This window comes from Lynx rufus, unplaced genomic scaffold (genome assembly GCF_022079265.1).
Source record: "Lynx rufus isolate CCGP_SWC_20201006 ecotype Redwood Valley unplaced genomic scaffold, mLynRuf1.p SCAF_1, whole genome shotgun sequence".
In the NCBI taxonomy this organism is placed as follows: Eukaryota; Metazoa; Chordata; class Mammalia; order Carnivora; family Felidae; genus Lynx; species Lynx rufus.
In genome coordinates, this window is record NW_025814823.1 from 87,412,805 (window position 1) to 87,483,871 (window position 71,067).

Here is a 71,067-nt window from a genome sequence, read left to right on the forward strand (position 1 = left end):
ATTTCCAAAACTAGGGCAATGACATCTAATCTCCACTAGTTTTTTCAGTTAAAATATATATATATATATGTGTGTGTATATATATATATACACATATATATACACATATATATACATATATATATATATACATATATATATATATATATATATATATATATATATGTAACAGTAACACTGGCGTTGACCCGCTACTGTAAGCCACGCACAACTCATAAAGGAAACACCAGTCTAAGACCAGTTGGGAGGATTTGTTGCGAGGCTCCAGGTGTAGAGAAAGGCTCTTCGACATTCAGCGGGCCGGCAGTACCCGCCCCTCCCCCCCGCCAAACTCATGGATCCTTCCAAAAGTCCCTCAGTAAGAAGGAAGATTCCAAAAAGTCTTAGTACAGGGTTTGGGGACGTTTCTGGAAGAGGAAAGAAAGGGAAAGCCGCATTGCCCCCAAATCAAATAGAACCCGGTGAGGAGTTGCAGTAAATGGAGACGTAAATTCATACCCGGAGGCGATCCCCCTCTGGCGGTGGTTCTGCACTCGTGAGTTTACTAACTTTTCACTCGCGAGGGTGCTGCATCTGCTGGGCGCGCACCTGCCGCCGCGCACGAGCCCGCGCATGAGCCCCGCTTCCGCTCTGGCTGTTACTGCTTTAATTCGTCGTCAACCGTAGGTGGGAACAATCCAGACGCGGGGGGCAGTCTCGCTTCCTTTTCAAAGGACATGTCCTAGGACAATTATTCGCTGTTAACGTTTATTTATTTATTTTTGAGAGAGAGAGAGAGCGCACAAGTGGTGGAGGGGCAGAGAGAGAAAGAGACACAGAATCTGAATGCAAAGCAGGTTCCAGGCTGAGAGCCTTCAGCACAGAGCCCAGGCGGGGCTCGAACTCACAAACTGTGAGATCATGACCTGAGCCAAAGTCAACGCTTAACCGACTGAGCCACCCAGGCGCCCCGCTGTTAACATTTATTTAAACAACCTCCCGCCCTAGAAATGGCAGGACTGAAATGGTTCCTTTCGGGTTTCAAACACCCGCCCGACCATCTGGATATAAATACCGGATCCCGAAGCCTCTCCCTCTCATCTGTTCGGGGGTGGCGGGCAGGAGCTGCTGACACTCCCAATTCTGCCCGTTGAAGGGCACGAGAGCCTGAGCGAGCCCTTCTTACCAAAGTTGGTGACTGATGACGACAGATGGTGGCGGGTGGTGGAGGCTGCAGGGTCCAGCCATGTGCCGGAGTCACCCGCGCGGGCCCCACAGACTTGGCGGGTGCTCCCACCTCCCGGACCCTTGCCTTCCCAGACAAGGTGCACCGACCCTGTCCTGGGCCAGCCCACCTGGTGTTCCGCAGCAGAGGCCCTGGAAAGTCAGAGAGGTGCGTGGCCTTGCGCCAAAGTCGCCAAAGTGCTGACTACAGGAGACTCCCAGAGCCCCGGAGGGGGCCACCGGCTTTGATGGGGGTGGTGGAGAATACGAGGAACTCCGCGAGGCCAGACGTCCAATTGGAGAGGGCACAGGAGAAGGTGATAGCAGGTCCAGCTGGAAACCGGGGAAAGGTTCTGGAATTCTAGACAGACCAGGCAGCGGTCCCATAAAATAGTCCGGAAATTGAAATTTTCGTCCCCAGAAATTCCTCGAATGCCCTTGGGGGGAGAGGGGGAGATCCTTAAATTTTCTAGGCCTCAGTTTCAACAATTCAGATGTTTGATACTTGGATAATGTATAAGCATTTATCATAGTATTAACTATTAGTAAAAGTAGCAAATTAAAAAAAATAACTTTTTAAAAGAAATATTAAACAGTCGGAGTAAATAATAACTGGTTATGAGACATGCAGGTCTGTGTGTGTGTGAAAGAGAGATGCTAAGGATACGAGTAATTTGGGTTTTTTTTTTTAATGTTTTTATTTATTTCTGAGAGAGACAGAGCATGAGCAGGGGAGGGGCAGAGAGAGGAGACAAATCGAAAGCAGACTCCAGGCTCTGAGCTGTCACCACAGAACCCGACCTGGGGCTCATCATGACCTGAGCTGAAGTTCAAGTGAAAGTTGAAGCTGGCCACCCAACCCACTGAATCACCTAGGCATCCCAGGATACAAGTAAATTCTAACCTTCCACATGAGAATTTGTAAAGTAAGAAACATTTAAACTACCTACTTCCAGAGCTGGAAACCTGGATCATAGAAGCCATACAGGAAGGCAGCCCTTCACATCTAGTTACACGTGGTGCACCTGTCCCATTTGTTAAGACCCACTAGTGTCCCTCCTGCCACGGCTGGGGAGTCCCCGTGAAGGCCAGTGGTGTGATCAGATCTGGGACCTACCTACATCACAGGTTTAGAATTCTAGCTCTTATTCTGGGTGAGATTTAGGAGACAGACCTTCCCAATTTCCAAAGCTCACAATGCAGGCTTTAGGATGCTCTTTCTCAAGCAAAATATTACTACAAGCTAAAGAGTTTTTGGTTCCCAGACATCCCACAGATCTGGGAGAGAACTTTTACCTGACACTGTCTTTCCACAACCTGTTGGTGGCTGAGGCATACAAGGGCCCTCTTCAGTGAATGCTGGATTCAGTAACCATTATGGGGCAGAGGTCTTTCCAGCCTTCAATTCCTATACTGACAATTATCTACTTTCTTGCCATGCCAGAGAGCCAGCAACCCACACTTCTCTTTCCAGGGCTTTGCCAAAATGCTAACTGAAGTCTGATACCTGTCAAGATCCTCTTAGCCTTATGAGAACGCTTCATCAACACCCCGTTATATTAAAAGACCCATTACAGCTTGTGCCGGTGTTTAAAGAAAAAAAAAAAAAATCATGACACTTGTTAAAACACCGTAAGGCAATCTATTCAAGGGACTATTGGGATACATGTAGGGAGGCAGTCGGGTCTTGCAGTGGGGCAGAGAAATTGGACTCCACTCTGAATACAACAAGGAAAAGTGGGAATTTATAGCCAAGGAGCATGGTGGGAGTGAGCAGATAGAAAATTACTAAGAGGAAACATTAGGAGCAAAGGGGGATTCTGGCTAAGCCAACATGACCTAAAGGGACTCCTGCAGAAGGCAAGCCAGGGTGATCTGACAGCACCTGAAGGATATCTCCAGGGCCACCAGACTCAGCAGGATAGTTGTTAAAACTGGACAGTACAGATGAACATGGACCCCCAAAGCCAGGTCTAAGTTGAAAAAATGCTCAGGGAAGCCTGAGAGGAGTTGGGTCGAGGGGAAAATCTTTGCCTACAACAGCCCATCCTTCTTCTAGCAACATGGAATAGATATTATCAGCGTGATTCATGAGGCATGTGCCTTCTCTAGAATGCAGGCAAAAAGAAGCATGAGAAACACCGACCGGCAGTGATACCCACCGTGTGTGAGCCTGGTGGTTGCCTGGTGGTTGTGGACGTCTGACCTCACCTCCAGGTTTGTCATGCGGTTCTACCCAAACAGCAAGTGTTTTCAAGACCCCTCACCTTTGTGTTAGCCTCCCAGGTACCCTTCCCTCCTACGTTTCAGCTCAGGTCATGATCTCAAGGTTCGTGGGTTTGGGCCCCGTGTCAGATTCTGTGCTGACAGCTCAGAGCCTGGAGCCTGCTTCAGGTTCTGTGTCTTCCTCTCTCTCTGCCCCTCCCCCCTAACGTTCTCTCATTCTCTCTCTCTCTCAAAAGTAAATAAACAAAAAAATTTAGGGGTGCCTGGGTGGCTCAGTCGGTTAAGCATCCGAATTCGGTTCAGGTCATGATCTCATGATTCGTGAGTTCTACCCCTGCACTGGGCTCTGTGTGGGCAGCTCAGAGCCTGGAGCCTGCTTCAGATTCTGTCTCCCTCTCTCTCTGCCCCTCCCCTGTTTGCACTCCATCTTTTTCACTTGGAAATAAATAAACTTTAAAAAATAACAATAATAAATTGGGTGCCCTGAAACAGCAAGAGTCCTGGAGGCCAGCCTGAAATCAAGGCACCAGCCAGGCCATGCTCTCTATGAACGGAGGGATAGTTCCTTGTCTTCTCACTTCTGGTGATTACCAACAATCGATGCTGTTCCTCGCCTTGTAAACACATCGCTCCAACCTCTGCCCCTGGTGTCACATGGCTTTCTTTCTGTGTGTCTGTCTTCACATGGCCTTACTTACTTTTTTCCTAAGACTTTTTTAACTTTTTTTTTTTTTGACAGAGGGACAAAGAGACAGAGTGTGAGCGGGGGAGGGGCAGAGAGAAATGGAGACACAGAATTGGAAGCAGGCTCCAGGCTCTGAACTGTCAGAACAGAGCCCGATGTAGGGCTCAAACCCACAAACTGTGAGATCATGACCTGAGCTGAAGTCGGACGCTTAACCGAGAGCCACCCAGGCACCCCTTTAAGACTTTATTTTTAAGTAATTTCTACACCTGACATGGGGCTTGAATGCACAATCTTGAGATCAAGAGTCATGTGCTCTACCGACTGAGCCAGCCAGGCACCCCACATGGCCTACTTACAAGGCATCATGACATTTCGGGCTCACTCTAGTTCAATATAACTGTGTGAACTTGATTACATCTTTGAAGACCCTATTTCCAAATAAGGTCACATTCACAGGAATCAAGGGTTACAACGTAAACATATCTTGCTGGGGGACACATTTCCACCCATTCTGCCCTCAGTTTCACCCCTACCTGCACACTAAGCACATTGAGCATGAGGGAATGGGGTGGAGAGAGGCTGGCAAAGTGGAGGGGCCTCTAGAGTATCAGGAAATTCCCGAAATACTTGGAGTACAGAATTCATGTCTGGGGCAAAAATATGTAGATGGATCCAGGTGTTTAACAGCAGAAAAGTAAACTGGTACACACTGAAATGTCAAACTTGAAAACAGTTGAAAGATTCCCATGCAACTAATGGCAGAGGATGAATTAGAAGGACCTATTCAGGGGCACCTGGGCGGCTCAGTTCATGACCTCACGGTTCGTGGTTTCAAGCCCTGCATCAGGCTCTGTGCTGACAGTGTGGAGCCTGCTCGGGTTTCTCTCTCTGTATTTCTCTCTCAAAATAAACTTTTCAGTATCTCTGGCTGTGTGCTGGAGAACTTATATAAAATAATTTGTGTCTGATCCCTGTGAGGCAGGAGTAGAACCACCAGCTCTTGCATGGAGAAACTTATCTATGCCTCCCAGCATTTAAGTAATTACAGGGCAAGGAGGCAGATACTGGACTTCTGTGTGCCTGGGACTGAGAGAAAATACCCAAGGTAAGGACACCAGGGTTATAGAACTTAAACTATAGCCCTGAACCTCAGGGTTCAGGCTGTATAAAGATGGAGGGAATAGGACAGGGTCTGTGCTCTGAGAGGGGATCAGGACACACACGTGGTGGGATGCATTGGAATGTGGGATCCAGCATGCAGTGAGCCCTTCTTTTCTGCTGGACAGACTTCAAACTCTTTATGTGGTGTTTAGGGCTCAGGCTTCCTGGGACTCCAGTGAGCATGGTGATAAATGCAGGTGGTAAGCCTAGCAGATGCCAAATGTAACCTGTGTAATGTCTCTTTTCTTCTTTCTCCTTCTCTTTCTATCTCTCTCTTTCACACACAACGTAATATGGGCTCCTTGACCAGTTTCCTCTCCCTGAGCCTCAGTGGCCATCGGGACTTGAGCATGCAGAAAGGAAGGTCAGAAAGCACAAATACGCATAAATGGAAACATCCAAAGAACTGCAGTGACCGGTGTTTACCTGCTCAAAAAGTCAAAACCTGTCTAGGAGGAAAAGCATGAAGATCAGTGAGGACTAAGAAGGAGACAGGCAGGGACACCTGGGGGGCTTAGTCGGTTAACCATCTGACTTCGTCTCAGGTCATGATCTCGAGGCTTGTGGGTTTGAGCCCCGCATCAGGCTCTGTGCTGACAGCTCTGAGCCTGGAGCCTGCTTTGGATTCTGTGTCTCCTTCTCTCTGCCCTTCCCCCACTCACACTCTGTCTCTCAAAAATGAATAAACATTAAAAGAAAAAAAATTTTTAAAAAAAGAAAGAAGCAGATGGGCAGGGAAGACAGACGCACCAGAGAAGCTATGTGTCCCCAGGAAACACGGACTCACAGGTCCCCAGGGTCTTACAGCGGCTGGCAAATGCCACAATGCACCTGTCTCAGTGTGACTTACTTCCTTACCTGAGACGTCCCAGATCTGCTTGCTATACTTAGCTGTGACTCCACCGTTAAGCAATCCTCTTCTCCTAAGAGCCCAGGACCCTTAGCTACCCCCACTCTCCTGAGCCCACCTCTAAATGGCATCCACACTGCAGTGTCCCTGATACCCTTCTCTTCCTCCTTCCTTCAGCTGGAACCAAACCTTACAAAAGACTTTTCTCTTCCCCCTTTTTTTTGTCTTTTTTTTTTATTATATGAAATTTATTGTCAAATTAGTTTCCATACAACACCCAGCGCTCATCCCAAAAGATGCCCTTTTCAATGCCCATCACCTACTCTCTTCCCCTTTTTTATCAAGCCTCACTCTAGCCTCCTCTGGGCATCATCCCTCAAGACACAAGCCCAGAAATCTGGTTGTTTCGGCTAATCTGAATTTGTCAAACTACAGGCTTGCTCCTGGTGACCTGGCTATGTTGGCATTAACATCCCGAGGCTCACAAACAGCTCCCAAAAGCTAATGTTTGAGGTCTCATTTTTTTTTTTTACATTTATTCATTTTTGAGAGACAGAGCGTGAGCGGGGGAGGGGCAGAGAGAGATTGGGAGACACAGAATCCGAAGCAGGTTCCAGGCTCTGAGCTGTCAGCACAGAGCCCGATGCTGGGCTCGAACTCATGAACCATGAGATCATGATCTGAGCCAAAGTGGATGGTTAACCGACAGAGCCACCCAGGCACCCCATGAGAGTTCTATTTCTAACAAGCTTCCAGGGAATGTGGATGTGGCTGGTGTAGGACCACATGGGAGGCAGCATACATACCTGTATTTGTTACAGGTCCACAAGCATATTTTGTGCAATCATGACCCGAACCCCAAGGGAAGGCATAATTGTTGCCATTCTTTTTCTTTCTTTATTTTCAATGTTATTTATTTGGGGGGGGGGGGGAGAGAGAGAGGCAGGGGAGAGAGACAGGGACTGTGAGATCATGACCTGAGGCGAACTTAACTGGCTGAACTGTGAGATCATGACCTGAGGCGAACTTAACCGGGTGCCCTTAAGTGTTGCCCTTCTGTGTGCAGACTCTGGGTTTTTAGGAGAGCCGTATACATCACACTTCACTGTGCACAGTTCACTTCCTGCGTTTGGCAACATCTGTCAAGTCTTTTGCTATATCCCATTCGCTGTCCCAGTCTGCAACACAAGCATGAAATACCAAGTCCTCCCTGCTCTCAGGCATCCACACCCTCCTTCTCCTCCCTGTCAGCAGTGGGGTGGGGTGGGGGGGGGCGGTTCTCCAAAGACAGGGACCAATAGCATTTGCGTTGGGGTGGGGGGTGGGGAGAATGAAAAGAGAGAGACGGATTTAGGATATGTATGGATTTAAGATATGTCGGGTATGTACACAGAGAGACATTTAGGGTATGTATGTATAAAGATATTTAGGAGATATATTAGATAGAGAGCACGCACACACGAATGGGGGAGAAGGGGAGAGGGAGAGGGAAAAGTGAGAGAGAATCCCAGGCAGTCTCCACACCCAGCACGGGCCCTCGAGGCAGCTGGATCCCAGGACCCTGGAATCCTGACCTGAGCTGAAATCAAGAGTGGGCAGCCCAAAGGACAGGGACAGCCAGGGGCCCCAGGGCAGAGAAAGAGATTTAACATATGTATACATGTAGAGAGCTATTTAGGATAAGTGTACAGATTGACAGATTTAGAGATAAGGGATTGGCTCTGGAGCCTCTGGAGGCTGGATGAGGTTCAACCACATTATGGAGGGAGACTAACCAGGTTTACTCAAAGCTTCCTGATTTCAAGGTTAATCTCATCTAGAAATACCTTCACAGCAAATGTAAACCAGTGTTTGATCAAAATCTGGGCACCTTGGCCCAGCCAAGTGGACACATAAAATATACCATCACACCCTGCTTCTCATCTTACTGGACAGTGTCCACCATGGACTCCCAGACAGCCACACATTCTCACTCTGTCACCAGAGGCCACCTTCCCTATCCTCCTCCCTTCGCAGCTCCCCTGGGCCCTGGACCCCAGCCCCCTCCCTGCTGCTGGAGATTGCTCCCACACAGCCCCTGGCTCCTGCCCAGCCCCTCTACCCAGTCCTAGGAGGGTGTTAGTTCCTCATGGGGTGTGATCTGCCAGCAGCAATTACCCCATTCCTCAGTCACCTATGGGGGATTCCAAGGCTCAGCACTGCCCAATTTCCCTCCACCTCAGGGCAGCTGCTCCCCCTCCTCCTCCCTCCCTTTCCCTCCTCCAGCCGCTCCCCTCCTCCCCCTCCTCCTCACCTTCTCCCTTTCCTCCTCCCCCTCCCCTTCCTCCTCTTCCCCCCTCCCTTTCCTCTTCTCCCTTCTCCCCTCTCCCTTTCTTCCTCCTCTCCTCCCTTCCTCCTCCCCCTCCTCCTCCCCTTCCTCTCTCCTCCTCCATTCCTTCCACTCCTTCCTTTCCTTCTCCTCCCCCCTCCCTTCCTCCTCCCCCTCCTCCTCCCTTTCCTTCTCTCCCTCCTCTCTCTCCTTTCCCCTCCCTTCTTCCTCCCCCTCCTCCTCCCCTTCTCCCTTTCCTTCTCTCCCTCCTCCCTCTCCTTCTTCCCCTCCCTCCTCCTCCCCCTCCTCCTCCCCTCCTTCCTCCTTCCCCTCCATCTCCTCCCCTCCTCCCTTTCCTCCTCCCTTTCCTCCTCCCCTTCTCCCTTCTCCCTCTCCTCCTTCCCTTCCCTCCTCCTCCTCCCCTCCCTCCTCCTTCCCTTCTCCTCCTCCATTTCCTCCCCTCCCTCCTCCTTCCCTTCTCCTCCTCCATCTCCTCCCTCCCTCCTCCTTCCCCTCTCCTCCTCCATCTCCTCCCCTCCTCCCTTTCCTCCTCCTCCCCCTCCTCCTTCCCCTCCCTTCTTCCTTCTCTCCCTCCTCCCTTTCCTTCTCTCCCTCCTCCCTCTCCTCCTTCCCCTCCCTTCTTCCTCTCCCACCTTCTCCCCTTCTCCCTTTCCTTCTCTCCCTCCTCCCTCTCCTCCTTCCCCTCCCTCCTCCCCCTCCCCTCTCTCCTCCTTCATCTCCTCCCCTCCCTCCTCCTTCCCCTCTCCTCCTCCATCTCCTCCCCCTCCCTTTCCTCCTCCCCCTCCTCCTCCCTTTCCTACTCCTCCCTTTCTTCCTCCCTTCCTCCCTTTCCTGCTCCCCTCCACCTCTCCTCCTACTCCTCCCTCTTCCTCCCTCTCCTCTTCCCACCCCGTCCCTCTTCCTCCCTCTCCTCCTCCCTCCCCCCTCCTCTTCCCCTCCCTTCCTCTCCCTCCCTCTCCCCATCCCCCTCTGCATCTCCCCACTCTCTTCCTGATCTGGAAGCTGCCCTGGCCCAGTTCTGCCTGCTCTTCCCAGAGGCAGCATCTGCACCCACCCATACTTGTCCATCCCAGGGTCACTGCTGTTGTGATTCCACATTTCCACTTCCAGCCTCCATGTTCTCCCCCAAGGGTCATCACTACTTGTCTCTTGGGCATTTCAGACCCAGCAAGTCCAAAATTCCACAACTGCCTCCCAAGCCCTTTCCAGAAACCTGCTTCACTGTTTCCTGGACAAACCCTTCAGTTGCCCAATTCAGGCCCAAACCACACCGTTCCTCATTCCTCTAACATCCACAGCACATCAGGGGGATCCCAGCCACAGCTTGCCAGATCAACCATCTACTGCCTGTTTCCCCCGTGGCTTCTAACTCAGCCCCTGCTCTCTGTGTCCTCCAATCTGTTGCATACAGTGATCACAGTAGGAAAGTCCCATCAGGCCATGCCCCTTCCTGAAAACTTCTGAAGGTAAAATCCAGTCACTCTGTTCCAGCTCCTTGTTCTCTCACCATGCGTGCACAGAGGGAAACAAACTCCTGCTTCACAGCCTTTGCATGCAGTTCTCTCTGCTGCAATGCTCTTCCCCACACACCTCTGTTCTGCTTGTTCAGAGCACCTGTTGAAACTTCCACACTCTCTCTGTTCAAATGTCACCTCATGGAGGTCCTTCTAGACTGCCCTGGCAGGCTCCTCCTTACCTGGGTTTTATTTTTTGTTTCATTTTATTTTATTTTTATTTTCATGGCATCTATCACCAATAGTGTTATATCACAGAGGCATTTATTTATTATCTGATTTCCCTTCAAGTTTCCAGAAACCAGGATTTTCCATCCACCACAAGGATGGAAGAACTAGTGGCAGATGGAAAGTATTTCAATCAATCAGCAACAGTAACATAAATGGAATAAACATACACACTGATGCAAGATGGCCAATGGTCCTTGAGCAGAGTCTATGTGCAGGGTTCATACCATGGTGCTTCACGCTGTGGTCCCCGACACAGTCCTGTATGGTGCAGAAAAAAAAAAAGACATTTCCATGGCTTCCAGTCCTATGCACCTACCTGCTCACTCTCTGACACCCCATTCCTTTAGCTCACCGTGGTGACGGTGGCCTCCACGGGGGACCCTGTTCTCACCCCTGCTGGAGCTTGACTGACTCTCTCAGATATCACAGTCACGATGGAGCCTTGACACTGCTCCACTTCTGCAACACGGATCCAACATAGCAGCCACGTTACTGATTGCACCAAGTGCTTGCCTGCACCCTACCCCCACGAGCTGGTTGTGTGCATGGATGTGCCTGAGTGCTGGAAGTGCCTAGTAGGTGCTCAGTAAGTTTGCTAAATGCCTGAACGATCCCAAACATGCACCCAACGAGGTAGACAGCTTCATCTGTTTCCTGGATGAAGAAACTGATGCATAGAAAGGTTAAGCATGCCTGAGATCACCTGGTCAGGAACTGATGAAGCAGGATTTACCCCAGAGGCTGGCTCTAACCCTGGGGCTGAGTGAAATGTAGAGTGAGGGCATATTCTAAGCTGTGAAGGGCAGACAGGTGACAGGGAGGTGTCAGTTTGGGGGAGGGAAATGGAGTAGGCAGCAGGGAATGATCTGATGCTGTACACAGTCATCTCTAGGCTCTGCATTTTATCTGCCGCAGGGCCACTGGCCCTAGGCAGAATTGTGAGCACAGATTCCCAGCACTCCACAGCAGCATCTCCGGCCAGTCACAGGGCTAGGAGCTCCAGCAGAGGGTGTGGGCGTGACCACCTCAACCCAAACTACCTGGGCTAGCCTTGGTCCAGGCCAAGCTGCTGGCTGGTGCTTCTGAAATTGAGTGTGCCTGATTCCTGCTAACCGTGAGTCCAGGGAAAACCTGAAGGGGGTGGCTGCACATAAGATATCTGGGTATGTATCTGTCATTTGGGGGAACACTCACTGTTCACAAAGAACTTCACTGCTTCCACTTTGGTGCATCTCCTGTTAAAGTCGAATCCAGGTATTTGACAAATGGCGGATCCCAGTAACTGCACTAGTCAGGAGTGATGATTTGCAGTCTAAACAGGAGGTGCCCAGGCCCTGAAGTGCGAACAACACAGCTAAGGGATCCAGGTTCTCCTCAGTCCATCCACTTTCTACCCATTTGTTCTGCCAGGCCACTTTCTTCAGGGGAACTGATTTCATTTCTGCTTGGGCTTCAAACAGGATCTGAGGCAAATAGGTTCTGTGTCGTCAGGCGCTGCTCTGGTAGATGGAACCTTTTCTTTGCCTTCTCTTCTGTGGGAAAGTCCAACTTCGGTGTGGAGCAGATGATGCAGAGGGCTGGTGGGAATCAGGTCTGCTCAGGGATCCTGGACATGCCTTCTCCCAGGCTCCAGAGCTGGAAGATTAGGGATGGGTGCAGGAAGACCCCTTTGAGCCACCAGACTATGTTCAGCATAGGGTAGTGGCAAGTGGCCCTGTCTGGGGGTCCGGCGGCCCTGATTCCTGCTAGCCCCTCACTGTTACCTGACTTCAAATACCCTTCGCCTCTCTCCCCAGCACAGTATGCACATCTAGCCGTACCCTCCGCTGAAGCGAGGAATGAGCTTCCCGATCAGCCACTCGTGGCCGGGATTCCCCACAGCCCCTTTGCGCATCCCCCAGGGTTGTCCTAATGCTCAGAAGGGCCTTAGCGGGCAGCCCTATCTCAAACTGTGAATCATCCCTGGAAAGCGCGGGCTGCGACGGGGAGGAGGGGTCTCCGTCTCTGCAGCCCTGGCGTCCCCGGCGGCCGCGAGCTGGGCGTGAGGGAGGGGTTCCGGCTGTAGGGGGGTTGGGTCGGGAGGGTCCCAGGCGGACTCCGGGAATGCAGTGGCCCAGGGCGCGCGGGAGCGTCCTCCTTCCGCTGCCCCCTCCCAGTTCCAACATTCCGGCGCGGCTCCGGGATCGGGATCGGCCCTTCCCGGCGTCCCCGGGCCCCCGGCCAGCCCCCGGTCCGCCCCCAGGCGCGTCCCCAGCGCAACACCGGGGTGGTCCAGGCCGCAGCCGCGCGGTGGGTCCCACAACACCCCCGGCCGGACGCCCGTGTCCCGGCGGGCGCGCGCGCGCGCGCGCGGAGCGGGGCGGGGCGCGCGGGCCGGGCCCGGCCGGGGGGTGTCGGATGTCACCCCCCGCGCACACCTCGACCACTGAGATGCGGAGACCTCCCCAGTCCTAGAGCGGAGCAGGAAGTGTCCCAGGGGAGGGAGCCGGAGGGCTCCGGCCTTTCCTTTCCTGCGCGTCCGGCGGGCTCCGCGGCGGCCAGTCTAACGCGGCCCGCCAAAGGGGACGCGCCGCGGCGGTGAGTGCGGCCCGGGGCTCGGCGGGGCCCGCGCGCTCTGCCCGGTGCCTTCCCGAGCGCCCTGGCCTCCCCGCGCCCTGCTCCCGGCCCCGGCCTCCCCGCGCCCCGCTCCCGGCCTCCGCGCGCGCCCCGGCCTCCCCGCTCCCGGCCCCGGGCTCCCCGCGCCCCCGCCTCCTATCCCGCAGCCCCGGCCTCCGCCTCCGCCCTGACCTCCCGTGCGCTCCCCGCTACCGGTCCCTCAAGCCCGGGCCTCCCCGCCTGCAGTCGCGGTCTCTCCGCGCGCCCGGCCTCCCCGCGCGCCCGGGTCTCCCCGCTCGCAGCCCAGGTCTCTCCGCGCGCCCCGGCCTCCCCACGCGCCCGGGTCTCCCCGCCCGCAGCCCAGGTCTCTCCGCGCCAGGGACTCTGCGGGCGGGGCTGTAAGGCTGCACGAATGCTGTTTTGCAGGCGCCTCCATTTGCTGCACTAGTTCAGCCGCGTTTTCGTGCATGAGCGGGAGACGGGGGCTCGACCAGCCAAGGAGAGAGTCCCTCGGCCTCAGGAAGGACGCCCGGGAGGCCGGGCTGGAAGGATGAGGAGCTGCTGCCGGAGACTTCCGCAGCAGCAGGAGGGATTGGAGTTAGACTCGGGGAAGGAGGTCCGGGCTGCGAGGTGAGGAGCCTGGAGCGGGTTACGCTGGAGGCGCGCCTGGGGTAGGCGGGGAACGAGGACAGCCTGCCTCTCTGTCTGGCCTAGCGTGCCCTCCTCCTTCCTTTCTGCTGATGGGGCTCTGTCCTCCGAGAGCTGCTACAGGCATGCCCCGCCCCCTCCGGGAAGGCCCCCAGGGCTTAAGTTAGCTCATTCATCAGGCATCCTTCTGCGCCGCCTGCGTGCCAGGTGCCAGGTCCCGGGGTGACCAAGGCAGACCCGGCTGTCTGCTTAGGATGATCCGCACAGACCCCGAGCGGGATGCCCCACTGCGAACAGAGTGTAGAAGGTGGGGCCCGAGCCCCCGCCCAAGCCTAGGGGCAGGTCTGAGAAATATAGAGGCCCGGCAGGTGTGCGCTGGCTGAACTCAGGGAACCTGGGGGCAGGTGGAGGAGAGATTGTATTCCAGGTGCTGGAGGCGGGAGGACACCCAGACACACTTGGAATACTTTGGTGTCATTCTGTATTGGATGTTGCAGAGCAAGGGGGTCCAGAGACTGGAGTGTTTCTGATTGCCACTCAGTGGCCTTTGTTCTCTCTCCTGGCCTCACTGGTCTTCCTGTGAAATGGGAGTGAGCTGGAGCCTTATGCAGACTGGAGTCCAAGGCCCTCATGTTTCCCCATTCGCCCTTCCCTTGAATCCCACAGTGCAGAGTCAGGGTTACTGCTCCCTGATGTCGCCCTGTGTGTGTTCACTGGGGAGGTGCAGGTGTAACTGCACCAGAGTGCCCCCACCTCACTCCTGACGGAGGAAGGGCCGTGAGCAGTACACGGTTGCCTTCATCATGGTTTGAAGAGGACAAGGGGGTGGGGTAGAGGCTCGATGGAAGGCCAGTGCATCTTTAAACACATCCTAAAGTTTGCCATCCAGACTTGGGGGCAAATTGGGTGGAGGCTGATCTGAAAGCACTGATGTTTTTACATACATAGTTACCTTCTGCTCTACACTCAGGATGTACCTGCCTCTTTTGACTCTTCCCATCTTATGCATGGGCATCATCTGGGCTGTGTGCTTTATCCCCCTGGATTCTGCTGGGTGCCATTAATTCTTGCTCTGTGTGAGTCCAGATCCAGCACGGATGGCTGGCCCTGGGCACCAGCATGGCTGATTTCTGGTCCCGGATCCTCTTTGAAGGCTCCTCCCAGGCACCCCAGGCATGTCTGTGTCTTTCCAGCTCTTTTTGTAAAGGTCTCAAGGGCAAGAACGGGGACTTTGGCTGCGAAGCCTCAAGATAGCGGCCTATTCACTTGTCCTGTCCAGGAGGACCTGGCCACGGAAGGTACCACAGAGTCTCAATTCAATCTCTGCCCTGCATGTGGCCCTGTCGGGCTCCCTGGATGCCTGAAATGCCCGTGATGTGTTGATATGCTAGCACTTCTCTCCCAGATCCTCTGCCTCATTTGGCTGCCCCGTTAGGGAAATCCTGTCATGATGCTCTTGTGTTGGGGGGGGGAGGGTCTTCCCTATCTCCCCTTGTGTAAGGGCCAGCCACAGTGACCCTTGTCCCATGTCCAAGGACTTGTCCCACGGGCTGGTCTCTGCGGGTTTTGTCACTTTCCCCATCACTGCCCCCAAAAAACTGCCACAGGAGACCAGAACATTGAAGCCAGTGATTTCTGTTTGGAAATAGGGTCGTCCTCTGCTGCTGACCCCCATCAAATCCCATCATGCCCACAGCCCTGTGTCCCCGAGTCTTGGCTCCGAAAGAAAGCGAGGAGCCCAGGAAAATGAGGAGCCCACCAGGAGAGAACCCTAGCCCCCAGGGCGAGCTTCCCAGCCCCGAGTCCTCCCGCCGCCTCTTCCGCCGTTTTCGCTACCAGGAGGCGGCGGGCCCCCGGGAGGCCCTGCGCCGCCTCTGGGACCTGTGCCAGGGCTGGCTGAGGCCCGACAGACACACCAAGGAACAGATCCTGGAGCGACTGGTGCTGGAGCAGTTCCTGGCCATCCTGCCCCGTGAGATCCAGGGCTGGGTGCGGGCCCAGGAGCCTGAGAGTGGTGATCAGGCTGTGGCGGCCGTGGAGGCGCTGGAGCGGGAGCCTGGGCGGCCCTGGCAGTGGGTGAGCAGTGGGACACAGCGGGGCTGGGCAGCACTGATGGGGAGGGTGCCTCGGGGCCCCTGGCTGCGGAGAAGTTCTGTGTAGAGCCCCACACTTCAGCAAGGCTCACACTGGAGTTTGGTTTCCCAAGAAAGCAGGTTCCATTCCTTGAGGGTCCTGCTTTGGGGCATGGTTCTGTCCTGTGCGGGGCCCTGGCGGAGCCTATGGCGGTCACTGTGCAGATGGTTAGCAGGACCTCTCCACCTCGCCCTGAGCATCCTCTCTGGGATTGCAGCTCAAGCACTGTGAAGACCCCGTGGTGATTGATGATGGCGAAGGCCCTCCAGACCGAGAGCCGGAGCGGCTGCCGGCAGAAGCCCAGAGCGACCTTGCAAAGAGCCAGGACAGCCAGCCCACGGCCGTAGCACAGGGCCCTGGGCTCCCGAGCAGAACCCTGGGCCAGCCCGGTGGGGATCCAGGTACTCAGTGGGGTTACCCCTCCCTGTGCCTCTGGCTCTGGACTTGGGTTTTTCTTCCTCATCCCCTGAAGAGCCGTGAACTGTTTCCATGGTCTGGGTCCTTCTCTAGAGCAATTCAGTCAGGATCTCCTGAGGATGTGTGCCCCCTTCACTGTGGTAAATCCACACAGAGCGACCAGGGCTGTAGGTGGGTGTCTGAGGCCGCACCATCTCCTCTTCTTGAGGGTGCATCTCCAGACTTGGTCGGTTTGGGGAGACGCCTGTGTGGGTGGCTGAGCACAGCCACATCTTGTGTCTCCGAACCGCCTTCCCCAGCGAAGAAATAGCTGCTCTCCGGATTTGTTAGGAAGCTGCAAGGAAATCTACAAGTGCTTCAGAGGGAACAGGGTGGGTTTTTCAGGCCTGAATGTCGCCTGGACCTATTTGGCTATCTGTACAAAGAGTGCCAGTGGTGGCTTGAGGCAGGTGGCTTTGACTCCTCTAGCTATGACTGAGAGCACTCTCCAAGTCCTGGTTTCCTGGCCCACCCTTTGGGGATAATCATCACCCATATGGGTCTTTTGAGAATTAAAGGACTTTACCCACAGAATGCTGAGAGCGGAGACCCTGAGCCCTTCTTGACTTTTGGTCGCGGTAACCACCATGGGAAGTTGTGGTTGAGGGGAGTGACCCCTGTGGGGTGCAGGTTGGTGTGGGCAGACTCCCCACATTGTACTGTAGTTACACATGCCATAGGAAGCCGGGAGTGCACTCCTGTGACTCACAGAAGTGATCCTTTATAAGCTTTTCAGTAAAAAAAAAAAAAAAAAAAAAAAAAACATATTAAGTTTCTTTTTGGGTGGAATTAATCTGACTTTAGTACAGATGTCCAGGCATGCTGGCCTTGTGTTAGTTTGCTAGGGATTGCTTGGCAAAGCATCGTACCGGGCAGGCCCAACAATGCAGGTTTACATCCTCAGAGTTCTGCGGGATAGATGTTCTAAACCAAGGTGCAGGCAGGCTCGCTTTCCCGTGAGGCTCCTTCCTTGGCTTGTTAATCACTGTGGTCTCCCTGCATCTCCACACGGTTGTCCTAATCTCTGTTTATAAGGACACGAGTCGTTGGAGCAGGGCCCACCCTTGTGACCTCACGTTAACTCATTACCTCTTGAAAGATCTCTCTAAATGCAGTCATATTCTGAGGTACTAGGATTGGGACACAACTCAGCCCAGAACTTATTCTCCCAGATAAACCTTGTGTGTGCACACAGCCTGGGTCGTGCCCTGGGAGGGTCTTCAGGAGGGCGGATAGGAGATCCAGGTGCTGCACCAGCCCAGGCAGGTGAGCCAGGTGCTGCAAGGGGCTTTGGGTCAGATAGGTCAGCTCCAGTATTTCCCCGGACAACAGTAAATGGACAGAGTAGGCATGATGCGAGTTAGTTATCAGGAAGACCTTAAAATTCATCATTGACTTTTGGGGATGAGCCTCCAGTAGCAGCTATATAGTTCCTATGTTGTTGTTTTTTTTTTGTTTTTTTTTTCTAAGTTTATTTATTTATTTAGAGAGTGAGAATGGGATAGCATGAGCAGGGGAGGGGCAGAGAGAGGGTGAGAGAGAGAATGCCAGACAGCCTCAGCACAGTCAGCACGGAGCTTGACTCAGAGCTTAAACTCCCAACCGTGAGCTCATGACCTGAGCAGAAATCCAGAGTTTGACACTTGACCACCTGAGCCACCCAGGCGCCCCAGTGTAGTTGCTAATCTTGAAGGTCTTCCTCAAAAGCTAGATTTTGTTTGGAGACAGAGCTCTGCAGAGGGATGTGCATAGTGTCCCTGCACTCATTTCTTCTGGGGACATGTAAGGCAGGGCTGTAGTCCCTCCCTCAGAAGGCAGCAGGTAAGAGAGCATATTAAATCACCCCCTACTCCAATCCTGAGCTTCCACAGCTGGGGCAGCCAGACATCACCACAGGATAAACTGGCTCCCCTCCTGGTGTCTCGCCTGTGCCATGACGAAAGCTTCGTGTCCCAGGTCCGAAAGGTGAGGGACACTGGCTTCCAGTGTTAGCTTTGGCAGTGATTTAACACGTGACCTAGGGTCAACCTCTGGGATTTCCTCTCAACCAGGAGATGGTAGTACAGCTTTCCAAGTCTCACTCTGTAAAAGGAGCATATTGTTTTTTTAAAGTTTACTTATTTTTTGGAGAGAGAGAATCCCAAGCAGGCTCCACACCATCAGTGCGGAGCCCGATGTGAGGCTCAAACTCACAAACTGCGAGATCGTGACCCGAGCCAAAATCGAGAGTTGGAGACTTAATCGACTAAGCCACCCAGATGCCCCAAAAGGAGCACATTCTAAAACACAGCTCGGGTTCACACAGCAACTCCCTGCCAGGTACATGCCCCCCCCCCCCCCCCCCCCCGGCTAGCAGAAGCCTGAGGCAGGCAATGAGTCCCAGCCGGACGAGGGACGTCATAGGAGAATATAGCAGAGGTTCCAGCAGCTCAAGTTGAGGGCAGGTGAGATGACTCTAATCCCACACTCTGCACTTTCATGTGACAGTAGCTCTTCCAAGAGTACCTCACAGCTGCTTCCTCATGCAGCTTTGCAATTTATGAACTTAAAAATCTATAGATGATAGTGGAGTCTACAATCATGTTCATTACTAGCAGCTCTTACTGGCACCACAGCCCCGTAGAGCTTTAACCTTTATTTTCCCCCATATCGCGGTTGAAGCTGAGATCCCTGAACCCATGGAAAGTTGCAGAGCTACCTGATGGCAGCATACAGTTATCCTGATGAGCTGAGTAAATACACAGATTTGCTAACCTACTGTATTGTCCACCTGAAACTAATATAATGCTGTATGTGTACTATACTGGAATTAAAATTTAAAAAAATAAAATAATAGTGGCACCTGGGTAGCTCAGTCAGCTGAGCATCTGACTCTTGATTTCAATTCAGGTCATGATCGCAGGGTCATGGGTTTGAGCCCCATGTTGGGCTCTACACTGAGCGTGGAGCCTCCTTGGGATTTTCTCGTCTCCTCTGCCCCTCCCTGCTCATACTCTTTCTCTTAAAAAAAAATTAAAAAACGGGCACCTGGGTGGCTCAGTCAGTTAGGCGTCTGACTCCGACTCAGGTCATGATTTCATGGTTTGTGACTTCAAGCCCTGCATTGGGCTCTGTGCTGACCGCTCAGAACCTGGAGCCTGGTTTGGATTTTGTGTCTCCCCCTCTCTCTGCCCCTCCCCCGCTCATTCTCTCTCTCTCTCTCTCCCTCTCTCTCTCTCCCTTTCCCTCTCTCTCTCTCTGCCAAAAATAAACATTGAAAAATTGTTTAAAAATTGGGGGCACTTGGGTGGCTCAGTTGGTCAGGCGTCCAACTTTGGCTCAGGTCATGATCTCATGGTTTGTGGGTTTGAGCCCCGCATTGGGCTCAGTGCTGACAGCTCAGAGCCTGGAGCCTGCTTCAGATTGTATATCTCCCTCTCTCTCTGTCCCTCTCCTGCTGACACTGTGCAACTCTTCTCAAAAATAAATAAGCATTAAAAAAATTTTATTAAAAAACATCACATATTATACACAAAAAAGCTCCCTAGTGACCGAGCGCACATGACCCAGGCATTCCCCACTGAAGCCTTCTCATTGGTGACATAAATTCTTGTGGTTCACAAGTGCTTTACCCCTTCGACGTCTTGCAGCCCTCCTCTTGCAGATGAGAAGAGACCTGAGATTTATGAATCCACGTTTCCTCTCTTTCAGTTCTGCAAGAGCCTGCCCTTCTTCAGGAGGCAAGTCTGAGGGATACACAGCAGGTAACCGCCCTGCAGCTGCCCCCGGTGAGTGATGTGTGGACAGCCCTTGAAGAACCCCATCTCTGCCCGCCAGCTGTGATGGTGGGAGACAGATGTCCTCCCCCTGTGTGTTAGGGTTTCCCCCTTGTGAAAAAAGGGAGACCTCTCTTTTCATACTTCACAGGGTACGTCTTATGCAGTGATAACCACAGTGATTGTATTTAGGAAATGGAGGAAAAGCAGAGATCATGTCAGTGCTGTACGCAAGCGGGCATGTTGGGGAGTTTCCTGGGCGTTTTTCCCTGTTGTGATTCTGCACAAGGCCGTGCAAGGCTTCCCTTGTTGGGCGTCCCTGTGGGATGGAAAGCTGGTCCAATAGGGGGTCTCACGCACTTCCTTCCAGCCCCATTGCCTCTGGCCACGGTTTCTCATCACACCCCCTTTGTTTCTCTCTAATGATGTCTGCTGGCTGGCATGCGACTTGTGTATTACAGCCTGGTCTGGTTGCACGAGAAAGTGCATGACAAGAAGGTGTGGACCTTGTCTGGTTATTGTTCCTTACAGATGGAGGGCCATCTGAAGGATGGTAGACACACAGTAATCACGTCCCAAGGTTGCTCTCGGCAATCCTAAGCACAATGCATCCCGCATAACCTGAAGCCTGGGTACGTGGTACCGGGCACATGGGGTGGGGCGCCTCCTTTCCCCAAGAGCTGCGTTCGTGGGCTCTGTTCACGTGTGTCAGCATCTCCCATGTAGTGTGGTGGCTGCTGAGCACAAGTGTGAGCCCAAGGAGGGAAAACTCAGGTTTCTTATTAAAGATTGAGACTTTTGGCCAGTATGACACACAGAGATGCTGTGACCTTAGTATCTAATGAGCCTTGGTATTCGTCTTTGAATTTCTCTGCGTTCCTGTACCCCAACCAAGGTATTCGTCTTTGAATTTCTCTGCGTTCCTGTAAAGGCCCCAGTAAACAGGAGACAGATTTTGGTAAGTCAGTGCTGTTTCATCACTCTGCTGAAGATCGTTTCTGCTCAGTGCAGTGAAAGTCTTCATCATGAAGGTTTTTGTTTCTCAGTCTAACATTTTTTTTAAGTTTATTTATTTTCAGAGAGAGAGAGAGTGAAGGAGGGAGTGGCAGAGTGAGAGAAAGAGAATCCCAAGCAGGCTCTGTGCTGTCAGCACAGAGCCCAACATGTGGCTTGAACTCACAATCTGTGAGATCATGACCTGAGTGGAAATTAAGAATCAGACATTTAACCGACTGAGCCCCCCCAGGCGCCCCTTAGTTTCAATTGTAGTAAAATACATGTTACATAAAATTTACCATCTTAACTATTTTTATGTACTGTAGTGTTTTTAAGTGTTTAGTAATACACATATTCACACTGTCATGCAGCCCATCTCCAGAACTTTCTCATCTTTCCAAACTGAAACTCCTCACTGGTTCCAGGAATAGCTCCACGTGTCCCCAGAGAGATGACCATTCTATTTTATGAACTCAGCTACCCTAACTAGCTTGCATAAGAATTACACCTTTGTGACTGGCTTGTTTCATGTAGTATAGGGACTTCAGGGTCCGTCCATACCGTATCCTGTGACAGGACTTCCTTTCTGAGGCTGGATAATATCCCATAGTGTGTGTATAATGCATGTTGTTTATTCATTTTTGGTGGACCCTTGGTTTGTGTCCAGCTGTCGTGAATAATGCTGCTGTGAACGTGGGTGCATGTAATGTTTATCTTTTTTCTTTGAGTAACTACCTTCTGCAGTTGTGAGAAATATCAGAGATCCCTTGTACTCTTTACGCTAAATGGTAATGTCTTGTGAAAACACAGCCCGAGGCTACAGCCAGCGCACTGGTGTTGATACACACACGATACAGAACATTTGTGTCACCACGACCATCCCTCCTGTTGCTTTTTATAGTGAAATCCATGGCTCCTTCACACCGTCCTTTCGTTGGCCACACTAACCACAGATGTTGTCAACTTCACGGACGTTGTATAGACGGACCCCTGCCTTTGGGGGTTGACTGTTCAGTCGGCACGGTCTGAGGAGCTGTTTTTTTCTGAGTGGAATTCCATGGTCCAGATACACCACATTTTTTTTGCCCATGCACCTGTTGAACAACCTCTGGGTTGTTTTCTAGTTTGGGCCATTCTGCCTAATGCTGTTGTAAATATTTGTAAGGTTTTTATGTGAGCGTCACTTTGTGTCTCTGGGGTAAATGCCCAGGTATATAGTCCCTGGGTTGTGTGCTAATTTAGTTTTGTTTTCCGGAGGGACTCTACGCCATCCCATTCCCATGAGCAGTGTGTGAGTAATCTACATTCTCGCCGCCACCGTTTACTGTTTGCACTGTTTTGTTTTTTTTTTTAAGCTGTTCTGATGGGTGTGCTGTGATGTCTCATTATGGTTTACATTTTCATTCCATGAGGGCTAATAATGTTGGGCATCTTTTCCTGTGCGGATCTGGCCTCTGAATATCCTGTCATCTTCTATGGAATATTTCATCACGACTTTTGCTCATGTTCTAATGGGACCATTTGCATTTTTCTCTTACTTTGAGAGTTCCTTATATGTCCCAGATATTTGACCTTCGTTGGATATGTGTTTTGTAAATGTTTCCTCTCATTCTGGAGCTTGACTTTCCTTCCCTTTGACAGGGTCTTCCCACCCCCTCCCCCCTGCCCCCAACCAAGGTTTCATCCATTTTATTTTACTGTATTTAATTATTTTATTTTTTTTATTAAAGTATAGTTGAAGCCCAAAAGTTTTTAATGTTCATTTACTCCAAATTGTCAGTTTTTCCTTTTAAGGATCATGCTTTTGGTGTAAAGTCTAAGAACTCTTTGCCTGGTCTTCAATCTCAAAAACTTCATCCTATATTTTTGCCTAAAAGTTATATTGTTAAACATTTTCCATTTTAAGTCTATGATTGGTTTAATCCATGATCTGTGATCCAGTTGGATTTGAGTCCATGATCTCTAGCTTATTTATTTATGTATGTATGTAAGTTTCTTTATTTTGAGAGAGAGAAAACAGGGGAGGGGCAGAGAGAGAGAGAGAGAGGAAGAGAGAATCCCAAGCAGTTTCCACACTGTGGAGCCCAATGTGGTGCTCCATCCCACAAACCCACGAGATCATGACCTGAGCTGGACACTCAATCGCCTGAGCCATCCAGGCGCCCCCGTGATCTCTAACTTATAAATGAGGTGTGACACATTAGTTGTGGCTTATTTGTTTGTGCCAGTGGATGTCTGGTTCCAGCCCCATCTGTTGGAAAGGTTTTCGGGGCTCCCGGGTAGCTCAGTGGGTTTAGGGTCTCACTCTTGACTCTGGCTCAGGTCATGATCTCACAGTTCGTGAGATCGAGCCCTCCATCAGGATCTGTGCTGTCAGCATGGAGCCTGCTTGGAATTCTGTCTCTCCCTCTCTCTCTCTGCCCTCCTCTGTGCTCTCTCAAAATAAGGAAGTAAACATTTTTTTTTTTTTAAAAAAAGGAAGATTTTCTTCCCTCCATTGAATTGCTTTTGCTCCTTCGTCAAACATCACTCGAGGGGCGCCTGGGTGGCTCAGTTGGTTGAGTGTCCGACTTTTGATTGTGGCTCAGGTCATGATCCCAGGGCCTGAGATCTATCCCCACATCCATGCTGGGTGTGAAGCCTGCTTAAGATTCTCTGTCTCTCTTTCCGCCCCAGCCCTTTCATGCACACACTCACGCTTTCTTTCTCTGTAAAAAAAGCAAAAACTCTGTTGAGCATATTTCTATAGGTCTGTTCCTGGGTTCTTTACTCTGTTTCATTGACCTAGGTCTGTCTCTACTGATACTGCACAGCTTTGATTACTGCGGCTATTTTCTAAGTCTTGGAAGTGGTGGTCTTGATTCCTCCCATTGTATTGTTTTCAGAAATTACTTCAGCTGTTTTAGTCCCTTTGTAAAATTTCTTTGTAAATTTTAGAATAATCTTGTCCATGTCTACAAAGGGTCTTACAGAGATTTCGATAGGAATTTTGTTTAGCCTGTATATCCATTTGGGGAGCATTGACATTTTCACCCATCTGAGTCATTCTGTCTGTGAATGTGGGATGCCTCTCCATTTACTTATTTCTTTCTCTCTCTTTTTTTTTTTTAAGATTTTTTTATTTTTATTTTTTTTAAGTAATCTCTGTAGCCAGTGTGGCACTAGAACTCACGACCTCGAGATCAAGAGGTGCACACTTCCCCAACTGAGTCAGTGGGCACCCCTCCATTTACTTACTTCTTTGATTTCTTTCATTAGTGCTGTGTACTCAGCTTGTAAGTAGCTGTACACGTTTTGTTAAATTCATACCTAAGTACTTCATTTTTTGAGCAATTATAAATGATACTTTTTTTTTTTTTTTTAATTTTGATTTCTAGTATAAGACATGCAGTGGAAGGGAGCCTGAGTAGCTCAGACAGTTAAGTGTCTTGATTTTGGGTCAGGTCATGATCACAGGGTAATGAGTTTAAGCCCTGTATCAGGCTCGGCACTGACATTGTGGAGCCTGCTTGGGATTCTCTCTCCCTCTCTCTGCCACTCTCCCCTGCTCATGCGCACAGGCTTTCTCTGTCCCAGAATAAATAAATAAACTTAACAACAACAACAAAAAGAAATGCAGTTGGTTTTTTTGTATGTTGGTTTTGTATTCTGTGACCTTGCTGGATTGACACATTGTTTAAGGAGGGATTTTTGTTGGTTTGTTTTTAAATAGAGTCTTCTAGATTTTCTATGTAAACCATCATGCTATCTGCAAATAAAAACTTTTATTTCTTTCCAATTATATGCCTTTATATCCTTTTCTTGCTTCATTCAGCTGGTGAGGACTCTGATCATGTTGTTGAAAAGCACTGATGAGAGCAGATGTCCTTGTTCCCAATCTTAGAGAGAAAGCATTCAGTCTTTCACCATTTGGTATGTTAGCTGAGGGATTTTTGTAAATTCTCTTTATCCACTTGAGAAACCTCCTCAATTCCTGTTTCTCTGGAGTTTTTATCATGGGTGGTTATTGAATTTTGTCCAATGTTACGTGTTTTTGTTTCCATTGATCACATGAATTTTCTTGCGACTCTTAATATTGTGGGTTATGTTTATTGATTTTTGAATATTGAACCGGCCTTGCCTCCCTGGAATAAACGTCTTCTTGCCATGGAATAAACGTCTTCTTCTGTTGATATAGTACTGGATTTTATTTGCTCTTACAGTTGAACATTGAACACATGAATTTGAACTGTTTGTCCACTTATACGAAGATTTTTTTTTTTTTTACAAATGCAGTACTTTACTGTAATGTATTTTCCTTGCGATTTTCTTAATAATGATCTCTTTTGTCACTTTATTGTAAGAATGCAGTGTATAATACATATGACATACAAAATATGGGTTAACTGTTTATATCATCGGTAAGTTTTCCTTATGGTAAAGAGCAGGTGATTAGTAAAGTTTTGGGGAAGTCAAAAGGTATACATGGATTTTCTGTTGTAGTGGGGGAGGGTCGGTGCCCCTAATCCCTGACATGTTCAAGAGTCACCTGCATTTTAAGAATTTCTGTATCTATACTCATGGGTGAGTATGGTGAATCAGGAAGTGTCCCCTTTTATTTTCTAAAAGAGATTGTTTAGAATTGGTTTTATTTATTTGTTTATTATTTTTTAAATGTTATTTTAGAGAGAGAGAAAGAGAGTGCGCATGAGGTGGTGAGGGACAGAGAGAGAGAATCCCAATCCGGGGGTCCATGCTCAGTGCAGAGCCCGACCTGGTGCTCAGTCTCACGACCCTGGGGTTGTGACCTGAGCTGAAAACCATGAGCCAGAAACTCAACCCTGGGCCACCCAGGCGCCCCTAGACTTGGTTTTGATTCTTCAACATTTGGTAGAATACGTTAGTGGAACCATATGAATGGGAGATTTTGTCGGGGTGGGGGGAAGTGGTATTTTAATTATAGAGCCAACTTCCTTAATGGTTACAGAGCTGTTCATGTGATCTGATAGTGGTTGAGTTTTGGTAGTACGCGCTTCTCAAGCAGTTGGCTCATTTCATTGAAGTTGTCAAATGTATTGCATGTAGACTTTCTTGTGGTGTTCCTTTATCGTTTTGGTATGGGCATGGTCTGTGCTATTCCAGTTTCATTTCTGATACTGGAAATTTGTGTTTTTTCTCTCTCTTTCTTTTTTTTTTTTTTGTTTAAGTCTTGTTAGAGGTTTTCACTTTCACTGACCTTTTCAAAGAACTAGTTCATTGTTTCATTGGTTTTTCTTTGTTATTTTCCTGTTTTCAGTTTCGTTGATTTCTGCTCTCATCTTGACTGTTTTCTTCTTCCTACATGCTTTGGGTTTATTTTACTGTTTGCCTTCTAGGTTCGTGAGGTGGGAGCTTCAATTATTGATTTGAGACTTTCCCTCAAATGTAAGCATTTTTTTTTAATTTACATCCAAGTTAGCATACAGTGCAATAATGATTTCAGGAGTCAAATCCAATGATTCATCCCCTGTGTATAACACCCAGTGCTCATCCCAGCAAGTGTCTTCCTTAATGCCCCTTGCCCATTTAGCCTATCTCCCCTCCCCCAACTCCTCCAGTAACCCTGTTTGTTCTCCATATTTAAGAGTCTCTTATGTTGTGTCCCCCTCCCTGTTTTTATATTATTTTTGCTTCCCTTCCCTTATGTTCATCTGTTTTGTATCTTAAAGTCCTCATATGAGTGAAGTCATATGATATTTGTCTTTCTCTGACTGATTAATTCCACTTAGCATAATACCCTCTAGTTCCATCCATGTAGTTGCAAATGCCAAGATTTAATTCTTTTTAATTGCCAAGTAATACTCCATTGTGTGTGTGTGCGCATGTGTGTATACATACCACGTCTTCTTTATCCATTCATCCATCAATGGACATTTGGGCTCTTTCCATGCTTTGCCTTTGTTAATAAATGTAAGCATTTTTTAATATAAGCATTTTAGTGCTGTAGATATCCCTCTGAGAACCACTTTGGCCGTATCCCACAAGTTACAGTATGATGTGGTTTTACCTTCATTTATTTCAGTGTATTCTTTAATTTCTCTTGAGCCTTCTTTGACCCAAGGATTATTTTAAAATGTGGTATTTCATTTCCAAAGGCTTGAAGGTTTTCCCTTTATTTTCTTTTATAGATTTCTGGTTTGGTTCCATTATGATCCAAGAACATACTCTGTATTTCTTTCAAATTTGTTGGGAGTTTCTCCTCTCCCTCCAGGATTTTGATGACCCAGTGTATGGTCTGTCTTGGTATAGTCCTGTGCACACATAAAAACAGGATATATATTCTGCTGGTGTTGGGTGAAGTGTTTTATAGAAGTTGATCAGAACCTCTTGTTTGGTGGTGCTATCAAGTTACTTTCTTATTTTCTGTCAGTTGAGAGCGGGATATGGAAGTCAATAGTAATTGATTTGTCTGTTTTCCTTTGAGTTCTGTCAGTTTTTGCTTTGTATATTTTTCAGCTTTGTTGTTTGGTACATACACATTTAGGATTGCTATGCCTTCACGGACTACCCTTTTATTATATAACGTCTCTAGTAATTTTCTTTGCTCTATCTCATTTGGTATTAATATACCTACTCTTGTTCCTTTTGATTAATGGTTGTGTAATGTATACTTTCCATCTTTTTACTTCCAACCTGCCAAATCATCATGTTTGAGGTGAGTTTCTTTTAGATAGCATATAGTTAGGGGCACCTGGGTGGCTCAGTCGGTTAAGCGTCTGACTCTTGGTTTCAGCTCATGGTCACGATAGCATGGTTCATGAGATCGAGCCCCACGTGGGGCTCTGCGCTCACTTGAGAGCCTGCTTTGGGTCTTCTGTCTCCCCCTTTCTGGGCCTCTCCCACTTGTGCGCTCGCTCGCTCTCTCTCTCTCCCCCTCAAAAATAAATAAACATAAAAAAATTTAGATAGCCTATATTTGGGTCAGGTTTTTTGTTTTTTATTAATTTTAAATATATATTTTAAATTTTTTAAAGTTTACTTTATTATTTATTTGGGGAGATAAAGCACTGGTGGGGGAGGGGCAGAGTGGGAAGGAGAGAGCGAATCCCAAGCAGGCTCCATGCTGTCAGCACAGAGCCCAACTCAGGGCTCCATCTCACAAATCATGACCTGAGCCAATACCAAGAGTTAGACACTTAACGTTTAACTGAGTGAGCCACCCAGGTGCCCCAGATCAGGTTTTTTAATCCCCTCTGCCAATCGCTGTGTTTTAAGTGATGAATTTAGGGACATCTGACTGGCTCAGTTGGTAGAGCATCAGTTCTTGATCTCAGGGTCGTGAGTTCAAACCCCATGTGTGGTACAGAGTTTACTTTAAAAAAAAAAAAAGGTCTTATTTAGACCATTTATTTTTTAAATTTTTTTTTTCAACGTTTATTTATTTTTGGGACAGAGAGAGACAGAGCATGAACGGGGGAGGGGCAGAGAGAGAGGGAGACACAGAATCAGAAACAGGCTCCAGGCTCTGAGCCATCAGCCCAGAGCCCGACGCGGGGCTCGAACTCCCGGACCGCGAGATCGTGACCTGGCTGAAGTCGGACGCTTAACCGACTGCGCCACCCAGGCGCCCCTAGACCATTTATTTTTTTAATTTTTTTTTTAATTTACATCCAAATTAGCATATGGTGCAACAGTGATTTCAGGAGTAGATTCCTTAGTGCCCCTTACCCATTTAGCCCATCCCCCCCCCAACCCCTCCAGTAACCCTCTATTTGTTCTCCATATTTATGAGTCTCTTATGTTTTGTCCCCCTCCCTGTTTTTATATTATTTTTGCTTCCCTTCCTTTATGTTCATCTGTTTTGTCTCTTAAAGTCCTCATGTGAGTGAAGTCATATGATACTTGTCTTTCTCTGACTAATTTCACTTAGCATAATGCTCTCCAGTTCCATCCACGTAGTTACAAATGACAAGATTTCATTCTTTTTGATTGCCGAGTAATACTCCATTGTGTGTGTGTGTGTGTGTGTGTGTGTGTGTGTGTGTGTGTATCTTTATCATCTTCTTTATCCATTCATCCATCGATGGACATTTGGACTCTTTCCATACTTTGGCTATTGTTGATAGTGCTGCTGTAAACATGGGGGTGTACATGTCCCTTAGAAACAACATACCTGTATCCCGTGGATAAATGCCTAGTAGTGCAATTGCTGGGTCGTAGGGTAGTTCTATTTTTATTTTTGGGGGGGGGGAACCTCTATACTGTTTTCCAGAGTGGCTGCATCAGTTTGCATTCCCATAGACCATTTATATTTTAATGTAATTATTGACATGCCTTTTTTCCCATTTGTTCTGTTTTTCGTTTCTCTTTTTTTTTTTTTCTTGCCTTGCTCTGGGTTACCTGAACATTCTGTAGCTTTCCATCTTGACTTACCTAGTGTGTTGTCAAGTATATGTCTTTATATTATTAAAATATTCAGTGACACTTGTTACAGATGATAAGGCAGACTTTATTCAGGACCACATGGGGAACATGGTAGAGATCGTGCAGTGGAGAGAACTGAGGCTCACCTCCAAATACAGCAATGGCAAGTGGGAGTTTACGGCCAGGGAGCATGGGGTAGGGAGGTCTGTGGACAAAACATTACTAGGAGGAAACATCAGGGATAAGATGGGGTTCCAGCTAAACTGACCTAACAGGATTCTCACCAAAGGCAGGCCACAGACATCAGACTTCACCTAGGGGTGATGGACAATAAGGAAACTAATCAGGTATCAAGGGTTGGGGTTCTGGTTAAACCGACTTATCAACGTTCTTACTAAACGTGCGTTTTGTTTTATATTATACAATTTTAAAAAGTTTTTAAAGTTTTTATTTTTTTTAATATGTATTTATTTTGAGAGAGAGAGCACGCGTGTGCATGAGCTCAGGAGGGACAGAGAGGGAGGGAGACAGAGACTCCCAAGCAGGATCCGTGCCACCAGTGCAGAACCCAACATGGGGCTCGAACCCACGAACCATGACTGCGCTGAAATTGAAGAGTCGGACACTCAACCGACTGAACCACCCAGGTGTCCAAAAATGTGTGTTTTATAAGGAGGTGCCTTATAGGAGGGCTACAGATGGCCCCAGGAGAAGATTTGGGAGCCTGACTAAAGTTTGGTCAATCAAAGAATCTGTCATGCAGCTTTTTTAGTGATTGCTGTGGGTATTAAATTATGTATGTATGTATGTATGTATGTATGTATGTATGTATCTATCTATCTATCTATATATATATATCTGTGTGCATATAGATGTATACAGATGTATATGTATTGATTTTATTGATTCAAACCAGAAATCAATATATCCATATCCCGATATACCTCTATATTATACATATAGATATATAGAGAGATATTTATCTTATCACAGCCCTTAACATCCCTTCATCCCCCCCCCCTTTTGTATTAAAAGTGACTAGGGGTTGCCTGGGTGGCTCAGTTGATTGGGTGTCTTGAGTCTTGATTTTGGCTCAGGTCATGATCTCAGAGTCATGGGGTTGAGTCCCATGTCGGCTCTGTGCTGAGTGAGCATAGAGCCTGCTTGAGATTCTCCCCCATTTGTGCTCTCTCTCCAAAATAAAAAAATAAAGTTTCTTTTTAAAAAAGGTGATTTAACTAGTTCCTCTAGATACTTTTTTTTTTTTTTTTTTTGGACAGAAAGAGAAAGAGTGTGCACACAAGCAGGGGAGGAGCAGAGAGAGAGACGCACACACAGAATCCGAAGCAGGTTCCAGGCTCTGAGCTATCACTATAGAGCCTGACGTGGGGCTTGAACTCATGAACCGTAAGATCATGACCTGAGCCAAAGTCAGGTGCTCAACCGACTGAGCCCCCAAGTGCGCCTCCCAAGATACATTTAGAACTACATCAGACTGTCAGTTATTGAGAAAACTTAAATGGAGAAGGAAAGCCTGGTGCATCTATTTTTGCTTACCATTTTCTTCCTTTTGGTTCCTTCTCTGGCTTCCTTTCCACTTAGATAATTTCCTTCAGCCTTTCCTGCAGGGCGAGTCTGCTGGTCAAGATGGACTTGGTTGTGATCCATCTGAGAATGCCTGGATCCCTCCATTCCTGCAGGTGTTTTCTCCCGACATGGGCCCCACGCTGCCCCAATTCCTGTCAGTACTTGACGCATATGGCCCCCAGCTGCCTGCCCTCCATGGTTTCTCATCAGAGACGGGGATTTTCTTCCCTCATGTGGGGAAGCTGTCATTTTCCTCTAGCCTCTGTTTTTGGAAGTTTAATTAGGATGTGTTTTGGTGTGGATTTCCTTGGATTACCTGTTTGGGGTTGGCTCTGCTTCCTGAATGAGCTGGTCTAACATCTTTTTCCAGAGAAGGGAATTATTGAGGCCTGGTTTCTTGGAGGCGTTTTTCGGCCCTACGCTGTGTGCCCGTCTGGGACATGTTCTTGCAGTCCCACAGGCACCGGAGACTGTTAGAGCATCTCTGGCACAGTTGGCTTTTCCTGTCTTCACAGGTTGACAGACTGTCCTGTGCCCTTCATTCTGCTGTTGAGCTCATCCCTGAGCTCTCAGGTTCTCGGTTCTTGTATTTACATTTACTTGCTCTTTACATCTTCCGTTTTCACTCACTTTGAGATCGTTCTGGTTCTTGGTGTTGCCAGTGATTTTCTTGCTTTCTTCCTTTCTTTCTTCTTTTCTTTCTTTTTTTAATGTTTATTTAGTTTTGAGACTGAGAGAGAGAGAGAGAGAGAGAGAGCGCGAGCACAGGGACGAGGAGGGGCAGAGAGAGAGGCAGACACAGAATCTGCAGCAGGCTCCAGGCTCTGAGCTGTCAGCGCAGAGGTTGACATGGGACTCGAACTCAGGAGCCTTGAGATCATGACCTGAGCTAAAGTCAGATGCTTAACCAACTGAGCCACCCAGGTGCCCCTGACTATCTATGTTATGTTATGACACTCTGGGTCCCCTTGAAACCTGTTCAGGTGGGTTTTCACTCTGACCCCTGCTTGAGCAGAAGACCCCTCAGGGTGGGCTGTCCTGTCCTGTTCCTGCCAGGGAGGGAAGGAGTCCAGCCCCCTCCTCAGTCTCCATGGGCACCAGGGAGGGGAGCTCCTGACTGGGGCAGAGCTCCAACTGACCACATGGTATCCCTAGATGACCACAGGTGTGGGGGCGGGCGGGGAGGGGTGAACTGTTCCAGCCAGCAGGACAGGAGCCCTGGCTCCCACTCAGCCCTCTCGGAGGCCACTACACCCAGCAGTGGGGTGTCAGGATGCCTGGCATCAGCCTCATGAGGGTGTTCGTTCTCTGCCACAGGAGCAGGCTGGGGGCTGTGGTGTTTTCTGCGGTGCTGGGTAGAGGAGAGCAGTGATGCCCGGCTGGTTCAGCTGCTCCTTTCCTGGTCTCGTGGCTGAGACCACAGGCTTTGTTCGGGTTTGTTTTTCTCTGCACCTGGGGTGGGGAGAGGGGGGGTGTCTCTGGCTTGCCAGCTTCTCTGTGTTCACTTCAAGTTGGGATGCATGAGACATAAAGAATGAGAGAGCTCGTCACCTTGAGATTCCTCAGGGTCCACGCCAGCCTTCTTCCTCTCCCCATTCAGACTCCCATGTGTGTTTTATGCATCAAGGGGCTGGGATTTTAGCTATTCTTAGAGGCAGGAATCAGGGAAAAGTAGCTCTGTTTTTAAATTGACGTATTTATGTACTCCATCCACTCTCCTTATAAAAATTGGCAAGACTGGACACCTGAGTGGGTCAGTTGGTTAAACGTCCCTCTCAATTTTAGCTCAGGTCATGACCTCATAGTTCATGGGTTCAAGCCCCACATTATACTCCGTGTTGACAGTGCACAGCCTGCTTGAGTTTCTCTCTCCCCTCCCAAAAATAGACACTAAAAAAAAAAAAAAAAAAAAGAAGAGGAATGAGCAAGATTTAGCACAGGAGTGTGTTACATGTTCCCAGTTCCTGTGAAGATCTTCGAATGTTTTGTTGAACTTGCGCCCAGAGTTACCTGTGCCAGTTTTTTCTCCCTTGCAGGGATTATGCTGTACATCCTTGCTTCTCCCTGACATGTGAGCATTTCCCCATGAGACAGAAGTCCCCGGGGGTCCCAGGGTGGCTGTGTCAGACTGTGTCAGACTCTGTCAGCAAGTAGAGCATCACAGATCCACCACCTGGCCCTGGCACTGGGGTTTGCTTCCATGATGCTAACTTTGTCCACTGTGATTAGTTCCTATTTCCACTTGGGGTCTGTTCCCAGACACCCATCCAAGGCTAAAGTGAGCAGTTTCTACATCTCCTCCACTTTTGTCTTCAGAATCTGCAGAACCAGAACCACACTGCCATCTGAGAGCTCTGATTTCTTTTTTTTCTTTCAATTTTTTTAGATGTGTATTTATTTTTGAGAGAGAGAGGCAGTGTGACTGGGGGAGGGGCAGAGAGAGGGAGACACAGAACCGAAGCAGGCTCCAGGCTCTGAGCTGTCAGAACAGAGCCCAGTGCGGGGTTCTAACTCATAAACCGTGAGATCATGACCTGAGCCAAAGTCGGATGCTTAACCGACTGAGCCACCCAGGTGCCCCTGAGAGCTCTGATTTCTCAACTGTTTACCAACAGGGGCAGTTACCACCTTCAGGGAGAAAAAAAAAACCTTTTTCCTCGACTCTGTTAGGCTCAGTGCCCCCTGTACATTGAATTGACACAATGCAGAGTCACAGGATTAAAAAGATTTATTTCCTGTGCCTGTGGGTTGCCTCACAGAAATGAAATGAAAACCCCAAGAAGGCAGTCAGATCCGCAGGCTGACTGATGCACCATTTTAACCCAAGGCGGTAATTGCAGAGAAGTGACAAGACAGAGGAAAGGGATTGTTAGCTCAGAGGGTTGGTAAATTATGGGAAGGCAAGTATTTGGAGAGTAATGGAAAACAAGGGTTACTTGGTCAAGTGTGTTTTGTTGTCTCTGGTCTGGTAAGAGTCCAGTTCTGTCCTCTCTGGAGATGAAGAGTAATTTTGCCCTTGCGGGTGGGAGACCAGGGTGCTTTTCACAGGGAAGCTTCATGTCCTTCATTTAGGCAGATGGGGGAGAGTAGAGAGCTTTTGTTTTGTAAATGTTTATTTTGAGAGACAGAGAAAAGTATTGTGCAAGTGGGGCAGGGGCAGAGAGACAGAATCTCAAGCAGGCTCTGCACTGACAGAACACACCCTCCACAGGGCTTGAACCCACGAACCATGAGATCATGACCTGAACTGAGGTCAAGAGTCACTCAACCAACTGAGCCACCCAGGCGCCCTGGGTAGAGAACTTTGTGATCCTGTTTCTCAGTTGACTGAAAGTCCTAATGCCAAAGTGGCGTATTTGGGATGGACCTTCTAATCCCCTTTGAAACCAACATCAGATTCTGTCCTGCAAACCCATGGCTTTCTCAGTTCCAGCTTCTATCCTGTGGAACTCGTCTTGGGAGGACGGGCTTCCATCATACCGACCTCTTCTGGGAGCAAAGCCACTTACAGCTTGTTCAAATGCCACCTCTCAGGCTCCTCTATAGACCTACTGATGCAGAGTGCATCGTTACTGAGATGCCTAGGTGGTTCGTAGGCATATGTGAGTTTGAGAAGTCTGTTCCAAACCCCTGATTCGACTTCACACATTTTTTAAATACTCTATTAGTTTATTTATTTTTTTAATGTTTTAATGTTTATTTTTGAGGAAGAGACAGAGCATGAGCAGGGGAGGGGCAGAGAGAGAGGGAGACACAGAATCCAAAGCAGGCTCCAGGCTCTGAGCTTACAGCACAGAGCCCAACATGGGGCTTGAACCCACAGACCATGAGATCATGACCTGAGCTGAAGTTGGACACTTAAAAACTGACTGAGTCTCCCAGGCACCCCAAGTTTGGATAGTTTTTGACAAGTGTCTGCACTCACATAACTATGACCCCAGTCAACATAACATCTCCTCTCTATCAAATCCCAGAAATTCCCCTGTGCCCGTTTGCAAGTCCTGCTCTCACACCCAGGCCAGCCATGATCTCCCTTTTGCCACTGTAGATGATTTTCTCTCATTCTAGAATTTTCTGTGAATGGAATCCTACAGTACGTGGTCTTTTGTGCCAGGCTTCTCTTACTCAGCCCAGTGATTTCAGCGTCACTCATGTGTCTATCAATTGTTCCTTTTTTATTGCTGAGTAGTATTCCATTGTACACTGACAGCTGGTTTACCCAGTCACTTGTCAACCCATATTTGGGTCCTTTCCACTTTGGCCATTATGAGTGAGACTTCTAGAACATTTATATGTCTTTTTGTGGATACAGGTTTTTATTTCTCTTGGGCGATTATCCAGAAGTGGAATTGTTGTAGGGTAAGGATGTGATTGATTATATGAGAAATGGCTGTTTTCTGTGGTGGTTTACCACTCAACACTCCTACCTAATGAATGAGAGTTCCTTTTGCTACACATCTTCACCATTTACTGGTATTGTCATTTTTTTTTTTAGAAAAAGTGTATATTTTGCCCATTAAAATAGGTATCTTATGGTTTTAATTTTCAATTCCCTGTTGACTAATGAAGTTTTTCATCTTTCCATGTGCTGTGGATCATTTCTTTTAATCTTTCGTGAAGTGCCCAAATATTTTCCCTGCTTACTGGGTTGCTTACTGCAGTTTTTTGTTTTGTTTTGTTTTAAGTAAGCTCTACACCTAATATGGAGCTTAAACTCATGGCCCTGAGATTCATGCATACCAACTGAACCAACCAGGCACCCTTCCCCCCCACCCCCCTCCACATCTTACTGTGTTTCAAGAACTTTGTAAAATAGGAGTGCCTAGGTGGCTCAGTCAGTTGAGCATCTGATTCTTGATTTCGGCTCAGGTCATAATCCCAGGGTCATGGGATTGAGCTCCGTGTCAGGCTCTGTGCTGAGCATAGAACCTGCTTAAGATTCTCTCTCCCTCTGCCCCTCTGTCCCTCTCCCCTGCTCACACTCTCTCTCTCTCTCTAAAATAAAAACTAAATTAGGGTGCCTGGGTGGCCCAGTTGGTTAAGCATCCAACTCTTGATTTCGGTTCAGGTCATGATCTCATGGCTTCATGGGTTTGAGCCCCCCATTAGGCCCTATGCTGACAGCACAGCACCTGCTTGGGATTCTTTCGCTCCCTCCCTAGCTGCCCTTCCCCCACTCATACTGTCTCTGTCTCTTAAAATAAATAAGTAAACTTAAAAAAATTTTTTTTAATTAAAAAGGACTTGTAAAATATATATGTGTGTGTGTGTGTGTGTGTGTGTGTGTGTGTGTGTGTGTGTGTGTGTGTATATATATATATGCTGGATAAAAGTCCTTTGATATATTATTGGAAATATTTTCTATCACTCTTCTACAGTTTGCCTTTTCATTGTTTTGATGTCTTATGAAGATTGGACATCAGAGGTCCCGTGTTTTTCTTTTGTAATATATACTTTTTATGTCCTAATGAATCTCTGTCTACCCCAGGGTCACACAGAATTTTCTTCTGGAAATTTTATAGTTGTGATTTTTTACATATGGGTCTTTGATTCATTTCAAGATTTTGTTGTTTTTGTTCTTTGTTCTGGTTTTGGTTGGGGGTTTTTTTGTTTTGTGTTTTTGTCATGAGGTGTGAGGTTTTTGTGTTTTGTTCTGTTTTTTCAAACAGTTCATTCTATACCACTAATATTACTGATTTTTTTAATGCAACACATTGGATTTTTTTTTAATTTTAAAATTAAAATAATATTAACTTTTCTTTTATAAGAGACACATACATCTGCAATTTTAAATAAGCTGGTTAAAAAAATTAGGAAAAGGAACCATGAGAAAATAGAAAAACGTGCAAAGAAAATACACTTGGATTTCAAAGAAGACAGATGCAGATTGGCCCATAAACCCATGAGAAAAATGTTCATCGAGAAAAGGGTAGTTCCACTGCTGATTGCTCCTTGCCCACAGTGTCATTAGAACCGTAGACGTGGCCTTGCCAGGTTTGGCAATGATGTGGGTGAACAGTACAGGTGCGTTGCCTGTGGAGTACAGTTGTGGGTACCCCACTGGAAGAACGATGTGGGAATATTTAATATTGGGGAAGAGGTGTGTTCATGTCGACCCTGGAGACACTTGCTCGTGGGCAGGGAGACTGATGAGGGAGTTCATTGGACCGTTGCTCTTAGTAGCAAAGAATTGGGGAAAACCCGAACATTATTGACAGAACCATACTCTGAAATAAGTCCATGTCCTAGAGCTAGCTACATACTACACGCTCAGGGCAGTCTTCAGCCACTAGGGAAAAGTGTGCAGAACAAAAGAATCCTCGCGCAATTCTCCCAAACAGCGTGTTCCATGTTGTTTCACACACATTTTTGCATATATCTCTGAGGATTCCTTAGGAAAATTTCCCAGAAGTAGAATGGGTGTGCTCTGTTAGCATTCTCTTAAATGTCCAGAAACATGCATTTCTGCTAAGCATGTGTGAGGACCCGTTTTCCTACACCCTCCAGGACCCAGAGGAGCATAACACTTACAATCTTTTTAATCAGATTTAACCTTTGCTTGGGCAAAGAAAAACCAAGAAGTAATTATAAACCTACAACTGTTAAATTTCACTTATATTCCTGATGATTGACCTTTAAAGAGTTTATGGGGCACCTGCATGGTTCAATCGGTTGAGCATCCGACTCTTGATTTCGGCTCAGGTAATGATCTCATGGTTCATGGGTTCAAGCCCCACATTGGGCTCCATGCTGATGGTGCAGAGCCTGCTTGGGATTCTGTCTCCCTCTCTCTGTGCCCCTTCCCTGCTCATGCTGTCGCTCTCTCAGAAATGTGTGGATAAACATTAAAAAATTAATGAAAGAAATACTATGAATTCTTTTTCATGTTTTTAATGTTTTATTTATTTTTGAGAGAGAGTGAGTATGAGCAAGGGAGGGGTAGAGAGAGAGGGAGACACAGAATCTGAAGCAGGCTCTAGGCTCTGGGCTGTCAGCACAGAGCCTGATGCAGGGCTCAAACTCACAGACCGTGAGATCATGACCTAAGCTGAAACCAAGAGTTGGATGCTTAACCGACTGAACCACCCATGTGCCCCCAAAATGAACAATGTTTACATGACATTTATTGTTACCATCCATTTGTCTTGTAACGTTCACAGGAAACTTGAAACCCTCACTTCATGCTTCAGCTGGCAGAGATCTTGTAGTTCCATTTTGCAGAGGATATCTTCATTTATTTAGTTTTTTTAATGTTTATTGTATTTATATTTGAGAGGGAGAGAGAGTGCAAACGGGGGAGGGGCAGAGAGAAGGAGACACATAATCTGAAGCAGGCTCGAGGTTCTGACCTCTCAGCACAGAGCCCAGCATGGTGCTCGAACCCACAAACTGTGAGATCACGACCTGAGCTGCAGTCGGACACCTAATCGACTAAGCCCCAGGGGCCCTTCTTTATTGTTATGGTATCCTGGTATTATATGCATATGCTATCACTTTTTAAATTAAAAATTGCCATGGTTCATGACTCAAAGTATAAGAAAAGTCTCCTTGTCAGGACACCTGGCTGGCTCAGTCGGTGGATCATCCAACACTTGATCTCAGCGTCCTGAGTTCAAGCCCCACCTTGGGTGTGGAGCCTACGTAATTTAAAAAGACAGTAATAAATTTTTTTTAAAAAAAGAAAGAAGGCAAAGTCTCCATGTAGCACTAACCATAGGCCCCTCTATAGCAGCAGGCAGCGTTCCAGACTTCTGGACACTTGGCACGTGGGGACCATCTAGACCACCTTCCACATGGGTGCTTTTTCCATGGTTGAATCCCTTAGAGGGATTCCTTCTTGGTACAGACAGGCCCTCGTTCCTCCTCACCGGTGTGTGATGTTCCTGCTGGGAAGTAGCTTAGTTCTGTGACACTGGGCACAGATGTCGGATTCTTTCACTGTCACCTGGAATCATTAATGTTGCAGTGAACAAGCTTGTACTTTGCACATATGCAGCGTAAACTCTAAAAATGCAATGTCTGCATTGGTGATTCAGTTGGACACCCCCCATGTACCCACCTCGGAGCTGAGGGTGTCAGGCTGCCCCAGCACTGACAAGGAAGCCAGTGAATGATCAGTGGCCATCCTGTCCCTGAGAGGCATCTGCCATTGGGATTATGCTGAACCCGATCCGTGTGAGGTCATCTCAGGCTACAGCTGGGGCAGCCTCTCTGCCTTCCCTTCCTGGGGCTCATGCGGCTGGGGTCTCGAGGGGCTCTGCCCTCCATCCCAGCTTGCTTTCCCCTGGTTCAGAGCTTCCCTGGACTCAGGCATCCTCGTTGTCCCCCTGTGGTTTCAGAACCGGGTTTCTCCTTTCAAGGATATGATTTTCTGCTTCTCCCAAGAGGACTGGTCCCTTCTAGACCCTGCGCAGACAGGCTTCTATGGAGAGTTCATCATCGGGGAGGACTGTGGGGTCTCGCTGCCTCCAAGTAAGACTTACCCCCTCTCTCCTGAGGCCAGAGACTGGGGGGGCCGGCATCTGATTGCTTTTCACCCCCAGACCTCATGGGCACTTTGCAGATTGACCATCACCCACCCTCTGTCTGCCACATGTAGATCAGGCTCGCCTGGCTGTTTCATACAAAACCAAATGCAACATGTTTCCTGTGCGTCTGGTTTTCTGCCATTTTTTTTTTTAGCGTTTGTTTATTTTTGAGAGAGCAAGAGAGACTGAGCATGCGTGGGGGAGGGGCAGAGAGAGAGGGAGACACACAAAGCAGGCTCCAGGCTCTGAGCTGTCAGCACATGGCCCAATGCGGGGTTCCAACTCACAAGCCGTGAGATCATGACCTGAGCCACGCAGGCACCCTGGTTTTCTGTCATTCTTCTATGGCTCTCTTCACGTCTGATTTCCTGACAGCCCCAAAGGATATGCGCTCATCCCAAAGCTCTTCCTTTCATGTGCTCCTTGTCCTGCCCCCTCCCTGCATGCCCCATGGCCCCTCATGGCCCCTGCGGGTGCATCTGCCCTGGTGCGGAGGTCCCCCCCTCCATCTGGCCTGGGCTCCTGTGCAGACACCTCAGTGACAACTGTGTCCTCCTCTCCATGAACAGGTGACCCGGGCACCCAGCTGCATCTCTCCCAGGGAGAGGAGAACGAGCCCCGGGTTCCAGAGTTGCAGGACCTGCAAGGGAAGGACGTGCCCCAGGTTTCTTACTTGGGTGAGTGATGGTTGCAGAGCTGGGGGGAGTTTGCTGCTGGCCAGGGCAGGCCAGCCTCTCCAGCCTCCCTCTGCAGCCCAGTGTCCCTCCCCCTCCCCCCCATCCCACACTCTGTCTTGCTGGAACATGCCTGGCCTCTTCCCTGACTCTTCCAGAAACACTGTGAGGTTTCAGTTCTGTTGGGTGTGGGGATCACTCTGCCCTCAGCCAGAGCCCAGGGTGTGACAGAAGTCTTTCTTACTGTAAGCAGTGCTGGTTTGTGCCGAACAGGTGCCCCCCTGCCCCCAACTCCCACATGTGAGGTCATGTACTCTCCAGAAGTGAGGCCGGGGAGGAGGAGGAGGAGGCCATAGCTTCTCCTGGCCAGGCACCAGGCATAGCACCTCTGGAAGCCTGGCCAGTCTGGTTTATGTGAGGAAACCAAGGCACAGAGAGGTGCTGGGGCTGACTGGACAGCAGCACAGCTCAGCAGCATTTTCCCACAACCTCCCTGCCCTGGGGCAGTCCATGTTACCAGAACTCCGTGCCCTGATGCCATGAGATGTCCACCCCTTCAGGGAGACACACTTTGCACAGTATGGGCAGCAGCTCCACACCTCGGCCCCTCTGGGACCTGAAGCTGGCAAATCAGACCAGGCTGTGGCTCACCACCCCCAGCTGGGACGAGGTGCAGACTCTCCGGCACGTGGAGGCGGCGGCCCCTGTGCTCCCTCTGCCCCAGCTGGGTCTGTATCCGTGGGTGCAGGGCCCCGTGCTGAAGCCTGCACAAACCCCACCACAGAGTGGCGGTGAGCACAGGGATGCCCTCAGGACCAGACGGCATCCACATCCACACGGATTCTGTCTGGTGTCAGAGCCCATGTTCCTGCTGCTGGCCGTTCCGCCTTACCAAGCGGCTGCCCAGGGCTGCTCCCAGATCACAGCAGGGCATATGTGAGGCTGGCAACTGCAGGGCAAATCAGTTTCTCCATTTTCTTCTCTGGAAAGACTTCCCAGGTCTCCAGCCATTCCAGGTGGAAGAGAGAAGGAAACGGGATGAGCTGCAGGTGCCCGAGTTCCAGACCTGCCAGCAGACGGCACTCACCCAGAGCACCTGCCCAGGTAAAGGGGGTGGGGAGAGTGGGGGGCGGTGTGCAGTGTGTATGCGAGCAACAATGTACATGGTAGGGGGTGTAGCATGGTGTGTGCTGGTGTGTAGTGTGGTGTGTGCGAGCACATGTCTACCTGCCTGTGTGCTGTGTGGTGGGGTCCGTGTGTGCGTGCCTGTGCACTTGGTGTCTGGTGTGAGGCATGTGAAAGTGCACGCGTGTGTGGTGTCCATTGTGGTGCGTGTGTGCGGCTGGGAGGTAGGGTGGGGTCAGGAACTGGACTCTTCGGGACCCCTGCCAGCTGCAGCTGCTTGGGCTGGTTCTGTTCTGCCTGGATCCCTCAGGTTTGGAGAACCTCCCTTCTTTGCCCTCCCTCTGCGGGTTGAAGCAGGGCTGTGATGTAGGGTCAGAGTCCCTGATCTGAGTCCAGGAATTAAGACCAGGTCTGGGATGGCCGAGTTGAGGGGCCCTCTGGACAAGGAGGCAGAGCCTCACAGGAGTGGCCAGCATGCACTCTGAGCTGTGATGGTGAAAGTCACCACCTGCAGAAGCAAGGACTAAAATACAGCCAGCCTTATTGGTCTCGGGTTCAGACCTCCTTCCAAACACCAGACCCAAGCTCTGGTTCTCCCTGGAGCCCACTGGGTCATGGAGATTTCCCTCAGATAGGAAGACGGGCTAACGCATGATCTCTTTGACCCCTGGTGGCATTTGGAGGCAAGACTTGCGTGGGATTGTGGTATTTCCATGCAGCTTCATGCAGGGCCCACAGTCATTTATGTGTGTGTTTGTGTAAATCTGTGTGCTGAGGGTGATCGTTCATGCAGGCTTCAGCAATACCCCCAGAGGCATGTTGGGTCCTTGCTGGCACCTCCCTGCCCACAGTGTGTCTCACCCCCACCGGCGTCATTTCACAAGGGGGACAGGTGTTCACCAACATGGAGTGCTCTCACCTCCACTCCCCTTCCTGGGTCCTGACACAGTCTCTTCTGAAATGGCACAGGCCAAGGTTGCCGTCTGAGATTGGGGAGGTGCTGGATTCCCAGGAACAGGCACTGGTTTTGTTTTGGTGGCCCATGCTGTGTGACATCAGGGGAGGGGTCTGTACCTGCACAGCCGTGCCCACGCAAGATGCTACGGGCCCATCCATTCGTGCCAATCACCAGTGCATCTCAGTGCTGCACAGAGATGGAACGTGTCTTTTCGCTTCCCACATTTCCTCTGTGAGTCGACTAGTTAATATTCGTTCATCCTTGTTTTTGTTGGCTTTTCCCTGTTCACATTTGGTGAGCTCTGTTTAGGGCCCAAGTGCAGCACCACTGTAAGTTCTCAACGAGATTGTGTGCACTGGGTCCTTCTGGCACCTTCCAAGATGCATACTGTCTTAGCACAGGCTGATTCTGCAAGACAGTGTAGATGGGGCAGCTTAGACGAAAGGGATTTATTTCTCACAGTCTGGAGGTGGGGGGAGTCTGAGATGGTAGTGCTAGCACATCCTGTAAGTAGTTAGGACTCTTTCTGGCTCGTAGACGCTTGCCTTCTCCCTGTGTGCTCTTGGAAGGAGACAACATGGATCTGTCCTGTCTCTTCCTCTTCTTGTAAAGGCTCTCATCCCAACACAAGGGTCCCAACACCAGTAGGTCCCACTGTCTAAACCTAGCCACCACCACCCCCCACCCCCCACAAAGGCCGCACTGCCTAACGCAGGCTCGAACGTATGAGTACTGGGGGAGACAGATATTTAGCCTGTAAGAGGTACTGTGATGTCTCTGTTGTGCATCTGGGGCACGTGGTCTGAAGTCAGGGGCCCAGGAACACCCTGCACTGCAGATATGAAGCCATGTGGTCAGATGCACAACATCTGGGCTATACCCTTCACATTACCAAGCTTGTGTTCTCTGAGAGAATTTTACAGAAACTCAACATTAAGGGCCTCTTACATATATGCACACAATTCTTCCCACTTTTTTTAAACTTTCTAGGTCTTTCAGCCTATAATTCTTGTTCTGCATTTTAAAAATGTAAATTTATTCATCGTCTCCTATTTGGTTTTTTGTCTTGTAAGTAAGCCTCCCCACTCTAACATTCTAAGAATATATTTTTTATAATGCCTTTATTTTTTTTTATTTACTTTCAGTCCACGCTGCCCCTCAGCCCCTCTGGCTCTTGGGGGTCTGTTCATTTCCAGTGCACAGAGTGCTCTTCAGGACACGTCAGCTGCGAGCCAAGGCATGTGCCTCTGCTCCCGGCTCACACGCCGGTCTGGCCGTTTCCTGCCTGCAGCACAGCCTGGCCACAGCTCTCCTGAAACCTAGGGCTGCTTTCTCCCTCTGCTTTAAATTTTTCACCTGCCAGACAGGCGTAATCATCATAGTTGCCAGGTGGGGTTACTATGGTTCTTTTTCTTTTTTTTAATGTTTATTTATTTATTTTGAGAGACAGACAGAGAATCCCAAGCAGGCTCCACACTGTCAGCACAGAGCCCAGCATGGGGCTTGAACCCACAAACCATGAGATCATGACCTGAATTCAAGAGTCTGGACACCTAAAGGACTGAGCGCCCCCCCCAGGTGCCCTCAGATGGACTCGTTGTTGAGGATTAAATAGTTCATGTAAAAGCACATAGATAGATCAGTAATTCTTGCCTGTTACCCCACCGTTACCCTACTACTCAGTTCAGCGCCCCTGCGTCCGTCCCCACACACCTTGTTACTCATCAGTGCTGAGCCAAGAGCTCCCTGTTACTCTCTTCCTGCTGCTCTGGGCACACCTCGGAGTCTCATGTTACCTACTAGGGATTCTTCACATTGTTGTATTGATGACACACAACAGCATTACTGTTGATTTCTTCCTCCCTCTTCAGAAGCTCCACGTCTATTTTTGTTAACTTTCTGATCTGAGTGGATGTCCTCCCATGTGCATTCTATTAGTCTCGGAGGGCTGCGATACCAAGATACCACAGACCGGGAGGCTCAAACAAGGGTGGATTTTCTCAGAATTCTGGAGGCTGCACGGCTAGGATGAAGGTGGCCACATGGTGGGCTTCTGAGCCCCCCTCCCCCTTCTTGGCTTGTGGATGGCAGTCTCCTCCCTGTGTCTTCTCGAAATCCATCTCTGAGTGTCTGTGCCCCAATCTTCTTACAAGGACACCTGGTGGAGCAGGTCCTGCCCTAATGACCTCATTTTAACTTAATTCCCTCTTGAAATGCTTTATTTCCAAATATGCTCATATTCGGAGGTACTAGGGTTAGGACTTGGATCTATGGATTTTTAAGGGGCTGCAGTTCAGCTCATTCCACCCTCGTGTCTTGCAAAGTCCGTGTTCTCTTCCCATGCAAAGTGTATTCACCCTCTCTGGACATCCCTTAATCTTTTCCAGCACCAGCTCTGCATCTGTAACCTTATCTGAATGTCCTGTAGATCAGGTAGAGGTGAGACCCAAGGCACATCCTCTCTGGCTGTGAATCTGTGAAACCACACGTCCAGTGCTGTACTTCTCAAAGTGCAGTGCTCAGGCTGGCACAGGATAGACCTTTTCATCCCAAAAGGGGAAAATTGGGAAGAAGAAAGGTTCCCAAGCAAGTTTGAGGCCCAGTAGGGCAAATTCCATTAGAACTTAAGGCTTGGGGCGCCTGGGTGGCTCAGTTGGTTAAGGGTCCGACTTCGGCTCAAATCATGATCTCGTGGTTCATGAGTTTGAGCCCCACGCCGGGCTCTGTATCAACAGCTCAGAGCCTGGAGCCTGCTTCAGATTCTGTGCCTCCCGCTCTCTGTCCCTCCACTGCTTGCACTCTGTCTCTCTCTCAAAAATAAACATTAAAAATTTTTTTAAAAAAAAGAAAGTTTGGGGCACCTGGGTGGCTCAGTGTGTTAAACGTCTGACTCTTTATATTGGCTCGGGTCGTGATCTCATGGTCATGAGTTTGAGCACCAAGTTGGGTTCTGTGCTGACTCAGCACAGAACCCTCTTGGGATTCTGTCTCTCTCCCTCCCTGTCTCTCTCTCTCTCTCTCTCTCTCTGCCCCTCCCCTGCTCATGTGCACACTCATTCATTCTCTCTCTCTCAAAAATAAATAAACTTGAACTTAAGGCTTGGGATCAATCTCTGGCCAGCACTCTGATCGCCCTTGGGCCCCAGGCTGCTGTAGCATCCTGTCTACCTGGGGACGGCCATTGGAGCCAGCCCTCTTTCATCAAGGCCAACTCCCATGTGTCTCCAGATAGCTCTGCTGGACTACTCTGGAATCCCAGAAGTCTGACAGCCTTCCTAAGGTCTCTTGCTTTTTAGTCTGAGTTGGCAGCGTCCCTGCTCACAGTGCAGTTCACAGGCATTCAGGTCACCAGACCAGAGGGTCCTCTGCAGCTCTTTCCTGGATTGCCTCCCCTCCGTGGGTTACACCCAGAATCCCTTTACCAAATGTTTATCCAGCCACTTGGGCATTCTCTCCAGAGCATACTTTGTAATTTTTTCAGTGTGGATAAAAGTGGGAATTTTCCAGGTTCTCAAGTCTTTATTCCCCAGTCTCATGTTGTGCTGTGTCCCCTTACCCTAGTCCCCTTGGGAACAAGTGCTTCATGGCCCTGCTGCTGCCTGGTGTCTGCCCCATGCTCTGTGGCTTCTGGGTACTCCTGCCCTGCTTCTGTATCTCCAGCTCCACCCACCCTCAGGTTCCCTAACCTCACAGAATGCTCCTTCCAGAATCAGCATATTTCTGCTAACATCTCAATTCCTGCTAAGACCTCAAGGGGGTCTCGCAGCACTCCCCGCCCCCCCCACCTCAGTCCCACATCTCACACAGTGAGGAAACAGACCAGATGGGGAGCTGCGTGGTGGGCCTGGGGCTACAACTTCACCCCACTCCCCACCCATCTTCCAACATCACGGACTCAGGATTCATGGAGTCTGTCCGCTGCAGTCTAGAGTATAAAGTACAGAGCAGCTCTACCCATCACCACTGGGGGTGGCTGGCAGGCGTCAGAGGTGACACTGAGGGAAAGCTGACCTGGGTGTAGGGTACTGTTGAATAGCCCTGAGGTCAGCACAACGAGCCTGACTCCCCTTCAACCCTGAGCCCAGAGTGTGTCACCCAAGTTTGTGCGTGTATATAATTTGGCAAATAATACATCAGTGACTTATGTCCAGGAACAAACAGGGCTGTTCATGTCACAAGTGCCACAGAGCCCCTGGAGCTTGTCAGTGCTCAGCACATGGTAGCTGGTACCTTCCTGGCACTGCCTTTCTAGAATATGGTGTCTTTCTCTTTCCTGACAGCTTTAACGTGCCCTATGACATTAGGTAAGTGGTGTTAACTGATGTGTAAATGGCCAAGACTTCACACTGACAAATACAAAGTCCTTAGAGCTTGTAGGGGTCTCTGTCTAGAAAAGGAGGAAGGAAAGGATTGTGTGATGGGGCCTTAAGGGAACAGGACAGGGAAGGGGAAGAGAATCCACTCTGAACCTCCCTGGGGAGCCTTTGCAGGGGCAGGGCTGTGGCATGGGCAGCAGCACTGAATGAACTTCCGCGTGGCTTCCCTGTAGCCGGAGGGGATGCGCTGACCCCCGAGAACGGCCTGGACGAGGAGGTGACCATCGAGATCGTCCTGTCCAGCTCTGGAGACGAGGACTCCCAGCTCGGCCCTTACTGCACTGATGAGCCGCGGGGCCCCGCCGAGAAGCCGCGCAGCCTCCCCGCCTCCCACCGCAGCGGCGCAGAGCCTGGGGACGAGGTGCAGACGTCATCCAAAAAGTCCTACATCTGCCCCAACTGCGGGAAGATCTTCCGCTGGAGGGTCAACTTCATCCGGCACCTGCGCAGCCGCAAGGAGCAGAAGCCGCACGAGTGCTCGGTGTGCGGGGAGCTATTCAGCGACAGCGAGGACCTGGACGGGCACCTGGAGAGCCACGAGGCGCAGAAGCCCTACCGCTGCGGCGCCTGCGGAAAGAGCTTCCGCCTCAACTCGCACCTGCTGTCTCACAGGCGGATACACCTGCCGACGGGTGGACTGGAGCCGGTGCCAAAGACCGAGCCGAACGCGGCGGGGGCCGTGGGCGGGGGCCCGGGCGGCCTGCTAGCCTTCCAGTGCTGCGACTGCGGGCGGGCGTTCCAGCGGCCGGAGCACCTGGCGCGGCACCGCAGCAGCGCGCACCTGCGGGGCACGGCGCAGCCCTTCCAGTGCCGCTACTGCGTCAAGAGTTTCTCTCAGAACTGCGACCTGCTTCGCCACCAGCGCCTGCACTTGAAGCGCCGCTCCAAGCAGGCCCTCAACTCCTACTGAGGCGGCCCGGCCTGGCCCCTCCCGCGGTGCACCTGCCCGGGACAGAAGCTCCGTCCTCCCACCCTTCGCTCTCAGGTAGAAATGAGATAGTGGCCGACTGAGCATGCGCTCTGCCTCGGCCGTGCCAAAAAGCAGGGAGGGTGCGTCTCCACCAGCTGTGACTCTTCATCTCTGCAGGTCCTAGAGAACCGTCCCTCCAGAGCTTCCCTGGCAGGGAGGGATGGGACCACCCCCCGGGGTCTGGCCCTTGCCAGCCAGTGTCAAGTACACTCCCTTCCCCTGTACTGAGGTCTGGGGGTACCTGCACTGCTGTCCGGCAGCAAGAAGCTTGGGGTGTGTTGATGGGCTGAGGGTGGCAATAAGGCAGGGTTCGGCCTGTGGGCCTGTGACCACAGGGCCAAACACCAGGCCGCATCCTGTCATCAGAAGGCTGAGTCTCCATCACCTCTTGGCCCATAGAAACAACCCACTGCTATCAGGCAGCCCTTTTCAGGCTCAAACCGTGCTTGGGGGCTTTATAGCTCCTGCAGAAGGGAAACTCCTACCCTTTTATTTGTGATGGTGTCTGCTTATTAGGGAACAGGAGCTTATCTAAGGCAAAGCCCCATTTTAAACTGTAGCACACCCACTCCTAAATGCTGTTTCTTTGTACCCTTGAAGGGTCTTCATAGGTGGTTTTGGGTGGACGTGCAGTCCATCGAGTCCAGGAAGGGGGGGGCTCAGCCCCCAGTGAGGGTGTCCTGTTGTTTGTCTGGGTGAGCTGAGCCGGGAAACCAGAACCTCACGTGAAGTCATGCTCATGCTCTGCGTATGTGACTTAGTGTGCTGGTTGTGGTCGTTTGCAAGGGCTCCTGCAGAAACCAGATGCCTTAAACAACAAAGGCATCATCTCAGTTCTGAAGGCACAAGTCCAAGATCAGGGTGGCCCCTCCCAGGGGAGGGTCTATTTCATGCGTCGCCTGTCACCTGCCCCCGCACCCCAGGGCTTGCTGGCAATTGTTGGTACTGCATGGCTTCCAGAAGCATCACCCCAGCTCTGCTGTATTCTCACATGGTGCTCTGTGTGTGTATCTGTCCCTTTCTGGAAAGAATGCATCCATATCTAAGGTCTGCCCGTCCTACTCCCGTAGACTCCCGTCTTAACTAATTACACCTGCCGTGGCCTCAGTTCCAAAGAAGGTCACACTCCAGTGTGCCAGGGTTAGAGTTGTGGGGGTTGGGGGCACAGTTCAGCCCACAATACCACATGGTCACGTAATGCTCTCGTCCCCAATCCACACAAGGACCAATACAAACACTGTAGCTAGCTCTTCCTTCAACCGGAAGCACGATTCAGACCCAAGCTGCTGCTTTCAGGGTGGGGTGTCCTCTGCACAAGAGCCTTCAAAGTTTGTAGCCTGGCATTCTGGATGGGGAGTGGAATCTCAGGCATGGATGGCTGTGGTCTTAATGCTTCTGGGAGAACTGACCATGTCTACTAGGCCCAGTGACGAGAAGGCCTGGGGACTGGTGAGCAGCTGTGGCCAGTTGTAAAAGCCAGCGACCAGTCAGGTGTTCTGTATTATTTATACACCTGCCAGTGTCTCCTTGTCATTCACTTCATTGTCCTGTCAAGACACCACTCCCCCAGACCCAATGAGAGAGTCCCAAGGTCCTACAGTTAAATGATGGCTGTGCCTGTGTAAGGGCAGCTTCATACCCAGGAACAGTAAGTGTCATAAAACCATTTGGTCCTACCCTCAGTAATAAACTATTGGGGCTCTTTGTTTCAGAAGAATTTGCCTCTTGTATCAATCTGCCAGGAAACGGGGAAAATAAACCCCCCAGATCTTTTAAGGCTAATAAGAAAGTGGAAAATTCCAAATAGAAGCCAGACGCTGTGCACATTTGTCTCGTCCAGCTGTGCTTTTGCCCAAAGGTCCATTGGTGAGTGTATTAACCCACCCACTTAAGACATGTCTACAAGGAGCATTGCTTCACTTACCTGGTGTATTTTATGTGTGAAATCTGATTGTAAGTAAGGAACAAGTGGAATGTAACAGAACTGAATCCTAAAGAGAGGCTGTGTGTTTCTTGAGTATCAATCAGGCATCGTGAGGCAGCCTCGGATTCCCTGACCCAAAGCTGACCAAGGCGCCCAGCAAACCAGGAGTTGACATTGCTCCTGGGAACCGTCATGGGTGATGTAGCTCAAATTCCAGGTTCATCTGTGCAGAAGAAGCCAGGGCTGCCTGCATTGCGGAAAGCTGCAGGTAATAGGAGGGCTGGCCCACTTGGTTCCTCCCTCCCTCTGTGGGCACTGGGCAGGCAGGTGAGGGGTCTCTACCTGGCCATGGAGGTTCAGGAGACGAGACTTCTCGTCTGAGAAGCATCTGCCCTCTCTGTTCCTCTGATCCCTTGGCATTGTTCCCACAAACTGAACAGGTGCATAATAAAAACTCACTGAATTAATATTCGTGTTAGACTTTTAATTTTAGTTAAAAAAGTAAAATGCACAGCTGAGAGAGATGGTCAGTCAACAGGCCAGAACAGTAGGGCTTCAGTTATAATGATCTTGAAAATGTTCCTTCTGGACATCAGACATCCCTGTGTGAAACCTTTATGTCTCAGATAGTTTCCGTCACCTGATCTGAGCCTTCTCTGGAAGAGAAAGGAAGTCACTCTCTCTACACCACGGGTAAGTTGCACTCCTGGTTACACCATAGCTATTTCACTGAACTTTGGCCATTTTTTAGTGCATCCTTTGTCTCCTGAATTCTTGCCATTCCTAAGTTACTCTATAACACTGATGGGAGAGAAGGCGCAAGTCCACACCTGCCTTGGACTTGGACGTTGGTCCAAGCTGCTCTTCTTCCCTGAGATGGTTTCCTTCCTCCACCAAAAGCAGAATTTGGACCATGCACAAGCTCTTCTGTTTGCAGCGTAATGTAGGGGATTGGATGACCCCCAATCCTATCAAGCCCAGGCACATTGTCTTTTGGCAACAAAAGTTGATCCTGTTTTGTCTTAAAAGTGATGGTCCGGCCCACTGGTGCTCCTTGCATCAAGACTACATGTTAAGACGTGCTCAAGAAGGCAGGCTGGCCAGGAAAGGAGCACTGGGGAATCTTCGTGATGCCACATTGCACAAAGCTCTCTACCAAGTAGCAGAGTCACAGGAAAGGTAGGAGATTCAGGGAGAGTCTGAGATTCTCTAGCACCTCATTCTGAAGCAGATCAGGTACAGAAGCTTTTAAGACATGAAATAAGTTAGGCCAAAGTTCATCTATTTGACTCAGTTTCCTATTCCCAGGCAACAGGTCTTCCAACACATTTTCAAGTCACAGTTTATCCACAAAACCCTTGGAAATGAGACCTTCAGCATATCCCCAAGCACAGGAACACATTATTAAAAGTCTCAAGGGATAGAAATAGTAGGAAGGAGATAAAAAAGGAGTTTGCCTCATGGAGAGCCAGCAAGTAGAGCATTAGAATGTGAGACTCATAAACGCCCTGGTCAGGGTTCTGATAGCAAGACCCCAGTGGCTGATATAATGCAGGACCATTTGGGCCAGTGGCCACATCTGAATGCTCTTCCTGGGACTCCCTGTACCTAAAGTAGCCACAAGATTCACCCTCACTAACCAGCTAGGCTTCATAGGTTTCCTTTTTTTTTTTTTTTTTAAAGCTTTTATTTAAATTTGTTAGATAACATAGTGTAATATTAGTTTCAGGTGTAGAATTTAGTGATTCAATACTTATATACAACACCTGGTGCTTACCACAAGTGCTCTCCTTAATTCCCATCCCCTATTTAAGCTATCTCCCACCTGCCTCCCATCTGGTAACCATCAAGTTGCTCTCCATTGTTAAGAGTCTGTTTCTTGGTTTGCCTCTCTTTTTTCCATGTTTATTTTGTTTCTTAAGTTCCACATAAGAGTGAAATCATATGGTACTTTTCTCTGACTTATTTTGCTTAGTATAATACTCTAGCTCCATCCACATTGTTGCAAATGGCAAGGTTTTCTTTTATGGATGAGTAATAATCCATGTATATACATACACACATCTTTATCCAGGCATTTGGGTTCTTTCCATACTTTGGCTATTGTCGATAGCACTGCTGTAAACATTGGGCATGTGTCCCTTCGAATCAGCATTTTTGTATCCTTTGGGTAAATATCTAGCAGTGCAATTGCTGGATGTTAGGGTAGCTCTATTTTTAACTTTTTGGGGAAATTCCATACTGTTTTCTAGAGTGGCTGTGCCAGTTTACATTCCCACCAGCAGTGCAAGAGGGTTCCCCTTTCTGTGCATCCTTGCCAACACCTATTTCTTGAGTTGTTAATTTTGAGGCTCCATAGGTTTCACTGTTAGGAGTGAAATCCCAAGTTAGAGTAAGTAGTCTTGGGAGAAAGAACGGTCATTCAGGATTCCTGAGAATCTGGTATAAGCAAGATAACAACAAACTGCATATAAAATGGGGTTAAAACCTGGCCCCAGGTGTTAAATATATGATGGGGATCAAGGTTGCACTTGTGATGAGCACCAGGTGTTGTATGAAATGCTGAATCACTATATTGTAGATCTGAAACTAATATTACACTGTATGTTAACCAACTGAAATTAAAATAAAAACTTAAAAACAAAACATGGCCCCATGTAAGAGAAAACACTGGGAAACTGTATGGGGATGAAAGGGCTCAGTTTCGTCCCTCAAAAAGATATGGCCATGTCCTAACCCCCAGAACCTGTGAACATGACCTGTTTAGAAAAAGGGTCTTTGCTGATGTTAATGAAGTTAAAAATTTTGAGAATAGATGATCCTGAATTACGTGTGTGGGCCTGAAATCCAAAAAGTGTTCTTAAGAGACACAGCAGGGGGGACACATGGGAGAACGCTATATCAGGCACAGGCAGAGATCGAGTGAGAAGCCACAAGCTGAGGAAAGTCTCAAGCCAATAGAAGCTGGAAGATGCAAGAAATGATCAGACCCTAGAGCCTTCAACACCTTGATTTCAGACTTCTGGCCTCCAGAACTGTGAGAGGACACATTCTGGATGTTTTAAGCCACCCAGTTTGTGATAATTTGTTGTGACATCCATGGGTTACACCAGCTTCTGGTGGCTCCAGGTATCCCTTGGCTTGTGACTGCATCAGCCCAAATTCTGTCTTGTCAAGGCCTCTTCTTCACATCTTCTGCCCTTATAAACTCTCATTGGAATTAGGACCAACCCAGGTAATCCTTGAGGGTCTCATGTCAAAAACCTTAATTTAATTAGTCTGCAAAGACCCCTTTCTCCAAACAAGGTGACATTCACAAGTTTCAGGGAACAGATCATCGAGGGGTCCCCATTCAACTCATTATGGTGATTACTGAGAATCTGATTCTTTCAAGTGAGGATTAAAATCAAAACCAGCCAGTTAATTGATAATGTCCTATGTCTTGGGCAAATTAAAACTGCCCTTGACCGTCTGGTTTTCCACAGTAAAGAGATGCTCCCCCAGGAAATGATTCTCTTCAGTCAAGAGTCTGGGGTGTTAAACCTGAAGGAAATGTGATGAGTTACCCAAAACCCTCCTCGGCAGGTGGGGGCCGTTTGGTTTTGTCTAAGATCAGAGGCATCTAAGGGAAACCACCCAGGATATCTGCTGCTGGGCCAGGATCCCTGGCTTTGCACCATGAAGTGGGGAGAGGAGAGACAGACTGATACTTCATTGTGTTGTTAAAAGGAAATAATGGGCCCCAAGTGGAGTCACTCTTGCTAAGCACCATCAAAACTTAATAACCAACCAAATTAATTTCGATCTCTCCCAGGAATAGAATTTTAAACCACTCAGTCTGGAATTTCCTGATCAACACTAGTAAGGCAAACCCACCCTTTCCCCAGAAGAAGGTGATTAACTGAAATAATAATTTCTTTTGTTTATGACATCCTTGTCCCGGCCCCTTTCTGCCTATTAAAGCCTTTCATATTGTACAGGTCCTCAGAGATCAGAGATCGCTTCTGCTTGCTAGATGGTGAGCTGCCTAAGTCAAGTCATTGAATACAGTCAATTAGATCTTTAAACTTACTCAGCTGAGAGGTTTTTTCTTTAAAAAAAATGTTTCTTTACTTGGGGGAGGCGGGGCAGTGGGTGGGCAGAGAGAGAATTCCAAGCAGGCTCCAAGCTGTCTGCCCAGAGCCTGATATGGGACTCAATCCCTCGAGTCCCTCATGAGATCATGACCTGAGCCAAAATCAAGAGTCGGACGCTTAACCTACTGAGCCACCCAAACACTCCTTTTTTTTTTTTTTTTTTTAACAGTATCTATCAAGAGGGGCACCTGGCTGGCTCAGTGGAGAGTATGACTTGATCTTGGGGTTGTGAATTCTGGCCCCATGTTGAGTGTAGAGATTGCTTAAGTAAAACATGAAAAATCTTTTTTTTTTTTAATTTTTAATGTTTTTTTTTTGTTTGTTTTTTGAGAGAGAGAGAGACAAAGACAAACAGTGAACAGGGAAGGAGCACAGAGCAAGGGGGACACAGAATCTGAAGCAGGGTCCAGGCTCTGAGCTGTCAGCACAGAGCCAGATGTGGGGCTCAGTCTTACGAGCCGTAAGATCATGACCTGAGCTGAAGTCAGGCATTTAACCAACTAAGCCACCCAAAGTGAAAAATCTTAACTATCAGGATTTTCCACAGAAATGTCACCAATACAGGATGTGTGTATATATATATATATATATATATATATATATATATATATATATGGATTTATTTATTTATTCATTTAAAATTTATTTTTTAAATTTACATCCAAGTTAATTAGCGTATAGTGCAACAATGATTTTAGGAGTAGATTCTTTAGTGCCCCTTACCCATTTAGCCCATCCCCGCTCCCACGACCCCTCCAGTAACCCTCTGTTTATTCTCTATATTTAAGAGTGTCTTATGTTTTGTCCCCCTCCCAAATTTAAATTCTTTTTTTTTAATGTTTATTTGTTTTTTGAGAGAGAGAGAGAGAGAGAGTCAACAGGGGAGGGACAGAGAGAGAGGGAGACAGAGAACTTGAAGCAAGCTCTGTTCTGTCAGTGCAAAGCCCGACGTGGGGCTCAAACCCAAGAACCATAAGATCATGAACTGAACTGAAGTCAAGCTCTTAACTGACTGAGCCACTCAGACACCCCAAGAAAGGCATTTATGTTAAGGAAATTGCTCACATAATTTCCAGAGCTGGCAAATCTAAAACCTACAGGGCATGCTGTCCATCTGGACACTCAGGAAGACTTGCAGTTCTAGTGTAAAGGCAGTCTGCTAGCAGAATTCCTTCTTTCTTAGGAAAGGTCAATCTTTTATTAAGGCTTTTGTCTCAGTCAGTTTGGGCTTCAGTAATAAAAGTGCCAGAGACTGGGTGGCAAACACTGATTTCTCACAGTTATGGAGTTTGGGAAGGGCAAGATGGAGGCTCCAGAACATCTGGTGTCTGGTGAGAACCCACTTCCTGGTTCATAAGCAGCCACCTGCTTGCTGTGTTCTCATATGGTAGAAGGCGTGAGGGGGCTCTCTGGATTTGTATATAAGGGCACTAATCCTATCATGAGGCTCATGACCTAATCACCTCCCAAGGCTCCACTTCCTCATACCATTACACTGGGGATTAGGTTCCAACATATAAATTTTAGCGGGTTGAGCCTAGAGTTGGGAGAGAGGTCCCTGATTTGGAGCATAGCAGGCTCTGAATCGAGGAAAAGAGGCCACCAGAATTTCTTCTCAGCCTGCTTCCCTGCTTCTCTAGGAGGTGGGCTTGGATAAGCACCCGTGCAGAGTGGTGCAGAACAGGAGGTATCAGGATGGACGGCAGCTGGTAGTGAGTACAGAAGGGTTGGGGTCCTGGGGGTACAAACAGTCAGTCCATAGCAGCCTTCATCTGATTGGCTGCAGCCAACCCACATTATGGAGAGCAATCTGCTTTATTCAACATCTACTGATTTAGCATTTTTTTAAAGTAGGCTCCATGCCCAGTGGGAAGCCCAACACCCTGAGATCAAGACCTGAGCTGAGATCAAGAATAGGGTGCTTACCCACTGAGCCACTCAGACGCTCCAACATCAACTGATTTAAGTGTTAATCTCATCCAAAAACACCTCCCAGGAGCATCCAAAATTTTTTTGACAGAATATCTGGCCACCATGGCCCCACCACACTGACACATAAAATCAACCATCACACTTAGATTCCCACTTCCTTAGGGGACCAATTCTGTGCAACAAAAGCAAACTCTCCAGGTATCTGGTGCACAAAGTCTTGAATGAGTTAGAAACTTTGGTTCCAAATAAGCCCTATGGCCAAGTTAATGGCTGGCCAGGCCTAGAGTTGGCTTTTCATCATGAAAGTAAATTTGGGTCTGCTCAAGACAGAGCTCTGGGGATGCCTGGGTGGCTCAGTTGGTTAAGTGTCTGACTTTGGCTCAGGTCATGATCTCACAGTTCATGGATTTGAGCCCCGTGTTGGGCTCTGCTGACAGCTCAGATCCTGGGGCCTGTTTCAGATTCTGTGTCTCCCTCTCTCTCTGCCCCTCACCCCACCAATTTTTCTGCCCCTCCCCCCTCACAAAAAATAAACATTAAAAAAAAAGTGGGGAGCCTGGGTGGCTCAGTTGGTTAAGCGTCCGACTTCTGCTCAGGTCATGATCTCTCAGTTTGTGAGTTCAAGCCCCTCGTTGGACTCTGTGCTGACAGCTCAGAGCCTGGAACCTGCTTTGGATTCTGTGTCTCCCCATCTCTTGGCTCCTCCCATGCTCATGTTCTGTCCCTCTCTGTCTCTCAGTAATAAATAAATGTAAAAAAAAAAAACAAAAAACCAAAAAAAAACCTCTGTTCCAAGCCTCTCAACTTGTGCTGAAATTCTCAGAGTCCCTTGAGTGTCCAAGGCATTGCTGTGACGGAGTCAGCCAGAGCCAACCCTAGCCACAGCTAGGGGAAATCATGGGTCAGGGCTACACCAGCTCAGGACACCCCCTTGTGGTCAAGGAAGACTGGCCACCCACCAGTCTGACCGCCTGCCAGGGTCCTGCCATTTCCCTCCTTGCTGACTTTGCTCACCCACCTAGGGAAGGAAGAAGAAGGTGGGAGGAACATCCCTTATTACCTCTGCACTATCTACAGGAGGTTCTTAGGACAGACTTCCAAGAATGACTGAACCTCAATAGGGTAAAGAATTGGGAGCCAGGAACTTGAACTTTAGAGGTGAGATGAACCTTCACTGAGGTTCTGAGATGCTGCATGGGTGCAATCTTCCCTGCTCTGTCTGGCAGAGAGGCCTCGTCTGCTTTGAAGAAAATGTTGAGCCTCCTAGGATGGGCCCTGGGTGTCCCTGGATCCCTGACTACATCCGTGCCATGATCTGGGCAGTACTCAAGGCAGCATACGGTGGACAGGTTGACATGATGTCCCCATATGAGCACCCAGCCTCTGCGGTCCAGAAGCCTGCGTCCCTGACAAGCTTCCCTGCTCCACACTTGGGTGTCCACCCAGAAGCCTAAACAAACACCTGTCCTCTTCTCTCTCAACTTCCATAACTCGTGCCTCGAGTTGACTGATAAGGAATGGAGGCCCCTCTTCCTTCCCTTCCACCCTGCCCGCACCCCACACCCCAATCCTTCTGTACTACCAGCTGCCCCCCATCTTAATACCTCCTGTTCTGCATCACTCTGTGCAGGAGTTTATACAAGCCCACCTCCTAGAGAGGCAGGGAAGCAGGCTGAGAAGAGTATTCTGGTGGCTTCTTTTCCTCTATTCAGAGCCTGCTATGTTCCGAATCAGGGAACTCTCTCCCAACTCTAGGCTCAACCATTGTTTCCACTCTGAGGGGTAAGATTGAAACCCCATGCTGCCCACCCTCTCTTACCTGTCATCCTGAGATTAAACTGCCTTGAGTATGAATATGCCTTTCACAAGCTGAGCAAAACTCAGCATGGGGAGTGGGGACTCCTCATTTATGGACTGATTTTAAAATCCTTTTATACTGTCTCCTATTTTAGAATGGAATAAGAGGGATACAGGACAAAACATTAGCATGCATGGAGTTCTCCAGAGTGAGTTCACTGTCTCCTCAGAGGGAAATGGTTGTGATGCTATTTGCATCACGGTGCATCCCTGCCCTTGGAAGTGATGATTATAGAACCACTGGGCATCTTCAGATTGCCTGGCTTGGCCCGTTTATTCCATTGATGAGGAAGCTGAAGCCCAAGCAGGCTTGAACAGCTCGTTCACAGGCAGCCAGCTAGTGGTGGGACACAGTGTCTGTCCTTGCACCAGGCTCTCCCAGCCTCAGAGTCTTGCAGGATTTTTTACCTTAATACCCAGGATTCGTTGTCTTGCTACTTCGAAAAATGAAGAGGTGGATACAGAATGAGTGGTAGGCAAAAGTTTATTAATTAGAGTATAAGATTCTAATCTAGTCTTAATCAGCTCAGGTCATGATCTTACGGTTCGTGAGTTGCAGCCCCATATCAGGCTCTGTGCTGACAGCTCAAAGCCTGGAGACTGCTTCTGATTCTTGTCTCCCCTCTCTTTCTGCCCCCTGCTCATGCTTTCTCTCTCTCAAAAACTGAATAAACGTTAAAAAAAAATTTTTTTTAAATGGACACTTGGGTGGCTCAGTCCGTTGGGCCTCCAACTTTGGTTCAGGTCGTTTGAGCCCTGCATTGGGCTCTGTGCTGACAGCTCGGAGGCTGGAGACTGCTTCGGATTCTGTCTCCCTCTCTCTCCTTCCCTCCCATGCTCACGCTCTGTCTCTTTCTCTCAAAAATAAATAAACATTAGAAAAAAAAGAAGAAGAATATGAACACTGTCTTTATAGAGGGCACATTCGAAAGTGAATGCCTGCGACTATAGGGAAGCGTCCTTGTTTTTAGAAGGTTCTGGTCTGCACCTTCTTCCTTCCCCCTTATTCCTTCTCAGGTCCTACCCTTACCGGCTGAACAACTCTAGGTACTGGGTTGTCCATTCCTGATTGACTCAACTCCATTGTGTGAAGAGTCAGACTGGTCATACCATACCCCGTATAAGGTATAACATACGTTTTATGGTTTAGCTAGGTATTTTGGTTGTCAAATTCCTGAGGGGAACCTGAGGGAGAGTGGTGGTATCTGTTACATTCTTAAGAGGAAGGTTATGCCTGAGGGGATTTGTTGTGGTCAGAAAATCTGTGTGTTTCCTTTCCCCAGGGAGCTCAGGTAACCCTTCCCTCTCTGCCTATTTTGTCCCATCTTTCCCTATTCTAAGAGCACTTCTGTGGTTTATGGAGGGAGCACTCCTTCCTGAAGCTGAGTCTTTCTCACCCAGGGCTGGGACCTGCCTGCAGTTTCACGGTCATCTGTACCACCCAGTCTATCCAGTCCCACATTTCCTGTTGCACCCCACCTTTCCACACCCAGTTTCTGTGCATGGTCTCAGCTTGTACTGACTGAGCACTGCTGGAGAGAAAAAACTCTCTACCTTCTATTCATTAATTGTGAACCTCCAAATTAAATTGGCAAAATATCGATAAGCAAGGGAAAAGACAGGTTTTTTTTTTACCCACTTATATACATAAAGTCATAGAAAAATGTGATTCAAGTTGGTGGTTAGAATTTGGGGCTTCTATACCTTCTTAGTAGGGGCTGGGGAGGGACTGAGGGGCACTTTGCTCTGGGAGAAGGAATGACTTCTTAGAAGGGTGGGGAAAGGGTACTTATGGAAACACAAAGGATTTTATTGACTGACAAATGGGCCCTTAGGGCCCTTAGGAGAATAGTTGGGAGGTACAATAGCCTCCCAACAAAGTCTGTCTGGGTGTGGTTCTGACTTCTAGTCCCCTTTCCTGTGATAAAAGCCCATCATCCTTTGTTGACTTTTGGTGAAGCTCCAAGGAGGTGAGGGGGTTGAGGATGTCAGTTCTTTTGGGAGGGGCTGCTTTTAGGCAAATAAGGAATTATAGGAACTCAAATTCCTTTAGCTCCAAATCTTACTTACCCTATAGTGGCATATTTTGGGTGGCATGTCCTGACCCCTTCCGTGCTTACCAGAAGCTTGGATCTGTGCTGGATGTCGACCACTCTGCCAATCCTGATGTCCTGCTGCACAGACTGCAAAGTGCCTCATGCTCAAACTACTGTAAGTAGCCATGCTGAGTGGATTGAGGGGCTGGGTGGCAGTGAATGCCTTACTTGTCACCGCTGCCCCCACCACACCCCAGGGCTTCCCCTTGGAGGGGGAATAAAGGTAGTAGATGCAGTTGCTCTCCTGTTAGGATGGACAGTCTGAGAACATGTAACACATGACTTTTGTCACTTTTTTCTTGGTAGAGGTGAGATTTTGGGTTAGGTTTGAAGAGGCGGAGGGAGGAACGTGCCTTTTCTGCATCTTCATGGACACTTGGGAAGAAGGAATCTATGACACAAAGGCTTGTGCAAAGCCAGACAGTGTCCTCCTCCCCCAGTCTGAGCTCAGCCTCCTCCACCTGGGGGAGGCCCTCCTGGGGACAGTGGAGGTTGGGGGCTTCTCTGGCCTGTCTGTTTCCTCCAGGCAAGATCAGGGCTTGGGTCATAGGGTGTGGCCCTGGGTGAGCTTCAGGTCCTGGAGAGTAAGGGTGAAGTCATGATAAATCCAGAGAAGGGAGAATAAAATCATTTCTAATCAGAAGACCCTGGTGTGGTTTGAAATCGGACGAGGGGGAGACTTTCTGGGAAGAAGACCTGATTTCCCTGGGAGCACGTAGGAGCAGCCCTCATTGTCTACCCTTGTCCTTTGCTACCTTGGCCATCAGCCAGTTGGTGAGGAACGTATGGAAGGCCAGGACACCTGGGCTTGGTTGCCGTGTGCCCGTCGATGGACCCAAACTCCTGGTGCCATGGACCCTGTACTCAGAGGAGCAGCCGTTTGAGGAAGGCAGAGCATGGCTCTTAGGGCTACAGCAGAAGTTGGGTGGTGCCCCCTATTTCTGGGTATCTTGTATTCTAGTGCACTTTCTGTCTTGTTAATAAGATCAAACCTCAAATGGGAGGCAAGGAAGCGCTGCCTGCAGATATCTTGAAGGTATTCAGTTCTCCTACCTCTAATCCCCTGCCCCTCTCCAGGCTCTCTCTGTCTTTCCATCTGTTTTCCAGAAAAGCACGAAAGTGTAGTGGAGAGACCTGAGGGGACCTGACTCCCGGTCCCACCACTTTCTGATGGCTCTAAATTGTTTCCTGGGGCTCATTTAACTGCTCTGTGCCTCATCCTGAGGCTCATTTAACTGCTCTGTGCCTCAGGGGCAGTGACCCTCGTCCTGGACTGGGTAGTCAGAGGTGCAGCTGTGCCTGCAAAGCCCATAACCCAAGCTTGGCACTGGGTGGGGTCATTGGAACTAAGAAGGGAAATGCTCATGCACTGTGCAAGACCTAAACCACAACATGCCCCTCCCTATGGTTGATGAACTGAGAAGCAGAAAAAGAAGTTGGAGAATATCCTATGACCTGGAAGAGACTTGGTGTTTACTTTTCCTGGGAATCGCTGGATCTCAGTGAGAAAAGCTTGGACGATCTTTCCCCATGTCAACTCTAATCATCAGGATCATCCTGCAAAAGAGGCAGAATTATTATTTCACAGGTGATGCACAATGGTTCAGAAATAGGCTTAGGGAGACCCAGCTGACCAAGACTCCCATCCAGGTAGCCCATTAGGTAATCTGGGCATTCATAGTGTGCTGAGCCAGCAGCTTGTCTAAGGCGTTAGATAATAAATTGCACAAATAACTTTTAAATTACTGCTGGGACAGGGTGACAGATGAGGAACACAGAGAGAATGTGTCAGGGAATGAAAGAGGGCTTCAGCTGCCTCCACTCTGACCTCACACTTTCTAGTAGGGTTCTTCTTTCTGGCTTGTCTCGTGGCTCAGGTGGAAGACCCCAAAGGTAAAGCAGCCCCTGAAATGACCCCCTCGAGCAATGAGGACTGCCCGGAGCCACCAAGACACCACCCAGGACTGACTCCAAAACAATGATTGATTTGACATTCGCTGCCCACCTGTGCAGGTACCCACCCACCTTGGCCCACATTTTCCTTATATAAACCTGGAAGGGGGCACCTGGCTGGCTCAGTCAGTTAAGCATCTGACTCCACTTGGGCTCAAGTCCTGATCTCACAGTTGATAGTTCGAGTTCCACGTCAGGCTCTGCACTGTTAGTGTGAAGTCTGCTTCTGATCCTCTGTCTTCCTCTCTCTCTGCCCTTCCCCCAACTCTCTCTCTCAAAATACATAAATAAACTTTAAAGAAAATAAACCTGGAAGTACTTTCAGTACTTGGAGACATCTTTGACACGTTAGCCCGCTGTTTTCCTGGGGCTGGCCACACTGAAATAAAATCCTTTTCTGTATCAACACACTTGTTTCTCTGCTGTGGATTTTGTCGGTGGACAATGGCTGAACCTGGTCTGCGGGGGACGCCCAAGCCAGGTGCTCTTGCACGCTGGTGCTCTGGCTGTAGGAAGACTGCTATGAGAAGTAACCATAAAGTGAGATGTGGCAGAAAAATAAAAGTAGAATATAAAGGGACAGAACAAGGCCAGGGTGGCACCAAGCTTCAAATTTACCTTCAGAGTCAATTAGGATTGGGATATGGTAAGACCAGGTTTGTGTTTTCAGAGATGGCTCTGCTACGGTGGGGTGAAGGGGGGGAAGTGAGGTGAAGGGAGGAGGGAGTGGGGTGAATGGGGGACAGTGTGGTAAAGGGAGGGGCGGTGAAGGGAGGGATGCAGTGTGGTCAAGGGAGGGGGAAATGTAGTGAAGGGAGGAGGACAGTGGGGTGAAGGGAGGGGGGCAGTGTGTGAAGGGAGGAAAGCAGTGTGGTGAAGGGAGGGGAGCAGCATGGTAAAGGGAGGCGGGCAGTGGGGTGAAGGGAGGGGTGCAGTGTGGTGAAGGGAGGAGGGCAATGTGGTGAAGGGAGGGGAGCAGTGTGGTGAAGGGAGGGGTGCAGTGTGGTGAAGACAGGAGGGCAGTAGGATGAAGGGAGGAGGGCAGTGTGGTGAAGGGAGGGGTGCAGTGTGGTGAAGGGAGGGGTGCAGTGTGGTGAAGGGAGGAGGGCACTGTGGTGAAGGGAGGAGGGCAGTGTGGTGAAGGGAGGGGGGCAGTGTAGTGAAGGCAGGAGGGCAGTGGGGTGAAGGGAGGAGGGCAGTGTGGTGACGGGAGGAGGGCAGTGTGGTCAAGGGAGGGGGGCAGTGGGGTGAAGGCAGGAGGGCAGTTTAATGAAGGGAGGGGAGCAGTGTGGTGAAGGGAAGAGGGCAGTGTGGTAAAGGGAGAGGGAGCTGTGGGGTGAAGGGAGGAGGGCAGTGTGGTGAAGGCAGGAGGGCAGTGTGGTAAAGAGAGAGGGGGCAGTGGGGTGAAGGGAGGGGGCAGTGTGGTGAAGGGAGGGAGGCAGTGTGGTAAAGGGAGAGGGGGCTGTGGGGTGAAGGGAGGGGGGCAGTGTGGTTAAGGGAATAATGGAGTGGGGTGAAGGGAGAGAAGCATTGTGGTGAAGGGAGGGAGGCAGTGTGGTTAAGAGGAGGGGAGTGGGGTGAAGGGAGGAGGGCAGTATGCAGAAGAGTGGCAATGTGGTAAAGGGAGAGGGGGCTGTGGGGTAAAGGGAGGGGACAGTTTTTTGAAGGGAGGGGAGGAGTGTGGTTAAGGGATGGGGGCAGTGGCATGAAGGGAATAATGCAGTGTGGTGAAGGGAAGGCAGCAGTGTGTGAAGGGAGAGGAGAGTGGGGCAAAGGGAGGGGCAAAGGGGTGAAGGGAGGGGAAGTGGGTTGAAGGGAAGAGGGCAGTGGCATGAAGGGAGGGCAGGGGGGTGAAGGATGGAGCACAGTGTGGTGAAGGGGAGCAAATGGCAGTCAGGGTCAGTGCAGACTGGAGATTTGGGGAGCAGACTTTCAATGTTGTCTTTCTAGCACATCTGGGATACCCTGCAAGAACCAGCCGACAGCAGTAGACAGGCAGGAGGAAGGAGATGTGAGGAGATGAGGTGTGAAGAGGAAGCAATACATCAGCACGAGTGTAGTGTGGGTCTCACTGAGTTCAAGGCAGCCACAAGGGAGCAGCTGGACAGAACATCTGGAGACTGGAGACAGCTTCAGGCTGTAGGGGAGACCCTGGAGTCATGTCCTGTTACTGTAATGGCACCTGTGAGAGCAGAGGAGGTGGCCACGGGAGAAATCATGAAAACACAAGGGAGCCTGGAAGGAGGGAGTCTAGCTAAGTGTGTATGTAAAAGACAAAGAGAGGGGTGCTTGTGTGGCTAAAGAGGTTAAACTTCCAAGTCTTGATCTCAGCTCAGGTCTTGATCTCAGGGTTATGCGTTTGAGCCCCAGGCATTGGGCTCCACACTGGACATGAAGCCTACTTAGAATAAATGAATGAAAGAATGAATGAATAAATAAAAGAAAAAGAGAGACCATACTGATGACTAGATGTCATGTGGGATCCTGGGACAGAAAAAGCACATTAGGAAAAAAGTAAGTAAGTCTGAATGATGTATGGACTTTAGCTAATAAGAATGTATTATATTGATATATTAACTGTAACAAGTGTACCACACTTGTGTAATGTTAACCTGAAAATAAGAGCCACAATGATAGACAAATGAGTGTTTATTTCAGAATCAAAAATTGCAATTCAGTGAGCACAGATTCAGGCAGAAACCCAAATAGTGGCCCACTTATAGGATGAAAGCAAGGAGTTTCTAAGAGGAAAAAGGAAGGGGGAAATTACAAGAGTCGGAGAACAGAAAAAAAAAGTTTTCTATGTGTGATGACAAGCTAAGTTACACTGATAGACTACTGATTCTATCTTCAGAAAGTCCACAACCATCAGTCTTGTGATCAGGATGTCCATTACCACCCCCGCTCTCCAACTTGTCCAGCAATTGCTTAAAACACCTGATATTTTTCCCAATCCAAAGATTATATCCCAGTTCATACAAAGGCAGGTAAGTGAGCTTTTCTGCAGTGGCCACTCTGGCTCTATTTTAAAATGTTTCTAGTCATGCCAGTTTGTCACATTTTCCCCTTTTGATCTTGATCTTTCTCTGAAAGCATCCCTGATCAGCCTTCAGAAGGCAGTGCTGCCTGAGACTGGGTTGACCTCTTGGTGGGTGTCAAGCCAAAAGACACAGCCAGGCCAGAATGGAAAAGAAAGGTTTTGCTTGTAACAAGTAAGGAGAACATTTGGGGTATTTCTCAAAGCAATGTTTCCCTGAACAGCAAAATTGGGGAAGTTTTAAGCTGAGGGCACATACATATTCATGAAGGGGCTTGCACAATGGGGAATTCAACAAGCAACTGGGGGAAAAGTCATCTTGAGGTGACAGAGTCCACGTCAGAGTCATGGGGCCAGCCAGGGTCAACATTAGTTCCCTGGCTTTCATTGCTCTGGTATTGGAGTGCTTACAGGGGTTTACATTTGCAAATAGAACTCAACAATGTGTGTCAGGTCAATCTTTACCTTTGAATCAGCACTGGGAGTTTACCACTGATTAGTTGTTGTTGTCCTTTGTGTGATTAGGTTGTCCCCTGGCCTGGTAGTGGCTGCTGTTCTTATATTCCTTTGTTTCCTTGACATTAAGCAGTGATGCTAAGTCATCAAGGATTATTGCTCTTGTTTTCTTCAGGAAGACTCATTCCCAGTGTGGCATGTTTCAAGAGGAGAAAAATGATTTCCTTAGGAGCTTTAGGCCACATTTGAGCCACAAGAGTGCCAGAATGGAAAAAGGCTTTACCGTCAATTTCCTTTAAGGCCAAATGTCTTCTGGAGTTTTTGGATCTTCCTCGTGTGAGGTGTCATAAGCCTTAGAAATCATTTCAAATTGTTGAGTGACCATTATTTGGGTGGTGTCCTTATAACATGCAACTATAGAGAGGAGACAAAGTTTTACAGGGACAAGAATTCCAATAATAGTAAAAATACTGAATCCAAATAGGAGGATTGACCCAAACCAGGAAGGAGTTCCTGGGGGCAGTCAGCTAAAAAGATCAAAGAACCATGGATATCATTGGACACTGCATTTAACTTTCTAGTTTGTGCCTGGATTTTATTGGATTCTGTTTCTACTTTACAAGAGGAGTTAACCCATGTTAAAAACATATATATCAGGGAATCTCAGAAGATAGCAGAGTAGGAGGATCCTAAGGTCACCTTGTCCCATGGATACACCTAGATAACAGCCACGTCATTGTAACCCAGACAATGATACAAAGACTGACACAACTCTCTCCACAGTTAATCCTAGACAGAAGGTCACATCTAGAAGGGTAAGAGGGGTGGAAAAATGGTCAAGAATCAAACTCCCAGTGGGACACCCCAATGTGGACAAGGGAGAGGAGCAGATCCCACACCAGGCACCCCAGACCCTTGTACTGGGAAGACAAGTCCTTGTAATATTTGGCTTTGAAAACCAGGCAGGGCTTAACTGCATGAGTTTTTGAAGTCAGTAGGGCATAACTACAGGTACTTTAAAATTCATCATGCTTGGTACTAGGAGAGCTGGAGGACAATAGGAAACTGAGTCCTCACCCTTACAGAAAGTATAACAAACAACCTAGTGGAGAAACAGCATAGAAGCACCAGTTTGAAAAGTGCCTAGGGTAGATGAGAAGGAGATGTATTTACTAATCTCAGAACTTGTGCTGGAGGGGCATGGATTTTTAAGGGATTTCTCTAAGAATAAAAGAACTTGTAGGCACCATTTCCCTCCTCCCACCCAGCCTAGATACCCAGACACCTGTAAGAACCAGCACCACACTTTCCACATAGCTCGCTAACACCACATATCCCATTCCACATTACCCATTAGATTCACCCCATCCAACCTGCCCCACTCAGCAGGAGTCCTTCCAAAGCAGTACCTACTGCATCTCCTTTCACAAGCAGCCCTAACAGTGACCAGCATCATTCCAAAGTGACTCTTGCCCTGGGGAAAGGGGAAGATAACCACATATACCAGTTTGATCATAGCCCCAGAAGTGGGCTGGGGATAGATATTTGACCTGATTGCCAGTCCCACCCACCAACAAAAATCTTACAAAGGGCAGCACAAGAAAAGAGCCCTGTAGTTCAAGGTCACAGCAACCCTAGCAGATAGATTAGGGGCAGACATCTGTTCTGACTGTAGGTTCTGCTCATCACTAAAGGCCTCTCATAGGGCAATGCACAGAGAGAACCCTGCATTTTGATATGCCCACATATCCAGCAAAGGGGCTGAGGGAAGGCACCTGGTCTGACTCAACTATAAGCACAAGGTTGCCCCACAAGGTTGTCCTTGACAGCACAAGGACCAAACCCTGCCCACAACAGGCAAAGGGATCATTGAAGCTAGCTGGACTAAAGGCAAACATGTCTCAACCACAACAGTAGGGCACATGCAGTTAGACATCCTTGAAGCAACTGGTTCTAGTGAACAAGGGACATTGCACTATAGGACACTACAGGACTTCTTCATAAGTCCACTACTTTCCTAATATACAGATATACTATATCTAATCCTAATATACTACAGGACTTCTTCATAAGTCCACTACTTTCCTAATATATAGAAATAGAGAATGAGACAAAATGAGGAGACAGAAGAATATATCCCAAAAGAAAGATCAGGACAAAATAACAGAAAAAAAAAAAAAAGACGATAAATGAAAGGGAGATAACTATATGTCTGATAGAGAATTCAAAGTAATGAATAAAGATAAAGATAAAACTAAAGGGGGATGTCATAAAGAAATTCACTGGACTTGAGAAAAAGAAGGGAGGAAATCAATGAGACCTTCAACAAAGACATAGAAGTTATAAAAACAGAACCAATCAGAAGTGAAGAACTCAATAACTGAAGTCAAAAATACCTAGAAGGAATAAGTAATAGACTACAGAAAGCAGAAGAATGGATCAGGGACCTGGAAAACAGTAATGGAAGGCAATCAAGCTGAATAGCAAAAAGAAAGAATAATAAATGAGAATAGGTTAAGGGAACTCAGTGACACCATCAAGTATAAAAACATTTTCATTGTAAGGATCCCAGGAGAAGAGAGAGAAAATGGGGGCATAAAATCTATTTGAAGAAATCATACCTGAAATTTCCCTAATCTGGGGAAGGAAACACACATGCAGATCCAGGAGGCACAGAGAGCCCCCAACAAATTCAACCCAGTGAGATTTACATCAGGACACAGAATAATTAAAATGTCAAAAAATAATGATAAAGAGACAAGAAAGCAGCAAGAGACAAGAAAGGAATATATATAAGGAAGGAAACCTCATAAAGCTATCAGCTGATTTTTCAGCAGAAAGTTTTCAGGCCAGAAGTGAATGGTCTGATATATTCAAAATGCTAAAAGGAAAAAAAAAAAAAAAAACCCTGCAGCCAAAGATATTCTATCCAGCAAGGTCACCATTCATAATAGAAGGAGAAATAAAGAATTTCCCAGACAAACAAAAGTTAAAGGAGTTTATCACCACTAAACCAGCCTTACAAGAAATGTTAAAGGGAATTCTGTGGAAAGAGAAGGAGTACAAAAACTAATAAAAGAAAAAAGTTCACAGACAAATACAAACATAATGAAAGTAATAGGTTAATATATTTAAAAAACAGTACAGGGGCGCCTGGGTGGCGCAGTCGGTTAAGCGTCCGACTTCAGCCAGGTCACGATCTCGCGGTCCGTGAGTTCGAGCCCCGCGTCAGGCTCTGGGCTGATGGCTCAGAGCCTGGAGCCTGTTTCCGATTCTGTGTCTCCCTCTCTCTCTGCCCCTCCCCCGTTCATTCTCTGTCTCTCTCTGTCCCAAAAATAAATAAACGTTGAAAAAAAAAATTTAAAAAACAGTACAGAAGATAAAGCACAAAAGCAGTAAATGGACTGTATCTATAAAAATTAGTCAATGAGGGGCACCTGACTAGCTCAGTTGGAAGACCATGCAACTCTTGATCTTAAGGTTGTGAGTTCAAGCCCCACATTGGGTGTACAGATTCCTTAAGATAAATAAATAAATAAAATGTTTAAAAAATATTAGTCAAGGAAATCACAAAAGGATGTAAAGTATGGCATAATATACGTAGTGTAGGAATGTGTAGGAAGTGTAGGAATAAAAATTTAGCACTTCTAGAATGGGTTCAAACTTAAGTGACCACCTTAATATAGACTGCTATATACATAAAATGTTATACATCAACCTAATACTAGCCACAAATCAAAAACTTGTAAAGATATACAAAAATGAAAAGAAAAGAAAGAAAAGAAAAGAAAAGAAAAGAAAAGAAAAGAAAAAAGAAAAGGAGAGGAGAGGAGAGGAAAGGAAAGGAAAGGAAAGGAAAGGAAAGGAAAGGAAAGGAAAAAAAGGAAAGGAAAATATCCAAGCATATCACCGAAGAAAGCAATCAAATGATAAGGGAAGACAGCAAGAGAAGAAACAGAGAACTACAAAAAGGATTGTAAAACAAGTAACAAGATGACAATAAGTACCTAACTACCAATAATTACTTGAGTCAAAATGGACTAAGTGCCCCATTGAAAACACATAGGGTGACTGAATGGATAAAAAAGTGTAGAGAGATAGGCCTAAAGGTGCAGAGATGAGAGAATTGGAAAGCAGGGGGCTAAGACTCTCCAGGAGCCGAATCATCGGCCCCTGGATCAAGCCTCTTTTATTTTTGCAAATTGTCTGATAACAGCAAGCACATACAACATTGTATTTGGCATCTTGACAGGCCCTGCACCTGCAGTGTATTCCATACTGGGTCATGAGTACATCTGGCACCAGACAAAACATTCTTATCCCTGGCCTGGTGCCGGTATGATGTCCTTCTGAAGAGAATGTGCAGTCCCCGTGGCCTTCTGTCCTGGGAATGAAACAGCGTTCAGTTCCTTCCTGCTCCATCCCTTTCCTTCAGGACATTCTTACAGTGCCTCCAGCTTCTTGTTCTCCAATGTCTCCCCCTTTTTGTTTGTATACAATGGACTGTAGGAGGACATTGCATAACCAAATTGTCGGTTGATTCGTTGACAGGCTCGTCGTCCCTGGCGCCAGACTGTACATGCAAAGATAAATACCCTGCATATTAATACAAACAGAATAGCAGTAGAGAAACTAAAAATCTTAACATGCTCTATAGGGTTTAATTTTCCCAATCCCTCTGATAAAATTTCTAAGATCTTAGAACTGGATAACATGTGCAGATTTGTTTTGGAAGTCTCCTATATCTCTGCTTGCAGATGTTGAATGTCCATAGACACATTAGAATGTCCAAGCAAGTGTCTCTTAACATCATTCAGTGGCAATTTAGTGTTATTAAATGGTAACAGGGTTACAATTATTGATGTAGCATTCCAATCACATTTTAATGATATTTGTCTTTGTAGGCTCACTAATTGATTTCCCAGCAGTATCACAGCCTGTTGCAGGTCTGCAATTTCACTGGACAGTCTACTGTCAGTGTCCCATTGTGTCTTCCAAAGTCGGTGTGATTTCTCATGCCATTGTTGCACAAGTTGTACTGTCTGCACAGATTGGTATAATGAGACAGCTGCAGTAGCTGCGGCAGCAGTCACAGCAATAATGCCTCTAATAGCTGTGACAAGCATTCCAACAAGTCATTGGGATCGATGAAGAATTCGCCATAGAGCATGGTCCATCAGATACATTTCTGGAGAATGTTGCCATGGTTGAGACATGTGAACAGGCAGACACAGGCTGGTGCAAGCTCTAAGTAAATATAAGCTTTTGGATGACATATTAAATGGTATAGAATTGTTAAGACAAGTATATAATGAGCAGTAAACACAGGTTATAAGGGCCTCAGAATCATTCCAAACTATGTCCTTTTAATAGTACGTATGGCAAATGGACACAAGCCCATATGTACCGGATACTATTGATCATGAAGGATAAAGTAGAAATATTGCTGGAGCTGTTTTTATAATATGTGCCCTTCCAATATGTGCTACCCTGGTGGAGGGCAGCAGTTAATTTCCAAATATGCTTTTGTAATGGTCCTTGTTGTAAATGAGGACTGGGTGCAGAAAATCCCACACTGTGCCAAACAATTGAGCCATTAGCAGTGGTGCTGATAGTATGATTATGAACACACCATCGTAGATTTTGTAACGAATTTTTTTTTATGTTTATTTATTTATTTATTTATTTATTTTATATATGAAATTTATTGACAAATTGGTTTCCATACAACACCCAGTGCTCATCCCAAAAGGTGCCCTCCTCAATACCCATCACCCACCCTCCCCTCCCTCCCACCCCCCATCAACCCTCAGTTTGTTCTCAGTTTTTAACAGTCTCTTATGCTTTGGCTCTCTCCCACTCTAACGTCCTTTTTTTTTTTTTTCCTTCCCCTCCCCCATGGGTTCCTGTTAAGATACCATATGGTTTCACTCTTATGTGGATCCTGAGAAACTTAACTGTAACGAATTTTTAAGGTGAGCTGAGCCCATAGGGTTCCAATCAATGACACTTCCTTAGGAAGTATTTAAAAGAACTCGCCCTATCTCCCCTCTACATGCTTCCCAAGTCACCCATCCATTCCATTCTGACAATGTACGAGTAGCACAAGATGGAAGCATTGGAAGAGTGTCATTAAGATTGGAGCCAATTGGGGAATGGGCTGATAGCAAGAAAATATGTTTGTGCTGGGTCCCATTTTTAATAATAGACAGCCATGCATGAGGCTTACTTTTGAGGCAGTGTTTCCCATAACCAAAACATATAGGAGAACCTTCAATCCCTATAGTATAA

General features: G+C 48.3%; 1 protein-coding gene across 1 annotated transcript; it reads left to right on the forward strand.

Moving 5' to 3' along the window:
• The first annotated feature begins 12,708 nt into the window (after nt 1-12,708).
• On the forward strand, nt 12,709-49,762 carry ZNF496 (zinc finger protein 496). Its single transcript, XM_047082289.1, has 10 exons — nt 12,709-12,779; nt 13,224-13,427; nt 14,639-14,743; nt 15,095-15,521; nt 15,796-15,979; nt 19,725-19,801; nt 39,094-39,226; nt 39,852-39,959; nt 40,947-41,060; nt 46,589-49,762. Exons 4-10 carry the CDS (start codon nt 15,132-15,134, stop codon nt 47,323-47,325), a joined length of 1,743 nt encoding a protein of 580 aa, XP_046938245.1. The 5' UTR covers nt 12,709-12,779; nt 13,224-13,427; nt 14,639-14,743; nt 15,095-15,131; the 3' UTR covers nt 47,326-49,762.
• Nucleotides 49,763-71,067: the final 21,305 nt, after the last annotated feature.

Bases quoted from the DNA above. Each gene is read 5' to 3' on its own strand.
- ZNF496 (XM_047082289.1), top strand. From the start codon at position 15,132: ATGCCCACAGCCCTGTGTCCCCGAGTCTTGGCTCCGAAAGAAAGCGAG. The intron at 19,802-39,093 runs GTGAGTGATGTG...CTGTGGTTTCAG, and splicing joins CCGCCCTGCAGCTGCCCCCG to AACCGGGTTTCTCCTTTCAA. The intron at 41,061-46,588 runs GTAAAGGGGGTG...GCTTCCCTGTAG, and splicing joins CACCCAGAGCACCTGCCCAG to CCGGAGGGGATGCGCTGACC.